Source organism: Artibeus jamaicensis, unplaced genomic scaffold (assembly GCF_021234435.1).
Source record: "Artibeus jamaicensis isolate MK-2021 breed Jamaican fruit bat unplaced genomic scaffold, CSHL_Jam_final contig_3290, whole genome shotgun sequence".
Lineage (NCBI taxonomy): Eukaryota > Metazoa > Chordata > Mammalia > Chiroptera > Phyllostomidae > Artibeus > Artibeus jamaicensis.
Window position 1 is genome coordinate 1,600,236 of NW_026521779.1, and position 71,412 is coordinate 1,671,647.

The 71,412-nt window shown below is 41.5% G+C and overlaps 5 protein-coding genes across 5 annotated transcripts; all 5 read right to left on the minus strand.

Moving 5' to 3' along the window:
• Window positions 1-414: 414 nt before the first annotated feature.
• Window positions 415-15,908, minus strand: LOC119049539 (zinc finger protein 709-like). Its single transcript, XM_037145525.2, has 5 exons — window positions 15,767-15,908; window positions 6,526-6,652; window positions 6,270-6,330; window positions 3,792-5,891; window positions 415-459 (listed from the first exon to the last, which is right to left on the minus strand). Exons 1-4 carry the CDS (start codon window positions 15,767-15,769, stop codon window positions 4,565-4,567), a joined length of 1,518 nt encoding a protein of 505 aa, XP_037001420.2. The 5' UTR covers window positions 15,770-15,908; the 3' UTR covers window positions 415-459; window positions 3,792-4,564.
• A 1,738-nt stretch (window positions 15,909-17,646) lies between these two features.
• On the minus strand, window positions 17,647-18,735 carry LOC119049542 (ADP-ribose glycohydrolase OARD1-like). The gene has a single exon (XM_037145529.2). It carries the CDS (start codon window positions 18,681-18,683, stop codon window positions 18,225-18,227), a length of 459 nt encoding a protein of 152 aa, XP_037001424.2. The 5' UTR covers window positions 18,684-18,735; the 3' UTR covers window positions 17,647-18,224.
• A 12,181-nt stretch (window positions 18,736-30,916) lies between these two features.
• Window positions 30,917-31,860, minus strand: LOC119049706 (centromere protein H-like). Its single transcript, XM_053663793.1, is given in 2 exon segments — window positions 30,917-30,974; window positions 31,208-31,860. Coding segments are annotated over 2 exon segments (711 nt in total).
• Window positions 31,861-53,641: 21,781 nt separating this feature from the next.
• On the minus strand, window positions 53,642-54,601 carry LOC119043120 (olfactory receptor 7A17-like). Its single transcript, XM_037137009.2, has one exon. The coding sequence runs from the start codon at window positions 54,593-54,595 to the stop codon at window positions 53,642-53,644; it is 954 nt and encodes a 317-aa protein (XP_036992904.2). The 5' UTR covers window positions 54,596-54,601.
• An 8,521-nt stretch (window positions 54,602-63,122) lies between these two features.
• On the minus strand, window positions 63,123-64,090 carry LOC119043122 (olfactory receptor 7C1-like). The gene is given in 3 exon segments (XM_037137010.2): window positions 63,123-63,426; window positions 63,428-63,549; window positions 63,551-64,090. Coding segments are annotated over 3 exon segments (960 nt in total). The 5' UTR covers window positions 64,085-64,090.
• Between the last annotated feature and the right edge of the window lie 7,322 nt (window positions 64,091-71,412).

Sequence of the window (71,412 nt, forward strand, 5' to 3'; positions counted from 1 at the left end):
TTGGGGGGCAGAGCTGTCGAGAGTCCTCGGAGCCCAAGTCGCTGCGCGGAGACAGGACGGGACGCCGGGGTCCGGCTGCCGGACCAGCACCCACGTTTCGTGCGGGCAGACTCAGGTCCCAGCAGAGCCCAGAGGGAACTCGTATCCGCAGACCACAGAAAGGCCAGGATTCCCCACAACCCGTTTCAACCAGCCCCTGTCCTCACCGTGGGAAACCCGGCCTCCAAACTCACCACTGCCCGGCTTCTGGGGTCTCCCTAGCGTCGTCTCTTTGGCCCAGTGGCAGGAGCTAGTCAAGGCAGACTGTTAACCGCAGGTGATAGGAGTTCACAGGCAGGCGATAGGAGTTCACAGGTGCCAGGACGCCAGGAGTCCACGCGGTGTCGAGAGCTTGCCTCGATGCTGCTCCCCTGATTGGACAGTTCACAAGGACACGCCCCTTGTTGTTCTGAGAGATTTCTGAGTGACAACGGGAAGGAGGTCAATTGGCTGAGCAGAACCAGCTTCTGTGGGTAGGCGGGGCCCTTGGGGCAGTTGGCTTTTAATTAATTAAATAAAATCCTCACGCAAAAATACGTTTATTGACTTTAGAGAGGAAATGGAAGGGGGAGAAAGACATCAATGTGAGAGAGAAACATCGATGAGTTGCCTCCCATAGGTACCCAGATTGGCGATCAAACCCAGAATCTTTTGGTGCATTGTACCAACCTGTGGAGCCACCTGGCCAGGGCAAAAAGCCTCTTCTTTTCTCAAAAGCTAGTGCCATACTATTGGCTTCTTTGTGTGTTGGGTAAAGGAGTGAGGCCTTGCTCAGTAACACTGTGACAAAAATTCTAACTCTGAAGCAAGGGTGTCAAACTCATTTTCACTAGGGGCCACATCAGCCTTGCTGTTGCCTTCCAAGGGCCGAAATAATTTTAGGACTGTATAAATGTAACTACTCCTTAACTGTTAAGGAGCTGAAATTACGGTCAGCCCTTTGAAGGCAACTGAAGCCTGATGTGGCCCCCAGTGAAAATGAGTTCGACACCCCTGCTCTAAAAGAAGAAACCAAATATGCCTGAGGAAAAATTACCTGAACTTGAACACACATGATAAAACTGACCCATAAATTATGATTATGATAAAGAAAGGCTAACTGAAACTTTGAGATAACATAGTCAGTAGAGTTTATGGAAGGAATTGGGATTTATGGAAGTTCTTGCACTGTGTGTCATAGCAAGAGCCCTACAGTGGCGCGGGTCTAACGTCTGCTTCCCTTAACGTCCTTTTACCTTCCATCAGTGTTCCTCTACTTTGGCACACAGACCAGAGTGTGCACGTGGCCTGCCCTGTCTGGATGCACTGGGTTGCAACTCTGCCTTTTTCCCGAATGAATCCTTTTTGGTGACAAAACACCTAGTTACTATTATATGAAGACATCTGCAAAGTTTATTTTAGAATCTGGAATTATAATGGGACATTTTAACATACTTTCTCAGGAAATGAAAAACAGTATTTGTTAGCATACAACAGCTGAGAAATTAATAAGCTATTTTTATGAAATACCTACAGGTGTTCATTTAACAAAAAGATACATGTTGTTTTAATCACAAACATAACTGAAAACATACTGATGCCCTAACACAGAACAAATAAAACGTCATAAAAAATTTTAACCTACCTGTATATAAGAAATACACTTTAATAGCATAAACAATAAAATATAATAAAAAAAGAAATACACTTCAATTCACCCATGAATCTAACAGGCTTCAAAATGGTAAGAAATTAAATGTTTTAAAGAAAAAACACGGACTTCGCCAAGATGGAGGCATAGGTGGAGCCGCCGTGGTTTCTCACACAACCAAGTTTAGAGACAACAAAGTATTAGCAACAGAAAACACAGCCAGAACACAGAAAATTAAACTTTTCGGAAGTCCGATAACAACGAATTCTTCAGCCTGCCCAGTAACAGGGGCGAAACCAGCAGCTGGCGGAGCGGGGTTGCACAGGAAAACTTGGTCGGATGGACTCAGTTGCTCAGATCCCAGGCGTGGGGTTGCAAAGGGCCCACCCAGTGAGTGACCTAGTGAACGCCACCCAGTGAGTGAACTGTGGATCCCGAGAGGGTGAAGGGCAGCAGGTTGACTGTGCTGGTGCATTCCTGTGCAGATAGACCCGCGAGGGAATGGGCAGTGAGACGGGACCGACTGGGTCCCAGCAACGAGGCAGCAGAGATGGCTGCCATTTCCCGGCTCTGACCCCGCCCCCACATACAGCGTCACAAACCAGCGACCCTGCCCTGGAGGCCCCGCCCCACCCCTAAGGCTCCGCTCCTCATACTTAATGGGTGCAAACAGACCAAAAATGGCTCAAGAAGATTTCAAAGCCCCAGAGCCCATAAATCTAAGTGATGAAGAAATAGCAAAACTTTCAGATGCACAGTTCAAAACATTGGTGATCAGGATGCTCACAGAACTGGTTCATTTTAGTCACAAATTAGAGGAACATATGAAGGCTAAACTAATTGAAATGAATGGCAATGCACAGGAAACCAATAGTAATGGAAAGGAAACTAGGACTCAAATCAAAGGAGTGGACCAGAAGGAGGATAAAAATGACCAACCAGAAAAGAATGAAGAAATAAGAATTCAAAAAAATGAGGAGAGACTTAGGAACCTCCAGGACATCTTTAAATGCTCCAACATCCGAATTATAGGGGAACCAGAAAGGGGAAAGGAACAGCCACCAGTGGAAAACTTATTTGAACAAATAATAAAGGAGAATTTCCCCAATCTGGCAAAGGAAATAGACTTCCAGGAAATCCAGGAAGCTCAGAGAGTACCAAAGAAGTTGGACCCAAGAAGAAACACACCAAGGCACATCATAATTACATTAGCCAAGGTTAAAACGAAGGAGAGAATCCTAGAAGCAGCAAGAGCTAAGGGGACAGTCACCCAAAAAGGAGTTCCCATCAGACTGTCAGCAGATTTCTCAAAAGAGACCTTACAGGCAAGAAGGGGCTGGAAAGAAGTATTCCAAGTCATGAAAACCAAAGACCTACAACCAAGATTGATCTATCCAGCAAAGCTTTCATTTAGAATGGAAGGGCAGATAAAATGCTTCTCAGATAAGACCAAATTCAAGGAGTTCATCATCACCAAACCCTTATTATATGAAATGTTAAAGGGACTTACCTAAGAAAAAGAAGATAAAAAAGATGAACAGTGAAAGGACAGCAAACTCAAAGTTATTAACAACCACACCTAAAACAAAAACAAATTAAGAGGACAGCTAGATCAGGAGTGAACCATAGAAATGAAGATCACATGGAGGGTTAGCAACAGGGGAGTGGGAGGAGGAGAAGGGGGGAGAAGGTACAGAAAATAAGTAGCATAGACAGTAGATAGAAAATAGACGGGGGAGGGCAAGAATAGTATGGGAAATATAGAATCCAAAGAACTTGAGACACATGGTCATAAACTAAAGGGGGGGAATAGTAGGGGTGGGGTGGGTGGAGGGGAATGAAGGGGGGGAATAGAACAACTGTAATGGCATAATCAATAAGATAAAAATGAAAAAAAAGAAAAAACACTATTCATTAATCTTATGTGCTATTGTTGAAAGAAAACTCAGAATTATCACACTTGAATATTCATTTCTGAAAGTAATTAGAAATCCATACTCCAGTGATAACTTTAAAAAATGTTTAATAAACACAATGTACTTGCAACTTTAATATTATAACTCATGTTGAAAATTTTGATAGTTTATACATAATTTCCAACAAGCTTCCTCATGTTACTTACATTTCTATTTTTCTTCTGTGGGAGTTTTCACATTAAGAATGTGGATGAATTTGAGTGTTTCTCATTGTATTTACATTCAAGGGGTTTTATCTAGTGAGTGCTTTCATACTTTTGACAGAAAGTGGAATAGCTGAAGCCTTTCCCACATTTTTTTTTCTCCAGTGTGCCTTGTCAGGTGTCTTCTAAAGGTTGTGATAAATGAAGACTTTTCTCTACTTCTTACATTCATGTTTTTTTTTCTCAGTGAGAGTTCTTTTGAGTGATCTCCGTAGGCTTCACCACTTTGTTTACATTCAAAGGGTTTCTCTCCAGGGACATGTCTTTCATGTTTCCAAAGAAAACTAAGACAACTGAATGCTTTACATTTTTTTTATACATATGATTTCTCTCCAGCTTCTTTCATGGGTTTGAGAATTTGTCAATCTGAAGGCTTTTCCTATTACTTATATTCACAGGGCTTTTCTCTAGTCTGAGTCTTTTTGCACCTCTCCGAAAGGTGCTGTCATGACTACAGGCTTTTCCATCCTTACATTCCTAGGGTTTCCCTCCAGCACGAGTTCTTTCACACATTTTTAAGGACTGTGACCTCCATAGACTTTACCTTCATGGCTGAGTCATGGGGTTTTTGGCCAGTGCGAATTCTTTCATGTGTTCCAACATCACTGGGATACCTGAACGCTTTACCACATGTTCGACATTCACAGTGTATCCGCAGTGTGAGTCCATTTATGTAACTGGAATCTTTATGAAAACTGAAAGCTTTACCACATCCCTTAGTCATAGGGTTTCTCTCTAGTATGAGTTCTTTGATGTTTTTGAAGAGAACTGTGATCTCTGAAGGCTTTCCCACATTGTTTACACTCATGGGGTTTCTCTCCTGTGTGAGTCCTTTCATGTTTTTGAAGATAACTGTGATCTCTGAAGGTTTTACCACATTGCTGACATTCACAAGGTTTCTCTCCTGTGTGTGTTTTTTGGTGTATGTGTAGGGAACTATAAAATTTGAAAAACTTATTACATTGTTTACATTCATAGGGTTTCTCTCCAGTATGTGTTCTTTTATGTTTTTGAAGAGAAGTGGGGTAAGTGAATGCTTTGCTACATATTTTACATCCATAGGGTTTTTCTCCAGTGTGAATTCTTTCATGTATTTGAACATAGCTGGAATAACTGAAGGCTTTACCACAATGTTTACATTCATACGGTTTCTCTCCAGTGTGAGTTCTTCCATGTACTTGAACCTGACTGGAAGAGCTGAAGGCTTTACCACAAATTTTACAGGCATAGGGTTTCTCTCCGGTATGTGTTCTTTTATGTTTCTGAAGAGAACTTGGATAAGTGAATGCTTTGTTACATATTTTACATTCATAGGGCTTCTCTCCAGTGTGAGTTCTTTCATGAGTTTTTAAGGAACTGGGATCTCTGTAGGCTTTTCCACATTGTTTACACTCATAGGGTTTCTCTCCAGTGTGAATTCTTTCGTGTATTTTTAAGGAACTGGTATCCCTGTGGGCTTTACCACATTGTTTACACTCATAGGGTTTCTCTGCACAGTGAGTTCTTTCATGTGCTTGAACATGCCTAAAACAACGGAAGGTTTTATCACATATTTTACATGTACAGGGGTTCTCTCCTGTGTGAATCCTTTTGTGTCTCTGTAAGAAATTGTAGGATGTGTAGGAATTACCACATTGTTTACACTCATAGGTTTTCTCTCCAGTAAGAGTTGTTTTATGTAATCGAAATAAACATGAACAACTGAAGGCTTTCCCACATTTCTTATGTTTATAGGTTTTCTCCCAATTGTGATTTCTTTCATGTTTTTCAAAATGCTGGAGATAACTGAAGGCTTTACCACATTCTTTACACTTATACGGCTTCTCTTCATACTTCTGGAATTCATATGCTTTGTGCCCAGTGTGACATTGGACATGCCTATTGAGTGATGAGTGACGCATGAAGACCTTTCCACACATGTGGCATTCATGCAGTTTCATTCCAGTGGTTTCCTTGTTCAGGTTGAGATTTGAAATACGGCTGAAGTTTTCTCCACACTGACTACCTTCTTTACTTTCATAGACTTTCTCTGCTACTTGACTTCTGTAGACAATAAAAAGCACAGTATTAATGATTCTTTACTAATGATTTTATAGTTATTTATTATGATTTATAGAAAAAAATGTAGGTATTCTGTCTTGTTTGAACTGTCCAAAATTAAAAATGTTGAATGTTTTCCAAGAAAACTTCACTCTTGCTATAATCAAACCATGATAGTAATATATAGGGTTTGTTAATACTGTTTCCAACTGAACTATTTTGTAAACTCTGAACATACATGGTACATTCCAGAAAGTGTTTTTGGAAAAAAAATTCTAAGACATTTGAAGCAGGATTTATTAGTTTTGTTTGCTTCTTATAAAAATTTTGTAATATACTAGAATTCTCATAGGAGACACTGCTTTCTATTGCGCAACTCACCTTAGTTTTCTCCCCTGGTCTTTATAGTACTTTTCAATGTCACGTTCTTCCCATCTTGTTCCTAAAATGCAGACCCAGAAAAATCAATGTGAAGCATTTCTATTATAAAAAAATAATTAGCTTCTAGATCCATGAGAAGCTGTGGTCAAGCCAAGGTATTAACCAACATCTTCCCTTTCTGCATCACACTTCATGAATGTGCCAATTACAGAAACACTTGTTCTTTAATTGACAAAAGGAATATTATCATCCTTACCTATGGAGTCCAGGTTTCTCAAAGTTTCCTGCATCACATCTCTGTAGAGCTTCTTCTGTGCAGGATGCAGCAAAGCCCACTCCTCCAGACTGAAGCTCACAGCCACATCCTCAAAGGCCACTGAGTCCTAAAAATAGTCCAAAAATGTATACAGTACAATGAGTGAGACTGACAGCACTGGACACCCAGACCCCATTTAGAGGAAAAATTACGTGTGAGTCTCTCAGCTTCGAACATTTATTCTATGACAGATCATCACAAACTTACTCTCTGTCCACACTTACTTTCTCATAAATTTAACAGCATAATGAACACATGGAAATGACTTACACCCTGTTACTATGATCATATTATATTTGAGTGTTTGGAAATGACAGAAATGCTATTCAAATGAAACAAATATGATCATTTTCAGACCATCAATTCATTCTGAGAAAAACTTTCATCTTCTTTATCACCCACCATTTTTAGCACTCCAAACAGACTTCTAGGAAGTCCAGGAAGACCAGAGAGCCCCCAAAAAGTTGGACCCCAAAGAGGAACACACCAAGGCACATCATCATTATGTTAGCCAAGACTAAAGACAAAGAGAAAATCCTAAAAGTAGCAAGAGATAAGGAGACAGTTACCTACAAAGGAGTTCCCATGAGGCTATCAGCTGATTTCTCAGAAGAAACCTTATAGGCAAGAAGGGACTGGAAAAAAGTATTCTAAGTCATGAAAGGCAAGGATGTACATCCAAGATTATTCTATCCAGCAAAGCTTTCATTTAAAATGGAAGGGCAGATAAAGTGCTTCCCAGATAAGGTCAAGTTAAAGGAAGTCATCATCACCAAGCCTTTATTATATGAAATGTTAAAGGGACTTATCTAAGACAAAGAAATAAAAAATATGAACAATAAAATGACAACAAACTCACAACTATTAACAAATGAACCTAAAAGAAAAGAAAAACCATAAAAACAAAAACTAAGTAAACAACTGGAACAGGAGCAGAATCAGAGAAATGGACATCACACAGAGGGAGGTCAGTGGGGGGTGGGGGAAGGGAGGAATAGGGAGTAAAAGGTACAGGGAAGAAGAAGCATAATTAGTAGGCATAAAATAGATGGGGAGGGATAAAAAATGGTACAGGAAACAGAGAACTCAAAGAACTTATATGTACAACCTATCGACATGAACTAAGGGGGAAAATGCTGGAGGGTTGGGGGGGCAGGGTGGAGGGGGGATAAAGGGGAAAAAATTGGGAAAACTGTAATAGCATAATCAATACAAAATACTTAAAAAAAATACACACAATGGGAGTACCTGAAAAAAAAAAAGAAAGAGAAAGAAAGCAGGTACGTAGAGTAATAATCACTGAAATTCCTAAAATTAATGACAGGAGATACACTGTAGATCCAGAATGCAGGAGAAAGAGATGAATCTATTACCATGACTAAACACTTCAACAAACCCGTTATCATGAATCATAAACTCTGGCAGCAGAAAATCAGGAAGAAGAGAGTAGAATTGGGCAGCACTATGAAACTGAGCTTAATTATAATCTGTGAAATATTTCACATAACAACAGCAGAATATACATTCTCAAGTTCACATGGAACATTTGCCACGACAGAAAAGATCCTGAGACATAAAATACACCTTCACAAATATGAAAACATAGAAATCATATAAAATATGCTCTCTGGTTACACAGAAATTAAGCTAGAAATCAGTATCAAAGATAGTTGGGAATGCCCAAATATGTGTAGTTCAACAATACATCTCTAAATAACATATAGGATCAAAGGAAAAAGTTTCAGAAGAGCCCTGGCTGGTATAGCTCAGTGGATTAAGCGCAGGTCTGCAAACCAGAGGATCAAGGTTCAATTCCCAGTCAGGGCACATGCCTGGGTTGCAGGCCAGTTCCCAGCAGGGGACGCATGAAAGGCAACCATACATTGATGCTTTTCTCCCTCTCTCCTTCCCCTCTAAAGATAAATAAAATCTTAAAAAAAAGTTTCTGGAGAAACAAAATTATTTTGAACCAAAAAAGTAAAAATATATCATAATCAAACTTTGTTAGAGGCAGCAAAAGTGGTGCCTACAGGGAATTTTAGTCCATTAAACAAATATATTAGAAAAAAGGAGCTCTATAATCAATAATGTAAGCATCTACTTTAGGAAATAATAAAAAAGAGCAAATTAAACCTAAAGTAAGCAGACTAAAAGAATTAATAAAAGTTAGAAATCAATATGATTGTGCAAAGTCAATGGACGAAAAAAATTTAAAAGTCACTTCTTTGACAAGATGAATAAAATTGGTAAACATCTAGATAAGATAACGAAGAAAAGAGGGAAGAGAGAAATTACTAATATTTGAAGGTAAAGGAGGGAGAAATGAACAGTAAAAAAGGATTTGATAAAATTGAACATTCGTTTATGGTAACAAACTAGCAATAGAGGGGAGCCTCCACCTCTTGAGAAAGAACATGTTCAAAACCTGTAGGTAAACTCATCACATTTGTTCCTCCTGACAGGAGTGTCTATGTGAAACACCAGCGAGAACTCACAACAAAAGAGAACTCCTGAAAAGAGTAAGAGAGTAACTGAAAGATACACAAGCCAATAGCTTTCCTGTAGAGCCACATGGATATGCTCAACTCACCACTGACAAAGGAAGAAAAAGCAATTCAATGGGAAAAGAAAGTCTTTTAAACCAATAGTGATGGAGATAATAAATACCCACATACAAACACACACAGAAAACAAATAGACACAAAGACCATACATGTTTCACAAAAGTTACCTCAAAACACATCATGGCCCTGACTGGTGTGGCTTGGCTGTGGCTTGTACATCATCCAGCAAAGTGAAAGGTCACCAGTTTGATTTCTAGTCAGAGCACATGCTTGGGTTGCAAGCCAGGTCCCCACTTGGGGCGCTTGTGAGAGGCAATGAATAGATGTTTCTCTCCCTCTCTTTCTCCCTCCCTCTCTCTCTAAAAATAAATAAATAAAATCTTAAAAAAGAATACACCATAGATATAAATGTCAAATGCAAAAGTAATACATTCCTACAAGATAATATATGAGATATTTTACAAGCAAAAGAATAACGAGGTAGCACTAAGCGTTTATTGTATGGCTAAGATTCAAAACACTCAGAACCTCAAATATTGGTGGAGATATGAAGTAGTGGGTAATCCTAATCATTGCTCGTGGAATTGGAATTGGGCAAGTCTAGACTGGAGACAGTAACTTTCAATACTAAATGTACTCTTACTATGTGTAAGATCCAGCAATCATATTCCTCGGTATAGACCTAAGTGAATTGAAACCTGTTCGTACAAAAACCTATACATGAATATTTGTAGGCACTTTATTCATAATTAGCAGGAGTTAAGAGCTAAGCAAGATGTCCTCAAGAGACAAACAAATGCTCAGAGATAAATCCAGGTGGTGATATATTTTTCAGTGATAAAAAAGAAATGAGTTATTAAGCCATGAAAATGTAGGAGGAAACTTAAAAGTAAAAGAAGCCAATCTGACAAGGCCACACACATTGTATGATTTTGAGTATATGACAGTCTGGAACAGACAAAATTATGAGCCAATGGAAATCTTTGGGTTTGAAGAATTTATGGGTTAGTGGGAGAAATGAATGAAGAGGTGAAGCAACTGTCCACTGAGCTTCATGTACATGTGTGTGCTGCCCTCTTAAAAGTCTGTGCATTCCCCCCAGTGCTATGCATGTGGTGAATCCCAAAGAGCAGTCCAGGCAACCAAGGAGTCTGGGAGAGGTGTGCTCTCTCCCAGAACAGTGGCTTCTTTCAAGGGACTGTGGGAGATATGGAGGAAAGACTATTCCATGAGGTGATTGTTGCCTGATTGTCCAGCTATACCCAGGTGACTGGGTATACCAGGCGCATGACTGGGTTGTAGACCAGGTCCCCAGTAGGGGGAACATGAAAGGCAATCACTCATTGATATTTCTCTCCTTCTCTTTCTCCTTTCCTTCCCTCTCTGTAAAAACAAATAAATTAAATATTTAAAAACAAACCAACAAAAAACCAAAAAAAACTCTCAAAACAAAATGAAACAAAATATCCCCCTCCCTCCCCCCCCCAAAAAAGGTTACTGGAGTGTGGCTGGAGGAGCAGCCCAGGAGTGGAGCAGGGTATGTGGGTAATGACCTTTTTCAGTTAGTTTCCTATCTCAGGAACCTTTTAAACATTCCGATGCATTATTTATTTAAAATAAGGAGAGAAATTTATATACACTACATTTTCCTATGATTACTATCATATTAAATTAATTACTACTTTTAAAATTAACAAAATTTTGGACTTCTGGTCAAGATAGTAGCATTGGTAAACGTGGCTCACCTCCTTGCACCACCACATAAAAAATACAACTAAAACAAATAAGAATCATCCCTTAGAAATGTCAGAAATCCAGTGGAATGGAAGTCTGACAACGAAGGAATTAAAGAAACCACAGCATCTTGGAATGGTCTAGTCCCACATTTGTGTATGGCAGATAAAAATCCAGCAGGAATATCTTGGGAGTGCAGAGTCCTGCCCCACACGAGGCCCTCCAGTCCAGGATTCCAGTGCCAGGAAGATAAGTCCCCATAACTTCTGGCAGCAAAAAACAAGTGGGGACTGAGTTGGTGAAAGAAACTTCTGGAGTCCCAAGTAGTTCCTAGTAAAGACCCCAAACATGAACTTACTCAGACTCATTCCCTGTGAACTCCAGCACCTGGGTAGCAGCTTAAAAGGCACCAGAAGCATACAAGGAGGAAATGAAGTATCTGGCATCAAGGCAGGAGCTGGGGAATGACTTTCTCCCAGACAGAAAGATGGGCAGAGGAGATTGTTCTTTTTCTGAGCCATCCCCCACAAAGCCAGAGGGCCAGAAGGCAGATGCCATATTTGAGGCTCCATCAACCTGACTAACAGTGTTTGCTCCACCCTGAGTATCCCCTGAGGCTCCATCCCACACAATTTATAGCTCTTAACAGTAGCTTTTTCCATATGAATGGCTAGTCTTGGCTTATGCTTCACAACTTCCTAAATCCTACCAAACAAGCAATAGCCAGCCTCAGTAACCCCCTAGCCCCCATACCTCTTGCTAAGTGGCCCCAGGCCCAGCATTAGCAGCAGCCAGCCTAGATTCACAGCTTGGCTATGCCTGGGACTGTCCAGCCCAGCACAAGTACCAGTCATCTCAGATTGCCTTATAACTCATATAGGGTGGCCCTGAGCAGAACACAGGTGGGGGTTGCACACAGGTGAAGTTCACACAAAGGGTGCACTTCAGGTACCCGAGTTGGGTGATAGGGGAGGCTGTGCCACTGGACCCTATAGGACACCCAGTACATTAAGCCATGCTACCAAGACAGGGAGTCACAGCAGTTCTACATAATACATACAAACAAACAAAGGGAGGCTGCCAAAATGAGGAGACAAAGAAACATGGCCCCAGTGAAATAACAGATCAAAACTCCAGAAAAGGGAAGAATGAAACAAAATGGAGATAAATAATCTATCAGAAGCAGAGTTCAAAACACTGATTATCAGGATGCTCAAGGAACTTAGTGAGGACCTCAATAGCATAAAAAAGATCCAGTTGGAAACGAAGGACATGCTAATTGAAATAAAGAACAATTTACAGGGAAACAACAGTAGAATGGATAAAGCTGAGAATGAAATCAATGATTTGGAACATTTCGGAAGGAAAAACAACAACAAACAAAACAACCAATCGGAATAACAGGAAGAGAACAGAGCTCCCAAAAATGAGGATAATTTAGCAGCCTATGGGACAGCTTCATGTATTCTAATATTTGCATCATAGGGGTGCCAGAAGGAGAGGAGATAGCACAAGAAATTGGAAATCTAGTTGAAAAAATAATGACAGAAAATGTTCCTAATTTGATGTGGGAAATAAACATGCAAGTTCAGGAAGCATAGAGAGTCCCAAACAAGATGAATGCAAGGTGGCTCACACCAAGATACATCATAATTAAAATGGTAAAAGTAAACATAAAGAGAGTATCTTAAAGGCAGCTAGGGCAAAGAAATTAGTTACCTTCTTTTCCTGTACAGGGGAATTCCTATAAGACTGTCAGCTGAGTACTCAAAAGAAACTTTGCAGGCTAGAAGGGACTGGCAAGAAATACTGAAAGTCATGAAAAGCAGGGGCCTACAGCCAAGATTGCTCTACTCAGCAAAGCTATCATTTAGAATTGAAGGGCAGATAAAGAGCCTTCCAGACAAGAGAAAACTAAAGGAGTTCATCATTACCAAACCATTATTATATGAAGTGTTAAAGAGAATCATTAAAGAAAAAGAAGATCAGCCCTGGCTGGTGTGGCTCAGTGCATTCCTGGTCAGGGTGCATGTCTGGGTTGTAGGCCAGGTTGGGCCCCCAGTAAGGGGCATGTGAGAGGCAATCACATAGTGATATTTCTCTCCCTCTCTTTCTCCTTCCCTCCCCCTCTCTAAAAATAAATAAAATATTAAAAAATCTAAACTATGAATAATAAAATTGGAAAAATAAAATGACATAAACATATTTATCAACAACTGAATCTAAAAAACAAACTAAGTGAACAAGAAGAACAGAGACAGGCCTGAGCTGGTGTGGCTCAGTAGACTGAGCACCGGCCTAGGAACCAAAGGGTTGCCAGTTCAATTCCAAGTCAGGGCACATGCTTTGGTTGGGGGCCAGGTCCCCAGTAGGGGATATGTGAGAGGCAATCACACCTTGATGTTTATTTCCTTCTCTTTCTCCCCCCCCACCCCGCCTAAAAATAAAGAAATAAAATTTTTAAAAAAAGAAGAAGAGAGACAGAATCATGGATACATGAGAGTGTTTTGATGTTTGACAGGTGGGAGGGGCGTACGGAGGACTGGGTGAAGAGGTGAAGGAATTAAGAAGTGCAAACAGGGCCCTAGCTGGTGTGGCTCAGTGTGTTGAGCTCTGACCTGGGAATCAAAGGGTCACTGGTTCAATTCCCACTCAGGGCACATGCCTGGGTTGTAGGCCATGTCCCCAGTATGGGGCATGTGAGAGGCAACCACACATTGATTCTCTCCCTCTCTTCCCCTCTGTCTAATTTAACACTTAAGAAGGAAGTACAAATAGGTAGTTATAGATTAGCCATGGAGATGAAGAGTATAGGAAATGGAGTAGCCAAAGAATTTATATGGATGACCCATGCTTGTGAATGACGGTGCGTAACTGCCCGAGGGAGAGGCGATTGCTGGGTGGAAGAGGGTAAAGGAGGGTAAAGGGGGAAAAACTGTGACAACTGTAATCACATAACCAATAAAATGCAATTAAAAATAAAAAAGAATAAAAATAAAAACAAAAATTTAAAAAATAAAAGTAATTAAATTTTAATTTTCCTACATTGGAAACCACTTCAAGATTTAATCCTTTAAACGCTAAATGACATAAATGTGTAGACCATAAAAAATTTATAAATCCCTTTCTAACTAAAAGGACAAAAAAATGATCGTTTTCTCCTTATTATATGTCACACTGAGGATAATTTCAGGCATGAGTAACATGTCATAATGCACTGGGGTTTGCAGTTAAGCCCTGAAATGTAGTAGACATTTCAAATATAATTTACAATAAGCTTTAAGGTGGTTTTCTCTTATCAATAAAAATAAAACTTCAAAAGTTTCCCCTCACATCCACTGAAATAGGAGTTCATTTTACTTAGGAATAGTTTATCCTTTTCTTTTAAAAAGATTTTCTTTCTTTACTTTTAGAGAAGGGGAAGGGAGAAAGAAAAACATCAATCGGTATCAGAACCTCAACCTAAGCATGTGCCCTGACTGGGTATTCGAACCTGGGACCCTTTGCTTCATGGTAGGACACCCAACCACATGAGCCACACTGGTCAGGGGAAGAATAGTTTATCCTTTTCAATTTCAAAGTTCCCTAGGTACCTAAGGACACAAAAAAAACGACGTAAAAATGGAAAAAGCGCCTGGGAACTTAAAAAGACCCATCTCACATTTTCAGGTTCTCTTGCCTAAATGAAACCAAAATTCTGTTTATTTCCACAGTTATCGTACCTTGTTCATATGGCATCTCTCAATCAAGTTATATTAAAAAAGCCCAGGTGTTAATGGAAACTAAAATCAAAGGGCTGCAATACTCAATGGATAAAGGAATCCAAAAAGAATGAAACACAAATGCTGGAATCAAAACTGATAAGCAGTCTGTTTCCCTACAGTTGAGGGGGAAAACCCTCCCAACACATTCAGGAAGTTGAACATAATCCCAAACTTAAGGTGTGGGTACCCCTGCTTGAGACCCCTGGGGGTTTTTTTGTCCTATTTCGAGCTATTTTTTAGTCTTTCAAGCTTTACTGATTAAATATGTTTTATTCCTAGTGAAAAGCGGACACATATAAGCCAATAAATCGTTTCAAGGTGACAAACCCAGGTGAGAAGTAGTGCTCAGGAAAACACCCAGGCAAGTTTCCAAACAGGAACTTCACCTGAAGCACTTCCCCTAAGATTCTGTACCCAGGAAAGATCCTGGGGGAGAGGTGCAAGGTTTGCAAGCAACAGAGGTCCAGGTGGTTATTCCTGCCTTTCCTCTCACGAAAAGTAGCCACACAAAATGTAAATCTCTAAAGAGCCATCCATGACTCTGCTAAAAAAGGATAAACAATTAAAATATTGGGTCTGTGTGAAATGCACCACGGAGGACAAGTAGTTGATAATGATGCTGTGAATCGCAGAGGGGAAGTTGGCTTGGGAATTCGAAGAGCTATATGGAAATTTAGGGACTTGTTGCCAGTCCCAGGAAGAGATGGGCTGGGGCACAGGAACTTTGGGAAAACTCGGGAGAAAATGGGACCCTTGGGGAGAAAGGAGGGACTGGGACCGCACAAACCAGAGGTGTACCACCATTCAAGAACTCGGGAGACGGAGTCACGATCGCCCCCTGACGACCCTCTCTGAGGTCACCGCACATTCTTGGGAGACGCGGGGCTGCCGGCGCAGAGCTGCCCACAGGGACTTCGCGGTAGGGCCGAGTGCAGTGAAGGGAGAGGACGCCTGGGGCCGGTTACCAGACCAGCCACTACACTGCAAGCCAGAGTTCCCTACAGGGAATCGGGTCCGTAGACTTCAGGGGGGACCGCGGAGAGGCCGTCCCGCCACAGCCGATTCCAACCGGTTCCAACCAGCCTCTCATCCCCATTTCTGCACCCCAGCAGCACTCACCATTTCTAGGTTTCCTGGGTCTCCCTGAGTCCTGCCTACGACTCCCACAAGCAGTGCCTATTACAGGCCGATTACACTGCAACACCGTGCTGCAGTTAGCAGCGATCCTCAGGGACTGGCGACACCCAATCCCCAGCGCTGCTGGGACTAGTTCGGACGTCCAGGACTTCTTGTTGCATTGCCCCACCCACCTTCCCCAGCGGCACTGCTGACTGGACAGTTCACAAGGCCCCGCCTCCTTGTGTCTGAGTGACAGCCGACGGGAGGACGCGTGGCTCAGCGAAACAAGCCTCCACTGGACATCGGGGACCTGATCTCGCATATCTCACTGTATTTAAACAGAAGGATTTTTTTTTGGCCTGGGGCAACCCCCTATTGTTTCCCCCGACATGTTTGAGATGAATGCCAGGGCACGGACTTGCACAGGGAATTCCTGCTTAAGTTTCCAAGTGGTACAAGTAAGTACAGAGCACGAGGGCAGTCCCGACCAGGCCACAGTGGGACAAGAGGGTCTTATGTCCATTAGGGGGTCAAGAGCTTGGCTTAGGTTGTGAGGCCACTCAAGGAACTCTGAGCCTTGCTTAGAAATTCACTTAAATGCGGCCTTACCATCTATTATAGGAGTCTGGCCCCATTTCAGTCTTTGATATTTGCAACCCTAGAGCCTCACACGTCTTCCCTTCCCTACCCCCTCTCGTTTTGTTCTTAAGAAAAAGAATCCCAGAGCACTTGGCTCTGGTGGGAAGTTGGCACCCGCCAGCCCTATTCTGAATGCTAGACTCTTCCCAGTCTAACCACAGGGTGTGAAATGTATTCATTACAATCTCAGGTGAACATTTTACACTGAAAGGGAATTTAATTTAGATCAGTTTTTGCATTAGTCCTCAGAGAATTTTGAAATGTCAATGGCTATAATATCCTTAAGACAGTTGCTTTCTATTTTTAATAATATAAGAAAAAAATTAAAGTATCATCTCAATATAGGTTGCACCTGGAAACTTCTCTCCCCAGCTTTATTGAGGTATAACTGACTAATAAAATTGTCTGGATTTAAAGATTACAGCCTAGCCCAACAGCTCAGTTGGTTAGTCCTTCTGATTTACCAAGGTTGCTGGTTGGATCTCTGGTCAACCAGTGCATACCTAGATAAGTGGAACAACAAAAATCAATCTCTCTCTCTCTCTCTCTCTCTCCTACCTCCTATTTCTCTAAAATCAATAAATAAATCTTAATTTTTTTGCCCTGTCTGTTGTGGCTTAGTTGGTTGGGCATTATCCTGCAAAGCGAAAGGTCACCAGTTGGATTCCCAATTAGTGTACAAGCCGGGGTTGAGGTTCGGTTCCTGATAAGAGCATCAACGAAGGGAAACCAATAGATGGTTTTCTCTCACAGCACTGTTTCTTTCCCTCTCTCCCTCCCTTCTGCTCTGTCGTCATTCTGCCTGGAGTTGCTCACATCAATAAGAGGAGATAGTATTCAGTAAAAGAAGTTAGAAATGAACAAGGATAGGCAAATGCTCTAATGAGTTCTTCTCCCTGATCCTGGGGAATTAGAAAAGTATGAAATGGTTGTGTGGGGGGGGAGGTAGGTGGGCTCAGGGGTAGGGATTCTGTAGGAATGGTGGAGGGTTCTTGGATTTCAAAGGGAGCATGCACAGATCTCAAGCTTGAAACACAGCTAACCGTACATTGCATGTCTCATTTTAATGTTAAGTCTCCTGAGTGTGACTTTTAGTATGCTAATGAAGACAAGTTCATCAAAAGGTCTCTTGGGAAGGGGGTGCCATCTTGGATTGTTCCACAGCAAACCTGTTTCTTGCTGGTGGTTCTTAGTCTTTAGCTCTGAAATTTCCACTTTTTTCTTTCTTTTTTTAGCCCAAGAAAAAATATTTATTTTCTGATTTTTTGGGGTCTCTACAAATACCTTGTTAACAATGTTGAAGCAGTCTGCTTTTGTAATTTAAACAAACAAAAAAACCCTCAAAATTCTCTCCTAGGATAAATCTGATGACATAAGGATAACACTAAGTAAATGCACAAATGCCAAAAGATGCAAAATTAACTGAAATGTTCATCCTTCCTGAAATTTCTCTGAAAACAGTAGAGTAGAATCAATGCTGCCACCTAGTGACAAGCCAAACAAATCAGGTAGCATCCTGGAACAAAACGGGGTCCTCTGGCCCAATATCTGGTTCCCCAACTATTATCAGGCTATTTATTACCTACCTTCCTAAAAAGAAAAAAAAGAAAAGAGAAAAATCACAGCAACATTTCCCAAGCAATCTCTCCTCCAGAGTACCAGTCCAATCATGGAAATACAGAAACTTAACCATGGCCTGTGACACACACAACTTCACATGAAACTTTCCTCTGACAATTTTTAAGGTCATTTTGCCCAGTCATATAGCCCAGTAGGGATGATACAGGAAAACGCAGACACATCCAAAACGCTCATCTGTTCAGAGTGTATACACAGTGATTCTGATGCCTGTTTCGTCAAACACCTCTTCAATTATTGCAGATACATTTTCCCATTTCAGACGATCAAGACCACACCCAATCCTGGGCATGGAGAGATCCGTGACTCCATTCTTCAGACAATGGGACTTCATGGCCTCTAAACTCTTCTGTAAGTTTTCATAAGTTGGCTTGTGTGAAGCCCTTTTCTTTGTAATCAAGTAATATATACATCGCCCATCTCTTTCCAGAACAGCCACTTCTCCAGATTTCTTTTGTTGATTTACCAGTTCCTGCACCCCTCCAAATTTCTTCTTAAAGAGTACAGCTATCCCAGCACCCATTCGACAATCCTCACTGATACAGTGGGCCAAAGAGTCTGTTTTGGGGCATGCAAAAAGGTCTCCTTTTACATAAGTGATTCTGCTTCCTTCTGCATCTTCACTAGGGCTGCTGGCCATGATATCGAGTTGCTACCTCCAAAACTGAAATCTTTCCTCAGCTGAAGTAGGCTGTTAACAAAACCCACCCCGCGGGGAAGGCCTCCAAATCCCGCCCTGCTAGGTGGGGAGCATCCGACCTCCACTTTTTTCTTTTAAAAACCAAATTCATCCTGCTTTTGTCAGGGGACATGTTGGAGAGAACACAAGATAGTCAGTAGAAGTGTAAAGATTGACTAACAATTTCTAGGCAGCATAAGTAGTCATGGCTTGCACGTCTCACAACCACATCAAAATTACAACTAAAATGTAGAACAACTATCACTCAGAACCATCAGAAATTGAGTTGAATGGAAGTCTGACAACTACAGAATTAAAGAAACCACATCCATCCAGACTGGTAGGAAGGGCACAGAGGAAGAACATGCTGGTCCCACACCCATGTGTTGTAGATAAAAATTCTGGAGGGATATATTGGGACCGAGGAGTCCCAGCCCCACACCAGGTCCCCCAACCCAGGGTTCCACTGCCAAAAAGATAAGTCCCCATAACTTCTAGCTGCAAAAACTAGTAGGAGTTAAGGTGGTGAAAGAAACTTCTGGAGTCCCAACCAGTTCCTTTTAAAGAACCCACACATGGTCTTACTCCCTCATTCCCTATGAGTTCCAGCACAAGGGTGGCAGGGAAAAATTGAAATGTCTGGCAGCAAAGCATGCAGAAGCCATTGTCCCTTTTCTGAATCCCCCACCCGCAGAGCCACAGAGCCAGCAGACTTGTGCCACATCAGAGACTCCTTCACCTGGCTAACACAGGGGATATCCTGGTTAGCCCCCACCCTGGTATTCACTGAGGCTCCATCCCACACAATTTATAGCTCTTAACAGTAGCTTTTTCCATATGAATGGCTAGTCTTGGCTTATGCTTCACAACTTCCTGAGAACATTGGTATGGTTCTTTCAGTAGCCAAAGAACATTGGTATGGGTTCTTTCAGTAGCCAAAGAACCCATACCAGTGATCCAACGACATGAACAATGGTGTGAGGATTGCCTGAGGGAGTGAGGGTTGCTGGGTGGAAGGGGACAAAGAGGGAAAAATTGGGACAACTGTATGAGCATAATAAATAAAATGTAATTAAAAAATAACTAAGATGTGGTGGCACAACCTGGTGAGAATATTGATGTGAGGTGATGGTTGTGTTAATTAACCTGGAAACCCTAATATGTTTAAGGGACCGGACTGCAAAAGTCTTTGCATTGCTAACTTAAAAAAAATTGTTGAATTTATTGGGGTGACATTGGTTAGGAAAAGTATATAGGTTTCAAGTATAGAATCCTATAATACATCATCTGTATATTGTATTGTGTGTTCACCATCCGGTCAAGTCTCCTTGCATTGCCAAACTCAATGAATTTATTTACATGAACAACTTTTATTGAGATATGTGTGGAAGGACAAAATTTCTCCCACCCCCTAAGGTTCTTCTGGTTGATGTAAAAGTCAAATAGACATGAGAAAGTGTAGCAAGAGAAGATAACAAAATTTAATACATACATATGTATGGGAACCTCAGAAACATGGCAAAGTCAGAGATACCACAAGCAGGAGAGATTCAGAGATAGAAATGGAGGCTGAGGAATATAAGACATTGTGAGCTAGGGATGATGTAGTGCACCTGGGGAGCTTTAAAGGGTCCTTGCAGGAAACGTTTGCCCCACCATATAGGTGGTTCAAAAAGTTTATTCCTGATAATCTCTTGTGGGCAATGGCTCTAATTTGAATTCTTTCAGGCAGTAAGGGTCAGAGGGCAGAAGTTTCTCCTGAGCCTGTGGCTAATGCTGCCGTTAGCACAAAATAATTGACATACACAGAGGCACCTCTTGGGGTGACTCATTCTCTGCCCACAGATGTAACCGACATACTATGCACTTCATTAAAGTGTGCACTTCAGTGTTTTCAGCCTATTTGAATGCATGTGTAATCAACACCACAGTCAACTTTTGCATATTTTTGTCACTTCAAACAAACAAACAAACCTTCTACCCTTTTGCTGTAACTCCCAACTTCCCATCTTCCTCTCCAATCCCCTGCCCTAGGCAACCCTGAATTTACATTCTGCCTCTACAGATTTCCATATTCAGGGCATCATAGGAAAGGAATTATATTACCTATGATCTTTTTAATAGACTTTATTGACAGCATAATTTTTTCAAAGTCAGCCATGTTGTAGTATGTACCAATACTTCATTTATTCTTTATGGCCCAATAATATTCTACTGGATGGATGAAACACATGTTATTTATCTGTTTACTATGAATAATGTTGCTATAAACATGTACAAGTTTTGTTCGAACATGTGTTTTTATCTTTCTTAGGCATCTACATGTGAAAGGAGTTGAGAAATCATATGGCAATTCTAAGTTTATTTATTAATTTATTTGAGAGAGAGAAAGAAATCAACATCGATTTGTTGTTCCACTTATTTATGCATTCACTGGTTGATTCTTGTCTGTGCCTTGACTGGGGATCGAACTGCAACCTTGGTGTTACAGGATGCTGGTTTAACCAAATGAGCTACATTGCCTAGGCCAAGTTTAATTTTTGAGAAAGTTTTAGGTAATTTTCATAGTGGCTACACCATTTTATATTGTACCACTCATGTACGAGGGGTCAAATATCTTCATATGTACTGACAACATATATTATCATTTCACTTTTTAAAAATATTTTATTTATTAATTTTTAGACAGAAGGGAAAAGAGTGAGAAAGAGAGGGAGAGAAACATCAATGTGTGGTTGCCTTTCACACACCCCTCACTGGGGACCTGGCCCACAACCCAGGAATATGCCCTGACTGGGAATCGAACTAGCAACTCTCCTGTTCACAGGTCAGCACTCAGTCTGCTGAGCCACACGAGCCAGGGCTATTTTACTTTTTGATTCTAGCTGTCCTAGTGGTTGTGAAGTGATATCTTATTGGAGTTTTAATTGACGACTTCATTTCACTTTAGAATTTATTGATGATTAATGATGTCCAGCCTTTTTTTCATGTGCTTTTGACCCTTTCTTTATTTTCTTTGGAAGAAGGTGTATTTAATTCTTTGTCATTTAAAATTTTTAATAGATTTTATTTATCTATTTTTAGAGACAGGGAAAGGGAGGGAGACAGAGAGGGAGAGAAACATCAATGTGCGAGAGAAACATCATTTAATTGCCTCTCAAATGCCTGCAACCCAGGCATGTGTCCTGAGCTGGCACTAAACTAGTGAACTTCCAGTCTGTGGGATGATGCCCAGTCTACTGAGCCAAACCAGCCACGGCCTTTGTCATTTTAAAATTGAGTTATTTAACTTTCTATAATTAGGTTATAAGAAGCCTTTAGATATTTTTGATACAAGTTCCTTATTAGATATATTTGCAGATTCTTTCATTCTGTGGGTTGTGTTTTCACTCTCTAGCTTTAAAATGCTTACTGTTAATTGTGGTACTATATGTACAGCATAAAATTTACATTTTCAGAATTTTTTTTAAGATTTTATTTATTTATCTTTAGAGGGGAAGGGGGGAAGGAGAGAGGGAGAGAAACATCAATGTATGGTTGCCTTTTGTGTGTCCCCTGCTGGGAACTGGCCTGCAGGGAATCGGCCTGCAACCCAGGCATGTGCCCTGACTGGGAATCTAACCGCGCATTTTCAGCATTTTTAAGTGTGTTGTTCAGTAGTGAGAAGGACGCTGACATTGTAAAATCAATTTCCAGAACTACTTTTTTCTTGCAAAAGTGACACTCTATTCCATTAGACACAGTTCTTCATTCTCCTTTTCACCTCAGCTCCTGGCAACAGCCATTCTATTTTTGTAATACTACAGTGTTTGGCTTTTTTTGCATAGACTGATTCCTTACATGATGTCCTTAAAGTTCTTCCAGTTTGTAGGTTGTGTCAGGATTAGCTTTCTTTTTAAAGCTGAAGGGTAATTTGTTGGATGGATATGCTAATGTTTGGATCCATTTGTATGTTGATGAACCCTTGGGTTTTGCCTATTGTGAATAATGCTAGTATGAGCAGGGGGAGACATATATCTGTTTGAGTCCTGGTTTTCAGTTCTTTTGGGTTTTTACCCAGAAATAAAACTGCTAGATCAGATGGTAACTCAGTTTTTAAGTTTTCAGTGAACTGTTGTTTTCATATATATATTTTTTTACCAGCACATGATTGTTATATTTCCACAATAGTAGATAGGAGTTTCAATTTCTGAATTGAAATTCAGAAATTTATGTGTTTTCACTTTCTGAATGGTTTCCTTTGAAGCACAAAAGTCAATAATTTTTTGAAGTCTAAATTAACAGTTTATTCCTGTTATTGCCCACTGTGTCATATCTAACAATAGTTTGCCAAATTCAAGGTCAGGATTTTTTTTGGCTGTTTTATCTAAGTTTGCTGCAGTTTTGTGTGATATTTTAGGTCTTTTATCCTTTTGAGTAACTTATAGTATGTGGTGTGAATTACACAGCACAACCTTTTCTTCTTTTTTTTTTGCATGTGGTTGTTCTGTTGGCCCAGCACCAATTTATGAAAAAATTTATGAAAAAATATTCTTTCCGCATTCTTGGTAACTTTTTCAAGTATCAAATATGGTTGACCATAACTGTAGGGGTTTATGTCTCAAATATCAATCTATTCTACAGATCTGTATGATTATCCTTGTTTTAGTACCACACTCTCTTGATTCCCTTTGGTTTGTACAAAGTTTTTTTGTTTGTTTGTTTTTTGGTACAAAGTTTTGAGATCAAGAAATGTTAGGCTTACTACTTCGTATTTTTTTAAGAATGGGTTGGTGGTTCTGGTTCATTTGCAATTCCACATAAATTTATGAAACCACTTGCCAATTTCTATAAAGATTACAGCTGGGGCATTTCAACAGTGTTAAGTCTTCTGATCCATAACATTGGATGCATTCCTATTTATTCATACATTTATTAATTTTTTAAATTTATTTTTTAATTGATTATGCCATTACAGTTGTTCTATTCCCCCCTTCATTCCCCTCCACCCTACCCACCCTGTCCCCACCATTACTCCCCCTTTAGTTTATGACCATGTGTCTCAAGTTCTTTAGATTCTATATTTCCCATACTATTCTTGCCCCCCCCATCAATTTTCTATCTACTGTCTATGCTACTTATTTTCTGTACCTTCTCTCCCCTTCTCCTCCTCCCACTCCCCTATTGCTAACCCTCCATGATGTTTCTGCTCCTGATCTAGCTGTCCTTTTAGTTTGCTTTTGTTTTAGGTGTGGTTGTTAATAACTGTGAGTTTGTTGTCCTTTCACTGTTCATATTTTTTATCTTCATTTTCTTAGATAAGTCCCTTTAACATTTCATATAATAAGGGCCTGGTGATGATGAACTCCTTGAATTTGATCTTATCTGAGAAGCACTTTATCTGTCCTTCCATTCTAAATAAAGCTTTGCTGGATAGAGCAATCTTGGTTGTAGGTCTTTGGATTTCATGACTTGGAATACCTCTTTTCAGCCCCTTCTTTCCTGTAAGGTCTCTTTTGAGAAATCAGCTGACAGTCTGATAGGAACTCCTTTGTAGGTGACTGTCCCCTTATCTCTTGCTGCTTCTAGGATTCTCTCCTTCATTTTAATCTTGGCTAATGTAATGATTGTGCTTTGGTGTGTTCCTTCTTGGGTCCAACTTCTTTGGGACTCTCTGAGTTTCCTGGATTTCCTGGAAGTCTATTTCCTTTGCCAGATGGGGAAATTCTCCTTTATTATTTGTTCAAATAAGTTTTCCACTGGTGGCTGTGCCTTTCCCCCTTCTGGTACCCCTATAATTCGGATGTTGGAATGTTTAAAGATGTCCTGGAGGTTCCTAAGCCTCTCCTCATTTTTTTGAATTCTTATTTCTTCATTCTTTTCTGGTTGGTCATTTTTATCCTCCTTCTGGTCCACTCCTTTGATTTGAGTCCTAGTTTCCTTTCCATTACTATTAGTTTCCTGTGCATTGCCATTCATTTCAATTAGTTTAGCCTTCATATGTTCCTCTAATTTGTGACTAAAATGAACCAGTTCTGTGAGCATCCTGATCACCAATGTTTTGAACTGTGCATCTGAAAGTTTTGCTATTTCTTCATCGCTTAGAGTTATAGGCTCTGGGGCTTTGAGATGTTCTTGAGCCATTTTTGGTCTGTTCTCGCCCGTTAAGTATGAGGAGTGGAGCATTGGACTCTCAGGTTGCTGGGTTGTGACGCTGTATGTGGGGGCGTGGTCAGAGAGGGCAAATGGCGGCCCCCTCTGCTGTTTTGGCTGCTGGGTGAAGAGCACAGTCTTAGGTGGTTCACCAGGGCCGGGCCACTCAGAGTCGCTGGGTTATGACGCTGAATGTGGAGGCGGGGTCAGAGCGGGGAAATGGTAGCGCCCTGTGCTGCCGCTCGCCGTGGGGCCTGCTCAGTCCCGTAGTCTCACCACCCACTCCCTCGCTTGTCTATCTGAGCATGAAAGCGAGACCACAGTCAATCCGCAGCCCTGCTCCCTCGCTGTTTCCCTCGCGGTCCCTCGGTGAGTCGCTTACTAGGTCCAACCCTGCGCCTGGGTTCGCGCGCCCGAGTCTGTCTGACCGAGTTTTTCTGTGCAACCTCGCTCCGACAGCGGCTGGTTTCGCCCCTCTTACCGGTCAGGCTGAAGAATTTGTTATCAGACTTCTGAAAAGTTCAATTTTCTGTGTACTGGCTGTGTTTTCTGTTGCTAATATTTAGTTGTCTCTAAACTTGGTTGTGAGAGAAGGCACAGTGTCTCCACCTATGCCTCCATCTTGGCGGAAGTCCCATTTATTAATTTTTAAAACCATATCTTGATAGTTTTCAGAGTATGTGTTTTGTGGTTAGATTTATTTAAGTATTTTATTCCTTTTGATTTTATTATAAATGCATTTCTTTTCTCAAATTTATGATCAAATTGTTCATTACAAGCGTATAGAAATAGAATTCATTTTCATAAATAAATTATTTCAAATTATAAGAGAAACTTTATTTAGAAAGCTAGAGGTAGTAAAAGTGAACTATAGAAGACATGGGCTAAGGAAATAAGTTATAGAAGCAAAAGAAGGGCCCTTGGAGCCAAAGTGAGAGGAAGAACAAGGTGAGGTGCCTGGGGAAGAAGAGGAGGAAGGGAAAGGTGTGGGCGTGCTGGGGGAGCGGGAGAATGTGCCTGATTTTTGTATTTTCCTTTTAATGTCTACAATCTTGCCAAACTCAATTCTTAGTTCCGATAGTTTTTGTTAGTGGATCCCTTAGAGATTTCTATATGTAGGACACCTCAAGTGGAAGTAAAGTTAATTTTACATCTTCCTAACTAATCCCCACACATTTTGTTTCTTTTCTCACCTAAGGGTTCTGGCTAAAATCTCCAGCAGACTGTTGAACAGAAATGGCAACAGCAGACATCCTTGGTTTCTTATCTTGGGGGACAGGGGAGAAAGCACTCAGCCTTTCACCATTAAATACAAGGTTAGCTGTGGGTTTTCCACAGATCTGACAATGAAATTTGGAAATTTCCTTCTCTTCTGGGTATGCTGAGTCTTTTAATCAGGAAAGGGTATTGGATTTTATCAATTATTTTTTCAGTCTATTGAGATAATCTTGCTATTTTTACTTTTTTACTTTCCTGATCTCATTTCTTATATTAATGGGTTTTTAAAATATTTTTAAAATTTATTTATCTTTAGAGAGGAAGGGAAGGAGAGAGGGAGAGAAACATCAATGAATGGTTGCCTCTCGTGAGTCCCCTGCTCTGGGAACTGGCCTGCAACCCAGGCATGTGCCCTGACTGGGAATTGAACCGCGATCAACCCACTGAGCCACACCAGCCAGGGCTCATTTCTTATATTAATGGGTTTTGATATGTTAATCTAACCTTCCATCCCTAGAATAAATCCCACTCACTCATGTTATATAATTCTTTGTATACTTTACTGGTTCATGTTTACTAGTATTTGTTGAGGGTTTTTGCATCTATATTCAGGTGTGTTAGCCTTTTTTCCTCTGTGATAACTTGCTGGGTTTGGAATCAGAGTCATACTGACCTCAGAAAATGGTGTGAAGAGTGGTCTCCATTCTGTTTTTTAAGAGTTTGTGAAGATTTTTTACTAACCTTCTTTACAAGTTTTAGAGAATTCTGTGTTGAAGCCATCTGGGCCCAGGCTTCTTTGTGGGTGGTTTTTTGTTTACTAGTTCAACCACTTCACTTGCTATAGTTTGGTTCAGTTTTTCCATTTATTCTTGAGTTACTACTTTGTTCATTTCATCTTAGTTATCCAATTTTTGGCATACAGTCATTGAATTCCTTTATAATCTTTCTAATTTCCAAATTGCCAGTAGTAGTATCCCTCTTCCTGACCGATTCTTTGAATTTGAATCTTCCCTCTTTTTCTCTAGAGCACTCTAGCTAAAGATTTCTCAATTCTATTTACTCTTCCCTAGAACCCACTTTCGGTTTCATTGATTTTCTGTATGTTTTTTCTATGTCCTTTTTCATTTACTTTTATACCAGTTTTTCATTATTTACTGTCTTTTTGTGGGGTTTGCTACCACATCTTTTCAAGCCCGTAGGTGAAAAGTTTAGGTTACTAATTTGATATTTTTCTTTTTGTTAATATAACCACAAATAACTATGGATTTTTTAATGCTTTATTTTAGCTACAAACCATAAACTTTGACCTTTTTGGCATGACATAATGGCTGTCAATATCTCTAGTAATATGTTACATAAACATATATTTTATGGTCAAGGCTATTTTGCCGGATATTTGTAGTCTCCAAGCTGTCATGTGCGCGCTGTTTGCAGGTGCATTTTCTCTATGCTTTTGCTTTAGAGCAACTTCTGTTTCTTCTGTGCAGCATATGTTTAAATTACGGTGATTTCATTTTTTAAAAATTTGGGGTGACAGTCTAACCCTCTCATTTGGAATACATAATTCATTCATGTTTAGTGTTATTAACAGAGTTGTAAGTACAGCAGCCATTTTACTTTTATTTTGACAGTTCTTATGTTGTTTTTAGTTTCCTATACCTCCTTTGTAGCTTTCTTTTGCATTTAGTAAATATTTTCTAATGTAGTGTTTTAATTTTTAAAGATTTTATTTATTTACTTTTTAGAAAGGGGAAGGGCCTGGCTGGTACAGCTCAGTGGATTGAGTGCGGGCTGTGAATCAAAGGGTTACCGGTTTGATTCCCAGTCAGGGCACATGCCTGGGTTGTGGGCCAGGTCCCCAGTGGCGGCCATGTGAGAAGCAACCACACATTGATGTTTCTCTCCCTCTCTTTCTCCCTCCCTTCCCCTCTGTCTAGAAATAAATAAATAAAACCTTTAAAAAAAAAAAAAAGAAAGGGGAAGGGAAGGAGAAAGAGAGGGAAACATCAATGTGTGGTTGCCTGTCTAGTGCCCCCAGTTGGGGACCTGGTCCGCAACCCAGGCACATGTCCTGACTGGGAATGGAATCAGTGACCCTTTGGTTCTTAGGCCGGTGCTCAATTCAATGAGCCACACCAGCCAGGGCGTGTTGTAATTTTTAAGGGACTTCACTATATTTTTGAAAAAATGTTTTAGGGGTTGCTCTATTGTTTCACATGTACTTGTTAATTTACAAGAATAATCCTCAGGTTTATACTAGGTTAATTCCAGTGCTACGTGGAAACATTATTCTCGTATAACTGTATTTTCCTTTTGCCATTTTTTTGTGGTATTATTGTTATGTTCATCATATCTCTGAATCCTACAAACCAATAATATATTTTCCACTTATTTCTTTACCATTTGCAGTCATTTCCTCACCCAATACAGCTTTGCTCACACCCATGTCCTTTGCATCTTTAGTGGCAAATGCATTACACATCTTGGTTTTAACCAAATGCAAAAAAAATGTAATCAAAACCTAAAATCATCAGGCTATTCTATAAGATAATTGAGTAATTTAAATTTTAACCCAAATGTCTTAGTGATGCCTGTGTGTACAATCGCAGCATAGGGAAGCCCAGGAGCAGCAGTTCTGAACAAATGAGGTTGCTGGAACCTGTTACAATTTCCACCTGGTCTCACCTGCTCACACAGAAATCGGTGGGTCAATGATGATGGGTAGACCTTGAGACTGGTTGCAACACAGCTGGAGCTCCAGGGATGCTTTTTTTGTTTGGAGGGGAAAAAAAAGACAAAGATTGTTTTTGAGGCCTTTAACAGGGAGGAATACAGTCACTGAATAGAAAGACCACCCATTCACCTGTGGAGAAAAAGGAGCCACACACTAAACCTTAAAAGCGCAGGGGAGACCAGTGCAGTGGCCTTACAAACTCAGGGACTGAAAGTACCCAACTAGGATGGACTGAACATAAAACTTCCTGACTAAAAGTGGGTCAAGCCTGTAGCCTCCTTGCCAAAGGTCAGTTTTTTACCTTAAGTAAGCCTGTCTTTTTGCATCGAAGATAAAGTATCTTTGAAATGTCAGAGCAATCTGCTCTCCCAGACCACTGGAGGGCACACCCACTGCACAGGAGCAGGAGACCACAGAACCCCTCATTTTTATCTTGTTCCCCAGTACCATCTCACATGCTGTAAATGTTTATTATTAACTAGCATTTACTCACTAATGCAAAAGAAGTGTGTGTTTCTTTGTTTTGTCTTTTTATCTAGTCCCTGAGATTTTTCTGCTTTGCTTTCTCTTCCTCACTGCCACCCCCTCCCACCAATCTAGCAGCAGTGGATTTCAGGTAACCCTCCTTACATCTCCTCCTTTGATTTTAAAGCAGGAGTCCCTAATCCCCAGGGTGGGGAATCGGTAGGGGCCGCACAGCAGGAGGTGAGCGGCAGAGCAGCCAGGGTAGCATCCCTGGTGTCACTGCCTGAGCTCTGCCTCCTGTCTTCCCCCCACTAACTGGTCCCCTGTAGCCAAAAGGTTAGTCTCTGCTGTTCTGAAGTATAAAAAAAGCTGTGAAACTGCCATTCTCAGGAGCATTTTCTCAATCCATTGAGATTTTGCTTTTGGGCAATTGTCAGTTTGGCTCCAATAAACTCTTAAAAGACTCTTTCTCCTTCCTCGACACACCTTTTCATTGTTGCTATTTACTGATTTAAGATGTAATAAGGGCCCAGCCTGTTGGCTGTGGCTGGGTTTCCCTGATTCCGATGCAGCCATTTCCTCCCCAAGCTGGAGAAAGCACAGCTTCATGCTGTGTGCATTTGACTTGCTGAACTCACTTGGCTGGATAGAGATTTTATGGTGATTCCAGACACTTTAAATGTGGTTGTCACCTAGGAGTCCATAAGTGACTCAGCTGAATTGTAAACAATTTCGCCAGTTAATTTAGGGCTTCAGAGATTTTAAGGCCCCAGAGCAGGGTTTCCTGAGCTCAGCACTACTGATATTTAGGCAGCAGGATAAGTCCTTGTGTTGGGGCTCCTGCCCGTTGCAGACCCTGAGCAGCATTTCTGGCCACCGTGCTCTAGACGCCAGGAGATCTCCTGTGTCCTCCCCATCTGTGAGAACTAAGTGTCGCCAGACATGGCCGGAAGTGGGGGAGGGTTGGGGAGAGAAGCAGAATGATCTGAAGTAGGAACTGGAGGGGACTGTCTGAGAAAAGGTACATGGTGTCTGACCTGGGAAGGCACAGCAGCTTCAGGCTGACCTGAGGGAACAGCTGAGACCCCAGGGACACTGGGCAGTGACTGTCCCTCCGTGGGTTCTGACGAGTACTGTACCTCAGGAGGCTTTGGTCCAAACATGCTGAGAAAACAGAACGCATTGCCCTGGTTTCCAGCCTCCACTGGTCCCCTCCCACACTTCTGCTTCCCATCTCAGGCTTGCTGTGTTGACAGCTGGACTTGGAGGGTCTTGGCTGAAGTGGGGGACAGTGCACTGGCTGGGCATCTCCCCCTCACGCTGAGGTGTTTTAGTTTGTTAAGTTTGTACAAAGTTGGGCCCAGCCCAGGGTTACTTAGTGGGACTGGAACCAGACTGAGAAGGAAAGCTGTGGGTGGGCCCAGGCTGTGGGTGGGGCTTTGGGAGGCTCCAAGTGCTGGACTAGCTACTGTGGGCTAAGGATGGTGTCATTGTCATTTCCTACTTTGCCAAATTCTGTCATTTAATTGGTGTATTTTGGTTGTTTACATTTAAATTAATTATTGCTATGTTAAGGCTTGAGTCTGCCATTTTTATAATTTGTTTTCTGTTTTTCATTTTTTTAAATTCAAATATAGAATTTTTATTAGATCATGGTGAGATTCTTCTCAAGCTGCAGAACAATTTTCTTAAGAGCAGAATCCGCCCTGGCTGGTGTAGCTCAGTGGATTGAGCACGGGCCTGTGAACCAGATAATCGCGGTTCGATTCCCAGTCAGGGCACATACCCGGGTTGCAGGCCGGTTCCCTGCAGGCCAGTTCCCAGCAGGGGATGCGTGAAAGGCAACCATACATTGATGTTTCTCTCCCTCTCTCCTTCCCTTCCCCTCTAAAGATAAATAAATAAAATATTAAAAAAAAAAAAAAGAGCAGAATCCTCCTCCCAACTGATTTTACTCCCCAAAATGAGGTTCTGGAACACATGTTGAATAACTGTAGTAATTTGTATCTTCATCTGTAGCTTTTGTTTTAAGGTCTTTATCTTACTGTCTAAATCATCTTTCTGTTTGTTCTTTTCAGTCTGTATTTCTAAAAACTTTTGTTCTGAAGCTCGTTTTAATTCAAATCTTTTCTTTTTAAAATTAAGCAGTTTTCCCTCCAGATCCCAAGATTACTGCTGTGATGTCATTATTATTTTATTTAGCTTTAATATGTATTTCATGTTTTCCATGAGCTCACTATTCTGAAATTTACTTTCTTCCAGATTTTTTCTAAGGACTGTCAAAAGCTGCATCCTGTCTAATGCAAGCTTTTTCATTTTAAAAGCCATTTTCAGGTCTTCAATTTCATTTTCCAGGTCTTCAATTTTAGTTTCAATTTGCTTTTCTGGAATGATTTCTTCTGGAGTTTTTTCTTCATTGGCATCAACCATTGATTTATATTCCAAGACTTGTTGTTTTGTCTGTGCTTTCAGTCTGAGCAGCAGGGTCATCTGGTCCTGTGGATGCTTCTGGGCCCCAGGGCGTGGCGGCAGTCCGCCTTCCTCTCTGGAGTCTGTGTGTGCGTCTTGCTTCTTCAGTTGCTTTTCCATCCTGGCTCCTACGAAGGGCTACTGCATAGGACAGGCCAGAAGCTCCCAGAAAAGGACGCTTTTCCCTCATTATTTTTCTCTTCCCCTTTAGCTGTATCCAAAGAGGCCACATGTCAAAATAACCGAGCCTCAGAATCATAGCTGATTAATCCCCAAGACTCATGGAGAAGAGCCTCTTTTGATCCATACAGGATTTCCTGAGATCCAAGAGCTTAAACGTAGTGTTAGGCCATGAGGATGTAGTACACATTTGTTGTTGCAGCATATTTTAGATATAATTGTAATGGGAGGAACTCCCAGACACTCAGTTCTCCTCACCAATGCAGTAAGGAATTATGGATCAGCGATTCCATTAATGTGGGAGCAGGGTTTATTGGTGATCCATTCTCATGAAAAAGATTGGGCCTAGCTAAGGTGGGGGTGGGCGGGGTGAAATGCATTGATTCAGGGCAAAATAGGGTAAGTAAGGGCAGGGTGGCAAAAGTAAGGGTGGCCAAAGGCTGGTGTGGCAAGCGCAGGGGTAGCAAAAGCGAGAACCATTGTCCTGAGGACTTATATAGTTGGTGGGAATAGGGGAGGATAAAGACGTTACATACTGATTGACAGGTAAAGGTGGGGCTTGCTTTCCAGAACTGGGTGTCAACATCCAAAGGTGTTAATGGGCTTATTCCTTTAGGTACTATGGACCATTTCCAGCCTTTCAGGCCTTGGGATGAAGCACAGTTTCAAAGGCTTTCTTTTCCAGATACTGGGAAAATACATGTGGAATTTCAAGGACTGCTGAGTCCATGGGTGGGACACGTATCCCTCCTCCTCTCTGCCCTTGTTTCCCCTCTGGCTGCTCATTCTACCATAACAAACTGACCAATAATCAGACTATTTCCTGAGTGCAACAAATGTAGATTGAAAAAAGTATCAGGGCACAGTGAAGTCTCTTCTAAATCATATTAACTTTATCATACTAACAATGCTCTTTTTCTAAATTAATATACTTTTCCAATAAATATTTATTAGCATTTATTTATTTATGATATGCTAAGTGCTGGAGATAATGCATATCTTTCTATTTATCAGCACTTAAAAATGCTCAAACATTGGCTATTTTAAAAAAAACAAATGAACGCTAAAATAGTGCCTATTCTGATCCTTGACCACAGTGGAATAGTACACACTACACACTCTCTCCACACACACCACCTGCTCCCACAGCTACAGATCCACCAAGGTGATTACAAACATGGCCCCTATGAAACTCCAGATAAATCCTTCCTTTGGCCCAGATTTATTGAGATATAACTGACATGAAACACTGTGTAAGTTTAAAGAGTGCAGTGTGATGATTTGACATACTCGTATATTGTGGAATGATAACCACAATAAGGTTAGTTAATACAGTATGAGGGTGTGTGTGCATGTGGTATGTGGTTGGGGTGGGGTACATTGCAGCCTCTTGAGGGATGGCAGAGCTTTCTTTGCCTTGGGAATTAATCCCTGTCCACTCTTGTGGGCTTAGCTAGTTTATGCTTTGTCCAGTCAAGTACAATAAAAACAACAATGCACCATATGTGGTTTCAAAGTTTTGAACAAACACATTAAAAAATAAACACAAATAGATCTAGTGCACTTACACAAAATTTATTGAACTCAAGAAATTCAACTTTTTTTTTTGGCTCACCCAAGGACATTTTTTTTTTTTCATTGCTTTTAGAGAGAGAAGGAAGGGTAGAGGAAGAGAGAGAGAGAAACATCAAAAACATCAATGTGTGAAGGAATCATTAATTGGTTGCCTTTCACATGTGCTGGACTGTGCATCACCTGCGCCTAAATTGGGGAGTGAACTCCAAACCCAGAAACCAATTCCTGACCAGGAAGTGAACCTGCTACCTTCCAGTTGCAGGACTATGCTCCAATCCCTGAGCCACACCAGCCAGGGCAGAAATTCAACTTTAAAAAAATGTATTGTTATTATATTACAGTTGGTCTAATTTTTCTCCTTTGCCCTCTTCTGCCCCTGTTCCCACAGTCAGTCTGTACAGTTGTCCATGGGTCATTCATACACGTTCTTTGACTAGTCCCCCTTCTTTTTACCATTATCCTTCTCCTCCCTCCCCTCTGGTTGCTTTCATTCTGTTCGATATTTCCATGTCTCTGATTCTATTTTGCTTGTTAGTTTATTTTGTTCATTAGGTTCTTCTTATAGGTGAGATCATATGGTGTTTGTCTTTCACCAAGTGGCTTATTTCACTTAGCATAATATTCCCCATTCCCACTCATGCTGCCGCAGAAGGTAGGAGTTCTTTTTTCCTGATGCATAATATTCCATTGTGTATCACAGTTTTTTAATACACTCATTTCCTGATGGGCACTTAGGCAGTTTCCAGCAGTTGGCTATTGTAAATAATGCTTCTATGAACATAGAGGTGCTTAAGTTCTTTTGAATTGGTGATTTGGGCCCTGGCTGGTGTGCCTCAGCGGACTGAATGCTGGCCTGGGAACCTAAGAGTCAATGGTTCTATTCCCAGTTTGGGCACATGCCTGGGTTTCAGGCCAGGACCTCAGTAGGGGGTGGGCGGGAGGTAACCATACATTGATGTTTCTCTCCCTCTCTTTCTCCTTCCCTTCCTCTCTCTCTATAAATAAATAAATATAATCTTTAAAAAATATTGGTGATTTGGGATTCTTTTTTTTTAAATATGAGTGTTTAATTTTTTTTTAGAAGTATTTTATTTTATTTATCTTTAGAGGGGAAGGGAAGGAGAGAGGGAGAGAAATATCAATGTATGGTTGCCTTTCATGCATCCCCTGCCGGGAACAGGCCTGCAGAGAACCGGCCTGCAACCCCGGTATGTGCCCTGACTGGGAATCGAACCGCGATTGTTTGGTTCGCAGGCCCGTGCTCAATCCACTGAGCTACACCAGCCAGGGCTGACTTGGGATTCTTAAGGTAGATTCCCAGCAATGGAATCGCTGGGGGAAAAGGCAGTTCCATTTTTAGTCTTTTGAGGAAATTCTGTACTGTTTTCTACAGTGGCTGCACCTGTCTGCATTCCCACCAACAGTGCACTAGGGTTCCCTTTTCTCCACATACTTGCCAGCACTTCTTGTTTGTTGGTTTATTACTGATGGTTATTCTGACAGATATGAGTTGATATCTCAATGTGGTTTTAATTTGCATCTTTCTGATGGCTAGTGATGTTGAGCATTTTTTCATATGTTTATGGGTCATCTGTACATCCTCCTTGGAGAAGTGTCTGTTCAGGTCCTTTGCCTATTTTTTAGTTGGGTTGTTTGTCTTCCTGGTATTGAGTCATAGGAGTTATTTATATCTTCTGGAGATGAAACCCTTGTCTGACATATCATTGGCAAATATGTTCTCCCATATAGTTGGTTGTTTTCATTTTGATGATGGTATCTTTGAAGCTCTTAATCTGATGTAGTCCAGCTTGTTTATTTTTTCCTTTATTTCCCTTGTCCTAGGAGATATGTTGGCAAAAATATTGCTACATGGGATGCCTGAAGTTTTACTGCCTATGTTTTCTGCTAGGACTTATATGGTATCACAACTTATATTTAAGTCCTTTATCTATTTTGAGTTTGTTCTTGTGTATGGTGTAAGTTGGTGATTGAGTTTCATTTTTTGGTACGTAGCTGTCCACGTCTCCCAACACCATTTATTGAAGAGACTGCTTTTACTCCATTGTATGCTCCTGACCCTTTTGTCAAATATTAACTGACTCTAGAGACATGGGTTTGTTTCTGGATTCTGTCTTCTGTTCCATTAATCTGTGTGTCTGTCCTTATGCCAGTACCAGACTTTCTTGATTACAGTGACCTTGTAGTATAGTTTCATATCAGGAATTGTGATCCTTTCAACTTTCTTTTTCTTTTCTTTTTCAGGATTGCTGAGGACATTCAAGGTCTTTTTTGGTTCCATATACATTTTTGGAATATTTGTTCTAGATCTGTGAAATATGCCATTAGTATTTTAATGAATTGTATTGAATCAATAGATTTTTTTGGGTAGTATACACATTTTAATGATATTAATTCTTCTAATCCATGAACACGGTATATGCTTCCATTTATTTGTGTCTTCCTCAATTTATTCAGTGTTCTCTAGTCTTCCAAGTACAGGTCTTTTATATCCTTGGTTGTATTTATTCCTAGGTACTTTATTCTTTGTTGTTATAGTAAATGGGATTTTTGAAATTTAACCTGTTTATTAAAGTTGTAATCCATACCATAGTGATGAATATAAGATAGGTTCTGTCTAGACACAGATCCTTTCCCTTTGGGGAGCTATCCCTCTCCCTGGAATCTCCAGGCACTTACCCCTCTGCTGAATCTGGGATCTTTATAATAAGGATCTCAAAACCTCCTTTAATGTGTAAGGAAGGAAAATCAGTGTCTTTATTTGAAATCTTATAGAGTGTGTCTGCCCTATACACTGTCTGTAATCTGGGGAGGGATAAAGTTCCTCCAGAACTTTCCCTCTGTCAGAGTCAGATCAAGCTTCAATCATGCAGCTTCCATTTGATCCCATAGTTTATTTGACATCAACCAATCACAAATGGTTGATCAACCATTTGATAAGCCTCTGTTATCTTATCTCTGTAATGGGGGCATTTGTTGAGGACTCACTGGGGAAATGCTGTTAATACAGATAAGGAATGCTATTCTTCAGCCAACAAAATGCCTTGAGGAAGTAATTGAATAATCCTCCTCCACCTCCTCAGCTCAAATTGTACTTTGAAAGCCTAGCATCTTGTTCAGCTTGAGCACTCTTGCTTTTCTGCTTTTCTTAGTCCCTGAGGGGCTAAGAGTTCCTGGGTGAACTACAGACCTCAATCCTCCTGGGGGTTCATGGTGATGGCACTGATATTATGTTTCTCCTTGTCCCACCCAGTGTGAGGAGGATGACAGCATGTCCCTGGATCAGGCCTGCACCTTGCAGGACATCCAGGCAGGTGATACGGATTCATCTAGCAGTGGCCATGGTACCAGCTTTCCTGTGTAGAACCATCACCTACGTGACTACCACCATTTCACCTGTCAACATTCAACACTACCCAAAAGATCCTAAACCAGCTCGTGACTTGGTAAGTGCCAGCCCCCTTCTCGGCACAAGGTGACTGCCCACTGCCAGCTGTGTGTCTTGGGAATATTGCCCCCATCCTGAGCCTTGGTTTGCTCTTCTCTAAAGTGGGTGCCAGAGGTGAAACTTTCTGGGGTTTTGTGGTGCTAGTGGGATCAGCCATGGCAGGTGTTGACCTGATGCCTGGTCCTGCAGGATATGCTGCTGAACATACTGTGGTTCTTTGTCCTTCTTAATTGTTTTTTCTCCATGAAAAGCCTCTGCCCTTCTCCTCACTGGCCTATGGCCATTATGAATTTGGAAAAGCGCATGGGAAGCAACCCATCAAAAATTTTGAGGTTCTGTCCTGGTTGGTGTGCTTCAGTGGATTGAGTGCCAGATGGTGAACCAAAGAGTCACTGGTTTGATTCCCAGACAGGGCACACACCTGGGTTGCAGGCAAGGTTCCCTGTAGGGGGTGCATGAGAAGCAACCACACATTGATGTTTCCCTCCCTTTCTTTCTCCCTCCCCTCTCTCTAAAAATAAAGAAATAAAATCTTTAAAAAAATTGAGATTCCATCAAGCTAGTCCTTTTCCTTGTCCTTGGTGTGGCTAGATTAGGGATCTTTGTGGGCAGCAGAGGGGCCCCAGGTCCACCAGATATCTGGGGCAGTTCTGGTTGGAGTTCATTTATTCAACAATATAGGAAATGCCTGGTACATGCAGGCACTTCCTGAGACAATTGGCAAAACTCAGTAAAGGAAGAAGATACAATCCCTGGGCCTCAGTTGTAGTTGGAAAGTCAGACAGTCACACCAGACATCATTTATAGGTCCTGTCTCCATCTGTCACAAATGATACACTCATCACCTTCTCTGTATCTGGACCATCTACATAGATACTGATCAGGATGGTAAATTTCAGGATCACATACAGAAGTGAGTGATCTTTGGCTCTAGAAGAAGAGCCTCCTGTCTCTACAGAGTGGGGTAGTGAGAGTATGGGGCTGTGGGTAGTGTTGGCCTGACAGAACCCTACATCTGAAACATATGTTAATTACCATTGTGGGGTGCGGGGAGAGCACTTAGGTCTAGAGGCTTCCATGAGTCAAAGAGAACAGTAGTTGGGGTCCCAGGCCCTGTGGGAAGCAGAGGGGAGGCTGGCCTAAGTTGGTCCCTAGAAACCCATCCCCAGCAAAACTCCATCTTCATCTGTGTGTTCCTGTCCACACCCACCCCGACTCCAGAATGGGAGGTATTGGAACACCTGCTCACAAATTTGCCACAGTCCTCAAGCCTGATACCCAGGTGTGTGGAAGGTCAAGGTGGGCTGTGCCATGGCCTTTTAGGAGAAAATTGTCTTTAGGAAGACAAAACTCAAAGTCTCTGTGTTAAACTGCTTCATAACCAGGCTTGTCACTGTCAAGAGAGGTCCGCAGGGGCTTGGGGTGGTGTGGTGCTGTCCCCTGGATGGCAAGGGGAATGCACAGAGGCCCAGACACAAACAAGGATGGTGTGGGAAAGTGGTGTACAAGGAAAGGCCAGGCCTATGACTGTACTGCCCAGTGGATGCCCCTCCCCCCAGCCCCAGTGCCATGCTTTTTATGGTGCGAACCTGGCTGCACCAGGTGCAGGTTGTTGGCCAGCCCCATGCATTTTTCCTGTTGGAGGCCAAACTTGACTTGTCTACCAATCAACTCTTCTTGATCAGGCCTGCCGGGTCATGGCCACGTGTTCCATGTCTGCCTTCAGCATCTAGTGTTCACTGGGGCAGAGTTAGAAGGTAAGGGGACTGCAGCCTGGGATGACAATCTGGGGTGGGATCATGGGCTAGAGTTCCCTCAAAGGCGGTAACATCTTTCCTGACTTGGGAAAGGCCAGGGAAAGTCAGGCACAGTCCACACCAGCTCCAGCACCATGGCAAGGGCCAGCCCATGGGCTAGAGATGGCTTCAGCTCTAATTCTACCACCTGTGCTAGGGCCGGAGCCAGTGTCAGCTCCATTGGCCGCTACGATGGCTGAGTATTTAACTCTGATGCATGCAGTGATTCTCTTAGGGCAGGTGGGGCTGGTGTTCAGTCTGACATCAGCTGTCCCAGACCTGCACTCCCTGACCTGGAATCCAGGATCTGGGCCAAATTCCAATTCCTTCACTTACTTACTGTGTGACTGGAGCAACTTTCTTAACCCTCAAACTCTTGGTATCTACATGGGGGTAGCAGAGCCGGACACTCAGAGAACCTGCCAGGCAGAGGGCTGAGCAGATCAATGAGGTGGAACAGATGGAAGGTGGGGGAGGCCCTGCTTGCTGGTGAGGGAGGGAGGTCCACTATGGTGCTGCCTGGTTCTTGGGTATCTCACCCATTTGCTCAGGAGATGTCAATAGCCTGAGCACTTAATAGGCACCTGATGTATACTTGTCCACATGGGAGACAGACAACCAAAGCCTTTAGTTGTATCTGCCACAAGGGAATGTACATCTGAATGGGGAGTTGGACCAGAATGGCGATCACATTGGGAGAAAGATGCCACTGAGGATGAGCAGTTGCCCAGAGGCAGTGAGGCTAGGCTGGTGCAAACGCTCCTTCCCTGCCAGTTTTGGGCCCTGTGTCATTCTGTGCTGGGCACCCTCAGTGGAAGAGGAGAAAAACCCTAGGGGCTCACAAAGCTCAGGTCACATGCTCAGCTTCATGAGTTCCAGCTCTGTTCAGTGACTCTGTCTGGAACTGTGGGGGACTGTGACAGGAGCTGGGGTTGCAGGGTTGGGCAACATTGCCTGTTCTCCCCACAGGATCTGTTCTCCTTGAGACCCCACAGGATCTCAAGGATCTCCTTGAACAGAATTTGTTCAAGGAGGTGGTGCCCCACTGCTGCCAGGGCTCCATCTGTTCCCAAGGGACTAACAGGGGCAATGAACGCCTGTTCTCTCCATCCTTGCTTTCTCCCACTTTCTCTCACTTCAACAGTGTGGCCAATTGTGTTGTCACTAGCCTCCTTGGGGACCTGAGCACGATGGCCTAGGATGTGGCTAGGGCAGGGGAGCTCTGGATTGAGCTGGCACAGGTATGCCATGGGACAACCCAGGGGATCCCTCTCTGGAGCTGCAGGAACTACACATCTTTCTCCCATCTCAGAATTGATATCTGGGGTCTGATCCCTGTACAGTCGGAAGGCCCTTCCTGCCAGGGTCACTCTGACCTTGACTCCCAGTCCCAGTGATAAGAGGCTCACTTCCTACCTGGCTCCTTCCTTGGGTTGAGCTAAAATTTCCCCTCCTGGGAGTGTTACTCGTCGGGTCCCAGGTGTGCCCTCCCTGGGCTCTCTGTTTCATGCAGGACAGGAGGAGTAGATGAGGGGACGGAAGCCACAGGAAGCAGCGTGCTCTAGTTGTCCCCCCTCAGCTGGGTGCTTGCGACTCCTCCTCTCCCTTACATGTTGTTGTGTCTTGTCTGCAAAGCCCTTCAGTTCACCATCTGAAGAAGACATGGGGATGTATGTCCTGGTGTGTAGGTCACTCTCCATCAGAGCTCCAGGATAAACCAGAATCCCCAGTGTGACTAGCATTGCCCCTCAGTCAGCTGGGACCTCCTGGGAAGCAACAGGCTGGGGAAAGGGCCTGTCCTGGTTGGTGGGATCTCTGGTTCTCCCTGGGACTTTTAAGTCAGTGGTCCTTTTTTAAAAAAAAAAATATATTTTATTGATTATGCCATTATAGTTGTCCCATTCCCCCCCTTCATTCCCCTCCACCCTGCACAGACCCTCCTTCTCCATTTCTCCCCCTTTAGTTTATGTCCATGTGTCACAAGTTCCTTAGATTCTATATTTCCCATACTATTCTTGCCCTCACCCCTATTTTCTACCTACCATCTATGCTACTTACTCTCTGTACTTTCTCCCCCCTTCTCCTCCTCCCACTCCCCTGTTGCTAAGCCTCCATGTGATCTCCATTTCTATGGATTCATTCCTGATCTAGCTGTCCTCTTAGTTTGCTTTTGTTTTAGGTGTGGTTGTTAATAACTGTGAGTTTGCTGTCCATTCCCTGTTCAGATTTTTAATCTTTTTTTCTTACATAAGTCCCTTTAACATTTCATATAATAAGGGCTTGGTGATGATGAACTCCTTGAATTTGGTCTTATCTGAGAAGCACTTTATTGGCCCTTTCATTCTAAATGAAAGCTTTGCTGGATAGATCAATCTTGGATATAGGTCTTTGAATTTCATGACTTGGAATACTTCTTTCCAGCCCCTTCTTGCCTGGAAGGTCTCTTTTGAGAAATCAGCTGACAGTCTGATGGGAACTCCTTTGTAGGTGACAGTCCCCTTATCTCTTGCTGCTTCTAGGATTTTCTTCTTCATTTTAATCTTGGGTAATGTAATAATGATGTGCCATCTTGGGTCCAACTCCTTTGGGACCAATGAGCTTCCTGGGTTTCCTGAAAGTCTATTTCCTTTGCCAGAATGGGGAAATGCTCCTTTGTTATTTGTTCAAATAAGTTTTCCACTGGTGGCTGTTCCTCTTCCCCTTCTGGTACCCCTATAATTTGAATGTTGGAGTGTTTAAAGATGTCCTGGAGGTTCCTAAGCCTCTCCTCATTTTTCTGAATTCTTGTTTCTTCATTCTTTTCTGTTTGGTCATTTTTCTCTTCCTTCTGGTGCACTCCCTTGATTTGAGTCCCAGTTTCCTTTCCATCACTATTGGTTTCCTGTGCATTTCTCTTCATTTCAATTAGTTTAGCCTTCATATATTCCTCTAATTTGTGACTAAAATCAACCAGTTCTGTGAGCATCCTGATCACCAGTGTTCTGAACTGTGCATCTGATAGTTTGGCTATGTCTTAGTTGCTTAGAAGTATTGGCTCTGGGGGTTTGAGCTGTTCTTCTTGAGCCCTAATGTTTTGGTCTGTTCACACTCGTTATGTAGGAGGAGTGGAGCCTTAGGTGTTCACTGGGGTGGGGCCACCCAGGTTGCTGGGTTGTGAGGCTGTATGTGGGGGTGCGGGTCAAAGAAGGGCAATGGCGGTCCTTTTCTCTGCCTTCCACTACTGGGGCCTGAGTGGTCTGTCTCACTGCTCCTTCTTTCGCTGGTTGATCTGCACGCAAATGTGCGACCTCACTGGGTCTGCCTCAGTCTGCCCCTCACTGGGTCTGCCTGTTGCAACCCCACGCCTGGGATCCTCCAACCACCGCCTGTGCATCTGGGTCAGTCTGGTTGAGTTTTCCTGTGCAACTGCTGGCTCTGCCTCTCTTACCAGTCTGGCTGAAGGGTTCATTGTTGTCGGACTTCTGTACAGTTCAATTTTCTGTGTTTTGGCTGCGTTTTTTTTAAATAATACTTTGTTGTCTTTAAACTTGGTTGTGTGAGAAGGCACAGTGTTTCCACCCACGCCTCTATCTAGGTGGGAGTCTGAATTTCTACAATTATTTATCTCACATTTATGCAGCCATTCATTCTTTCAATTTATATTCTACCCAACTTGCTTACAAGTTTTCTTTCAACATAAAATATGGGGTTATTAATGAGTCTCTGCATGTGTGTATGTAATATGTTTATTTCAATAATGTATAATACAAATGAACGCATACATATACATAGATACACTTCTTACATGTAAGAGAGTTCTTGGACTTAACAAGTATTTCCAAACATTTGATTTATCCCTAACAACATTCACCTGAATTAGGTTGACTATTGCATCTTCTTCACAAATAAGGTAAAGAGACTCCGGGTGATTGCATGTTTTATGCTTGTACTATATAACAAAGGAATTAAAGCTTTGTGCACATAGTTGAATTGTATATATATTACCCATGCAGTATGCATTCTTAATTTTTACATGGTTCCTTTAAGTCAGCAAATTTTGTATTTTAAATATGTGCATTTGATTTTATGTCATTATACCGTAATAAATTATATTAAAAAATCTTATGCCTCAAGACAGGATCTAGAGCACAGTAGCTGAGTCACATTTTATCTGAGGTTGGAGATGCATCTTCAAACTGGTTACAAAGGAGAGAGTCATCTATGGGTATACATATGGTGTGATAAAATATAGGCAATTCCTATAAACTCATTTTTATGCTAAACTAGGAGATTAACCTACTTATATAATAAACTGACATTAATTTGTTCAGGACAGGGGTGCACTACAGGCTCACCAAACATTATGGATGAGCTACAGAAACATAATGTAGAGACACTCAGCTACTGAAGACTCAGTAGTGCCTGAGCAGAGATCAGAACAACACCCATCATGTGATTTCTCATTCAGTCATAAAGGCATTATAATAACCATTTGATTTAGGGTGCTTGTTATGCAACAGTAGATAATAATACAATAATGAAAGAAAACTGTTCCGAGGGCAATTATAGTAATCTACTTCTTTTGATTTTTGGCATATGCCTGATATTTGGAGACAGTATTCATGACTGTACTCTTACTCAGATTTATTGTAGATAACTGTGCCAACAGGTGACTATACTGAGGTTCTGTTCCAAGGAAATTGAAGAGCCTGGAAGAACAGGCTCTGTACAGAAAGTGTGTCTGTACAGAAAGATTGGTGCCCCTGAATCACATGCCTGGGCAGGAACTCAAGCTCTCTCGTAAGACATCCTTTGATCAAAAGAAGTAGAGATTCCTGAGCATGAGGGAGACATATAACAGATAATTTTAACATTGCTCATTCAACATCCATGTTGTAGTTATTACAAAATTTAGAAAAGGAGAAATATGTTGTTTAGAGCTACAGAGAAGGCATAATTGTAGACAGCCCTGAAATTTTCAAGCAGAAGCAGAAACATAATTCATTAAAAGATAAAATACAAACCATCTAATCACTCACTCTTTTTTAAAATTTTTTTTATTGATTATGCTGTTACAGTTGTTCTATTCCCCCTTTCATTCCCCTCCACCCTAGCCCCCCATCCCCACCATTACCCCCCTTTAGTTTATGACCATGTGTCTCAAGTCCTTTAGATTCTATATGTCCCATGCTATTCTTGTGCCCCCATCTATTTTCTATCTACTGTCTATGCTACTTATTTTCTGTAACTTCTGCCCCCTTCTCCTCCTCCCACTCCCCTGTTGCTAACCCTCCTTGAGATCTTCATTTCTATGTTTCCACTCCTGATCTAGCTGTCCTTTTAGTCTGCTTTTGTTTTAGGTGTGGTTGTTAATAACTGTGAGTTTGTTGTCCTTTCACTGTTCATGTTTCTTTAACTTCTTTTTCTTAGATACGTCCCTTTAACATTTCATATAATAAGGGCTTGGTGATGATGAACTCCTTGAATTTGGTCTTATCTGAGAAGCACTTTATCTGTCCTTCCATTCTAAATAAAAGTTTTGCTGGATAGAGCAATCTTGGTTGTAGGTCTTTGGATTTCATGACTTGGAATACCTCTTTCCAGCCCCTTCTTGCCTGCAAGGTCTTTTTTGAGAAATCAGCTGACAGACTGATGGGAACTCCTTTGTAGGTGACAGTCCCCTTATTTCTTGCTGCTTCTAGGATTTTCTTCTTCATTTTAATCTTGGGTAATGTAATAATGATGTGCCATCTTGGGTCCAACTCCTTTGGGACCAATGAGCTTCCTGGGTTTCCTGAAAGTCTATTTCCTTTGCCAGAATGGGGAAATGCTCCTTTGTTATTTGTTCAAATAAGTTTTCCACTGGTGGCTGTTCCTCTTCCCCTTCTGGTACCCCTATAATTCAACGTTGAAGCATTTAAAGATGACCTGGAGGTTCCTAAGCCTCTCCTCATTTTTTTTTGAATTCTTGTTTCTTCATATTTTCCTGTTTGGTCATTTTTTCTTTCTTCTGGTACACTCCCTTGATTTGAGTCCCAGTTTCCTTTCCATCACTATTGATTTCCTGTGCAATTCCCTTCATTTCAATTAGTTTAGCCTTCACATGTTCTTCTAATTTCTGACTAGAATCAACCAGTTCTGTGAACATCCTGATCACCAGTGTTTTGAACTGTGCATCTGAAAGTTTTGCTATTTCTTTGTCGCTTAGAGTTATGGGCTCTGGGCTTTGAGATCTTCATGAGCCATTTTTGGTCTGTTCTGGCTGGTTAAGTGTGAGGAATGGAGCCTTAGGTGCAGGGCGGGGCCACCAGGGTGGGGTCGCTGGGTTGTGACGCTATAGGTGGGGACGGATTCAGAGTGGGTAAATGGTGGTCTTCTGTGCTGCCTCCTGCCACTGGCGCCTGCTGGGCCCTGTCTCATTGCCCCTTACCTCGCCGGTGTATCTGCACAGGAATGTGCCACCACAGTCAACCTGCAGCCCTGTGCCCTCACTGGGTCCACCGGCCGCTCACTGGGTCGCTCACTGGGTTGCTCACTGGGTCCGCCCTTTGCAAGCCCATGCCTGGGATTCGCAAGCCTGAGTCTGTCTGACTGAGTTTTCCTGTGCAACCCCGCTCTGCTGGCTGCTGGCTTTGCCCCTGTTACCGGTCAGGCTGAAGAATTTGTTTTTATCAGACTTCCAAAAAGTTCAATTTTCTGTGCTCTGGCAGTGGTTTCTATTGCTAACATTATGTTGTCTCTAAACTTGGTTGTGTGAGAAAGCACGGTGTCTCCATCCATGACTCCATGTTGGCGGAAATCAGGTTCTGTGGTATCAGGAATTGTGATCCCTTGTGGGGGTGACTTTCCTCAAAAGTTCCCCTGTGTGTCATGGAAGAGAGTAAACATGACTGAGACATGATCTGCTTGGGGAGGAGAGGTGGAGGAAAAAGGCCTTGAGCAGAGGCCAGTTTCTCAGGGGAAAAAGGCATTGAGCCCCTCCTCCAACGGCTTTTATTGGGTTGTAATACACAGGAATACAGGGTGGCAAGGATCAAACAGTAGTTAACATTTCAAAAAAATCTGAGGGCTTAGTCTGAGTCAGAGTCTGTTAGGAAGAGAGATTTTAGGGTTTCCTGCTCAAACCCTTAACATATGAATAAAAGCACTCTTAGCAGAGAAGATTTCACAGGTTTATCATTAAGTCTTTGTGATGCTAGACTCTCCTCCACCCCCCACATGCTCTAGCAAGGCAAGGAGCTGCACCTCTCCTCATCAGGAATTCAGGCTTAAGGGGATTAGAGCAAGGAAGTGCTTCTCCCAGAGGACATGGGGACTCAGGCTAGGTCAAAGCCGGGGGTTGAGAGTCCATTGCTCGTTGTTGCAGCCCCCCTGAGTCCTTCCATGATGGCCTCCCAAGTTGTTGAGTCTGGCTTAGGTTGCTCCCTGCTGTGAGGAGGCTTACCCATCAAGGACTTCTGACCATGCTTTGAGGGCAGGGAGGAAACTGAGGCAGCATTTGCTACCAGAGACAAGCCTTGTCTTCTGCGGTTCGCATTTCAGAGGTCGCTGACTAATCCTTAGCCACAGGGGTAGAGTTACAATTCTTGAAACCACCCACAGTGGTCCACAACAACCCCTCCCATTTTGTTCTTTCCCAAAATTGCAGCTGCTATTCAGGGTCATTTATGGTTCCATATAAGTTTTTGAAGTGGTTGTTCTATGTCTGTGAAATATGCCATTGGTACTTTAGTAGGTATTGCACTGAATCTTTAAATTGCTTTGGGTAGTATGGACATTTTGATGATGTTAATTCTTCCATCCCTGAACATGGTATAATGTTTCCATTTGTTTGTGTCTTCCTTGATTTCTTTCTTCAGTGTTGTGTAGTTTTCTGCATACAGGTCTTTTACCTCCTTGGTTAGGTTTATTGCCAGATATTTTATTTTTCTTTTTACTGTATTGAATGGGTTTTTTTTTCTTGATCTCTGCTTTTATGTTTCATTGTTGGTATACAAAAATGCCTTTGATTTCTGGATATTGACTTTGTATCCCACTGTTTTGCTAAATTAATTTATTAGGTTGAGCAGTATTTGGGTAGAGTCTATAGGATTTTTCATGTACACTATCATGTCATCTGCAAACAGTGACAGTTTTGTTTCTTCCTTTCCGATTTGGATGCCTTTTATTTCCTTTTCTTGTCTGATTGCTGTGGCTAAAACTTTCAATACTATATTGAATGAAAGTGGTGAAAGTGGACAACCTTGTCTAGTTCCTGATCTTAGTAGAAAAGATTTTAGTTTTTGCCCGTTGAGTATGATGTCAGCTGTAGGTCTCTCATATATGGCCTTTATTATATTGAGGAATGCTTCCTCTATTCCCACTTTGCTGAGTGTTTTTATCATAAATGGGTGCTTTACCTTAATCAAAAGCCTTTTCTTCATCTATTGATATGATCATGTGAATTTGTCTTTGCTTTTGTTTATGTGATGTATTACATTTACTGATTTCTGACTATTGAACCATCCTTGCATTCCTGGGATGAATCCCACTTGGTCATGGTGTATGATCTTTTTAAGGTATTGTTGGATGCGGTTTGTCAATATTTTGTTGAGGATTTTAGTGTCTATGTTCATCAGTGATATTGGCTTGAAGTTTTCTTTCTTTGTTGTGTCTCTATCTGGTTTTGGGATTAGGATGATGCTGTCTTCATAAAAAAAGTTTGGGAGTTTTCCATCATTTTGGATTTTTTGGAATAGTCTGTAAAGGATAGGGGTTAGCTCTTCCTTAAATGCTTTGTAGAATCCTCCTGTGAAACCATCTGGTCCAGAGCTTTTGTGTCTTGGGAGTTTTTTGATTACTGCTTTAATTTCATCCTCTTTTATTGGTCTGTTCTGGCTTTCTGCTTCTTATTCATTGAGCTTTAAAAGATTATATTTTTCTAGAAATTTGTCCATTTCACCTAGGTTTTCAAATTTCTTGGCATACAGTTCTTCATAGTCCTTTCTTACAATTGTTTGTATTTCTGTGGTGTCAGTTGTAATCTCTCCTCTTTCATTTCTGATTGTGTTTATTTGGGTCCTCTCTCTTCTTTTCTTGATGAGCCTACTTAAAGGCTTGTCAATTTTGTTTATCTTTTCAAAAAACCAGCTCCTGGATTCACTGATTCTTAGAATTGTGCTTTTAGTCTCTATGTCATTTAACTCTGCTTTGATCTTGGTTATTTCCTTCCTTCTACTTTCTTTGGGCTGTCTTTGTTGTTGTTCCTTGAGTCCTTGTAGGCATAGGGTTAGGTTGTATTTTTGAAATGTTTCTATCTTCTTTAGGTAGGCCTGTATTGCTATGAACTTCCCTCTCAGGACTGCCTTTGTTGTGTCCCATAAGTTTTGGGTTGTTGTGAGTTCATTTTCATTTGTTTCCAGAAACTTTCTGATTACTTTCCTAATTTCATTATTGACCCATTTGTTGTTTAGCAGCATGCTATTCAATTTCCATGATTTTGAGTGTTTTGGGTTTTTTCTTTTGGGGTTGGTTTCCAGTTTCAGTCTCTGTGGTCAGAAAATGCTTGTTATGATTTCAATTTTCTTGAATTGTTGAGGCTCATTTTGTGTCCTATCATGTGGTCTATCTTTGAAAATGTTCCATGTGCATTTGAAAAGAATGTGTATTTAGCTTCTTTGGGGTAAAGGACTCTATATATATCAGTTAAGTCCATTTCATCTAGGGCATTGTTCAATGCCACAATATCTTTGTTGATATTTTGTTTGGAAGATCTGTTCATTTTTGACAGTGGCGTATTAAAATCCCTTACTATAATTGTGTTACTGTCAATATCTTTCTTGAAGTCGTCTAAGATATTCTTTATATATTTGGGTGTTCCTATGTTGGGTGCATATATATTTATGATGTTTATGTCTTCTCAGTAGATTCTTCTGTTGAGTATTATGAAGTGACCTTCTGGATCTCTCTTTATGACCCTTTATTTGAAGTCTATTTTGTCTGATATGAGTATTGCTACCCTGGATTGTTTTCCCTGTCTGTTTGCTTGGAAAACTTGTTTTCAGCCTTTCACTTTTAGTCTGTGATGGTCTTTTGTCCTGAGGTGGGTCTATTGTAGGCAGCATATGTGTGGGTCATGCTTTCTTATCCATTGAGCTATTCTGTGTCTTTTGATTGGAGCATGTAATCCATTTACGTTTAAGGTTATTATTGATAGGTACTTATTCACTGCTATTTTTGTACCTGTGTTCCTCTCTTTCTCTGTCTTTTCCTTCCTTTCCTTAGAGCAGTCCCTTTAGCATCTCTTGCAGAGCTGGTTTGGTGGAGGTGTATTCTTTTAGACTTCTTTGTCTTGGAAGCTCTTTATTTGGCCTTCTATCTTGATTGAGAGCCTTGCTGGGTAAAGTAACCTTGGTTGTAGGCCTCTGGTTCTCATTACTTGGAATATTTCTTGCCATTCTCTTCTTGCTTGGAGCATTTCCATTGAGAAGTCAGCAGCTAACCTAATTGGGACTCCCTTGGATGTTACTTCCTGTTTCTCCCTTGCTGCCTTTAAGATTCTCTCTTTGTCTTGGAATTTTCCCATTTTAATGATGATGTGTCTTGAAGTGGGCCTCCTGGGTTTCCTCTTGATTTGGATTCTTTGCGTTTCCTGGATGTATGACTTCTTCTCTCATCAAATTAGGGAAGTTTTTCATCATTGCTTTTTCAAAAAAGTTTTCTATCCCTTGCTGTTCTTCTTCTCTTTCTGGTATCCCTATTATTTGGATATTATTACATTTCCAAATGTAATATTTTCATATTTTCTTGCATTTCTCTTAATCCCTCTTCATTCTTTCTGAGCCTCTTTTCCTTTTCTTGCTCTTTCTGTGTGATGTTTTCTACTTTGTCCTTCAACTCACTGATCTGATCTTCTGTTTCATTGATTCTGCTTTAGATTCCTGCTACTGTGTTCTTCAGTTCGGAAATTATAGCCCTGGCTGGTGTAGCTCAGTGGATTGACCACGGTCCTGCGAACCAGGCAGTTGTGGTTCGATTCTCAGTCAGGGCACATGCCTGGGTTGTAGGCTGGTTCCCTGCAGGCCAGTTCCCAGCAGGGGACGCACGAAAGGCAACCATACATTGATGTTTGTCTCCCTCTCTCCTTCCCTTCCCCTCTAAAGATAAATAAATAAAAAATCTTAAAAAAAAAGAAATTGTATTCATTTCCTCTTGTCCCTTGCTGATAGTTTCTGTTTCATTTTTCATGTTGGTATAGTTTACAGTGAGTTCATTGTAGTTCCCCTGTAGTTTCTGGTTGCTCATTATGAGCTCTTTGAACTTCCTGATAACCAGTGCTTTGAACTCAATATCAGATAGCTGACTTGCCTCTATTTTATCTAGCATTTTTTCTGAGGCTTTCTCTTTTTTTTTATTTGAGGATTGTTTCTTTATCTTCCCATTGTTTGTGAGACTCTTCTTGTTAGCTTCAGCTTCTTAAATTGATTTGTTCTGGCTTCTTGGGTATATAATGTGAACTTCTGTGGTGGAATACCTGTGAGAAATAGTGGTGTAGTCTCCTTGAACTCCCAAGTTCACTGGTCTTGGGCTTTCCTTTAAATAGGTTCTGTGTTTGTCTTTGGATTTTGATTGTTTTTGGGTCTTTCTTTTGTGGGTCCTTCTTACCAGCCAGCTGGTTAACTGATGGTCCCTCTGTCCACCACCTGTTTTAATTTGTTGTACTGGTGAGGGCAGGTTGTGTTGAAGCTAGTTCTTTTGTGTGTACAGGGTTATGAGGATTCTCTTTTGCTGTTGTTCATTTGTTTGCCCTGGGTAGTTTCTCCACTGTTTAGTTGTATTTCCCAATAGGTCTCAGACTGAAGTTTGTGTGGTTTCTACTCCCTTCTTCACCTTCTTCTGTTGTTATCTGTTGGTGGTTCCTTTGTTGTTGGGTTTCCTCTTTTAGCGGGTATCCTGGTGTTCACCACTTTCACTTACTCTTTTTTTGTGATCAGTTGGAGGTGAAGGCAAAATGGTTTATGACAGCAGGAGAGTATTCTATGATATTTACAGTAGCAGCCAGTAGAGAAGAGATAGGAGATCCTTTGACTATGTACAGTGTTAACCATGATCTTTAATCCTAGCCACTTTTAAGAAAGGATGGAAAGAAGATAAGACTCTTGTTGGGGAGGGAAGTCTTGTGAGTTGGATTTAAAATGCAGTGAGGTTGTGGGAGGTCAGATTCTGATGTAAGGTGAGAGTAAAGGATAGTAAATAGGTGTAGTGTGTGAGAAAATAGAGTTAACGACTTCAGTAATAGAGTTCAGGAAACTGTGAAGTGGGCTAAGATCTGGGAGGGGTGTTGTGAAGTATTTACCATTGTATGTAACAGCTATTATATACAATAATATTAGAGCAACAATCATATGACAGAATCCATGTGTTCTGGATAACATGAATAGGAGGTATAGAACTTTGGGTACTGTGCTGAAGGAACACAGGTGACATTAAGCATAGGAAATTAGCAATACACTGCAGAAGAGAGAACAGGGGAAACCTGTCAAATGGTACAATATACCCAGCCAAGGCAAAGAAGACTATACAGAAAGAAGAGGAATACAAAGATACTATTAAAACAAAAGATGTAAGAATAATGAAAAAAATAATACAAATAGGCAGTAACTTGTAGTTTTTCTGCTATAGCAAAGTGAAATTTATTTCTCTGTCTCTACTGTTGGGATGTCCTCTCTTTGGGTCCAACTCTGGTTCTTTTGCAGTTCAACTTTTTTGTCTCACTTGTGGGTGAAAAAAAGGCAGTAGAAGGGAGGAAGAAGAGATAATTTTGGAAAGAAAGAAAGAATAAAACAAGAAAAAAGGAAAGAGGAAAAAAGGTATTGAAAGAAAAAACAATAATAAAATTAAAAAGAATAAAAGATTACTTAAAGGAAAACAACAATAACTACACAAGAAATCTCTTGTTGGTTTTAAACTGGCCAAACTGGTTTTTCTGGTTCGCTGGCTGCAGCAGGCTGAGTGGTGTGTCCTTTCTCCCTTCCAGACATGTACTCAGCCAGTCTTGGGAGCACCCTCCCAAGAGTTAGTCTGGCGCCTCTCTCCAGTGCCCCATGCAGGGGATCCAGGTCTTCTTTAGAGCACTCTTTCCCTGGGGGTCATTGCTGTGGGCTGGGTTGCAGGGGCGCTTGCCAGTCCAGGCTTCCTGGGTCCCACAGGTTTTGGCGGGAACCCTTCCCAGTGCTATGGGGCAATGCAGGGCCTTCCACCTGGCTGGGTGGGGAGTAGGCCAAGTGGCTGTCACAGAAGAATCCCCCAAACAGTTTTACTTTTTGAGAAATTCCTCCTACTCAAGCCTGCTGCTCAGTACAGCACAATTCTCCAGCTGACCAGTGACTATGGGGTCAGAGCCCGACACTGTGACTCTCAATTCTCCCAAGCCGGCAACCACAGACTCTGTGGGTGATCACAGCCCTTGTGTGTTTGCCTCTTTGTCCTTATTCCCCTCTCTAAAACTTCAAGCAAGCAGATCTCTCCCGGTGCTGCTCAAGCCATGCTTGGCCAGGGAGGGAGGGAGCTGTTTACCTGGCTCTCCCCCAAGGACTCTATGGCAGGCCTGTTGCTCCCAAGGAGTCTGTGGGAGACCCAGCACCAAGTGCCGGGTGTGGGCAGAGGCTTCCACCCCCACTGTCTCTGTGCTGGTCCCTGGAACCTTATTGTCCTGCAGCCATCTCCTTACTGTCTGGTTTTTCAGTGTCTGCTACAATTTCTGGCCTCTTATTTTCATATATGCTGGGGTACTGTTGGCTGTTTGCTCTGTTCCTCAGTAGATTGGTAAGGTTTTTTCTCCCATGTGTAGGGGGAAGTGAAATCTGCTCCATCTTACTCTAGCATCATCTTCCCAATTTGGATCGACATTATGCTTTTGAGTTACGAGGCAGCATTTCAAAGATAACCATGTCGAATCCACCAATTATTGGTTGTATGTCAGAGCTACTGGACAGGCATTCCCATTGCCCTCACCATGAAGTTCCCCTTTTAGAAAACCCTGACTAGCCTAGAGAGTACCTCCTGAGTGATCCTGCTTTGTTACCCCTGCTCGAATTTCCACTCTTATGTTTTAAATTCATCAGTAAAGGATGAATCTGCAAAACACTAGCCATCCCGCCTTTGGACCCCAGCAAAGGCAGAGCTCCAGTCCATTCTCTCTCTCTCCCCATGACCTACTGTGTGGTCGCTGAGAACTGTGTGAGTAATGACCCTCCTGTTTTCCTAGTTTCCTGATGGTTGTAGCAATTATTATCAGGACCCCAAGGGCCAGTCCAGCCACTACTGTAGTCTGAATAATGAGCAGTAGGACCCAGCCAGTGACTCAGGCCTTCCTAGCTTATAGCACCACTATCAATAGGCTGAGACTTAAACAAAACAGTGCTCAAGTCTGTATCCTTAGGAAGAGCAGTGATGGTAATGATGTACAAAGAAAGAGGGACACAAAAGTGAAAACAGAGGTTGTAGATTTCCTGGAATGAAGTTTTATAAGTGGTGTGTGTAGCCAAGCAATTTTGTCCACCTGAGTAATACAACTTGTGACTATTTGGTCTATAAAATAAGAACAAGTTACATGCAGTGATGTACATCATTGGAGAAGAAGTTACTCTTAAATCCCTGTAGCCTGTTAAATAAACTGGGATTTTAGGTGTTTGTGATTAAGGTCGGAAAACTGTAAAAGTAGAAACAAAGCACAGGGAGAAGCTGTCTGTATGACAGAGCAGAAAGCCCAATTTAAGTGGTCACTTAAACTGTGTGGAGAAGTTGAAACAAACAAATGGGAATTCCAGCAAATAAATAAAAGGAGCAACTTTTAAAACCAGAACCTGATCAAAGAGTCACAACATCTGGCTCTGAGGCTTTGAGTCCTGCAATCATGGGAATTTCTTCAACCCAAGGACAATGGTTCTTTTATAGCTGCCATCCCAACTAATCTCCTCAGAGCCCCCTTTATGTCTCTGTTCCTGAGACTGTAGATGAAGGGGTTCAGCATGGGTGTGACCACAGTGTACATCACTGAGGCTGTTGCACTGGACTGTGAGCTGTGGGTACCAGCAGAGCTGAGATACACACCTAGGCTCGTACTATAAAATAAGGAGACAACTGAGAGGTGAGATGCACAGGTGGAAAATGCTTTATACTTCCCCTGAGCTGATGGGATTGCTCGTATGGAGGACACTATCTTAGAGTAAGAGTAAAGGATCCCAACAAAGGGGCCACCACCCAGCATCCCAATTCCAAAATACATAACAATGTTTTCAAGAAAGTTGTCAGAACAGGCAAGTTGGATCATCTGATTGAGTTCACAGAAAAAGTGAGGAATTTCCAAGCCTGCACAGAAGGATAGTTGTAATACCATTAAGCTTTGCAACAAGGAATACAGGGAACTTGTGACCCAGGACACCAGGACCAGCAGTCCACAGAGCTGCGGGTTCATGATTACCGTGTAGTGCAGGGGGTGACAGATGGCCACAAACCGGTCATAGGCTATCACGGTCAGGAGAAGTATGTCCAACACTGCAAAGAGTACAAAAAAGTACATCTGGGTGAGGCATTCTGCATAGGTGATGGCTTTGTTCAGTGTCTGGATGTTCAGCAGCATCTTTGGGATGGTGGTGGAGATGAAGCAGATGTCAGCCAAGGACAGGTTGGAGAGGAAGAAGTACATGGGTGTGTGGAGGTGGGAGTTTGAGCTGACAGCCAGGATGATGAGCAGGTTTCCCAACACAGTGATCAGGTACATGCAGAGGAACAGCCCAAATAGGACAGGCTGCAGTTCTGGTGCCTCTGATAGTCCCAGGAGAAGAAATTCTGAAATTTGTGTACCATTGCCTGGTTCCATACAGTGGAGGTGATACTAGGAGAGAGAAAAATAGCATAACTAATTTTTAAAAGTTGGAAATGCTACAATTTATATTGTCTGTAAACAAATTAATTTTAATATATTGTCTATAGGTATGGCCCCATTTTAGGAAATCCTTCATGACATCTTGAGATGAAACTTTTGTATTGATCATGTTTTCTCCTAAGGCATCATGTATTCTAGTTTTAATGAGAAATTTTTCATGTACAAGGTGAGACCCAAACACCCCCAGACTTATTTATAAAAAATGTGCAATTATATTTATATGTCTAAATTTCAGTTACCTTCAAAGTGCTCTTTAGTAGGTGCAGTTGCAATACAACTGCTAGGTGTTTTCCTACTGCTGAAAACAGTGAGCTCATGCATTTTGATGCCTTTCAGCACTTCTTCTGTTTCTTGTTTCACTTCTTTCACATCACCCAAAGATTTCCCTTTGAGGGCTTTCTTCATCCAGGGAAACAAAAAAAAAAAGTCTCACAGGGTGAGACTGGGTGAAGAGGGAGTGTGGGGCAGGACGGTCATGCTGTTTGTGGTCAAAAACTGCTGAACACTCAGTGCAGTGAGGGCAGGTGCACTCGTCAAATGCATTGGAAGAGTCTTCAGAAATGATTCGCAGAAGCTGAATACAGACTCTCACACCAGTAGATTCACTGATACAGATGGGTTCCTAGAACACTTACTTATCCAGGAAAGCCTGCACTACAAGCTGCTCACACTAAAAAAATAATTCTGGTATTTTGGGTCCCCCCTCATATTTTAGGAATGCAAATTGAGCAGTGATCATGTTTTCTGCACTGTCCAGGCTGAGTATTGTGTGATGAAGAACAAAATTTGGTACAAGACAATGATGGAAAAAGAACACAGAAGCAAATAATAAAAATATATAGCATTTCAGTCAGTGACAGGTGGTATGATGAAAGGAAATCAGGTATAAAGAAATGAATTGGGTATTTAAATTTTTGTGGGTATTTATGCAAGACCCCAAACAAAATGGCATTAGCGCAGAGAGCTCCAGTAAGAGGAAGGAGATTCAAGGTTATGTGGGAATGTGTGTGCCCAGCAGAGGGATTGATCAGTGCATGTATTTTAATGTTCAGCCTGAGAAAGGGAGCTGGTGTTGGCAGTGAATGAGCATGAGAAAGAGGAGGAGAGAAGGTGTCAGACACATTGGAGTGATGTAGCCTCGTTGCTGCTGCTGCTGCTGAAACCTCAGACACAGGGACTTCCTTGTCCACACTCCTCTTGCCCTTGATTAATCTTGTTGCAAATGTGTCCCATGAAGGAGACAGATCCCCTCCTCAGTGCCTGCTCTTGATTGAGTTCTCACTCCTATTTGTAATAGTTACTTTGCCATACATACTCCCTCGTCCCCCTGTTTTGAGGACTGCTCACATCCATAAGCTATGCACACAGAACACACACACTATGACCATTGTTGTATTACTTCTATGTTTTTCTCAGACTTGGCCGTACTGACTCAGCTAGGAGTGGTTATAACCAAGTTGGTCAGATTGTTGCCCAGTACACTGTAGAAATGGTTCGCAGCAATTCCTGATCTATACCTCCCATAGACAAAAAACCTTGGGCTTTATATTGGGATGGCCATGTTCTTGCTCTGTAGTTAAACAAACCTTAACAAAATTGGTTCATTTCTTGACTATTGTAAATAATTCTGCAAAAAACATAGGGGTGCCCATATATATATATAAATATATATTTTTGATTATGCTGTTACAGTTGTCCCATTCCCCCTTTCACTCCCCTTCACACTGCACACCCCTCCCCCCTACTTTCCTCCACTTTAGTTCATGTCCATGTGTCATAAGTTCTTTAGCTTCTACATTTCCCACACTACTCTTGCTCTCCCCCCATCTATTTTCTCCCCACCGTCTATGCTACTTATTTTCTGTACCTTCTCCCCCTCTCTTCTCCTCCCACTCCCCTGTTGCTAACCCTCCATGTGATCTCCATTTTTGTGGCTCCACTCCTGATCTAGCTGTCCTCTTGGTTTGTTTTTGTTTTAGGGGTGGTTGTTAATAACTGCAAGTTTGCTGTCCTTTCACTGTTCATATTTTTTATCTTCGTTTTTTTAGATAAGTCCCTTTAATATTTCATATAATACGGGCTTGGTGATGATGAACTCCTTGAACTTGACCTTATCTGAGAAGCACTTTATCTGCCCTTCCATTCTAAATAAAAGCTTTGCTGGATAGAGCAATCTTAGATGTAGGTCCTTGCCTTTCATGATTTGGAATACTTCTTTCCAGCCCCTTCTTGCCTGTAAGGTGTCTTTTGAGAAATCAGCAGACAGTCTGATAGGAACTCCTTTGTAGGTGACTGTGCTCTTATCTCGTGCTGCTTCTAGAATTCTCTCCATTTTAATCTGGTTAATGTAATGATGATGTGCCTTGGCGTGTTCCTTCTTGGGTCTACTTTCTTTGGGACTCTCTGAGTTTCCTGGACTTCCTGGAAGTCTATTTCCTTGGCCAGAATGAGGAAGTTCTCTTTTATTGAGAAGAAGCCAATTTGGGGAGAAAAAGAAACAGGCACAAATGAAAAAAAAAAAAAAAAAGGGGAAATCTCCAGAAAAAGAGCTAAATGAAATGGAAGCAAGTGATTTATTTATCTGATGTAGAGTATAAAATTTTTTTAAGTTTTGATTTTAGAGAGATGGGAAGGGAGAGAAACATCAATGTGAGAGAAAAATATCCATCAGTTGCCTCTCGCACACACCCTTACTGGGGACCCTGCCTGCATCCCAGGAAAGTGCCCTGACTGGAATGACACTGGATTTGCAGAACAATACCCAACCAACTGAGCCACGCATTGTTCAGGGCCAACTGGACTTTTATTCCATCAGTTAATTGTCAACGATGATCCTTGTTTAACTGAGTTCAACAAACACTTCTCTTTTTTAACATATGAAATAAAGTGCTTAGCAATTAATTAGTTAACCAGCCAAACAAACACAGTGATCCTTCAGCTCTGGGATAAGTTTTTTAGGCTCTCAAGTGACCTCAGGTGGAAGCATTCAGCTTCCAGTCTCTTTGACCTTTTTCTTCAGTACCTACTGAGCTCAGAGACTCACCTGGATGAGGCTCTGAGAAGAAGATATCTGGGTGAAAGTCTGAATTGCTCTGTGTGGATGGCTGATGATGGAGTCTGGAGCTCTGTCTCCAGATAAGACAGCAGGAAGGAGTAAAGCAGTAGTCTTTGAGGCAAGCTGAGGTCTCTAAATGCAAAAATCATTCCTCCCCACCCGACTAGCTCAAGGTTGAACAAACTCAGGAACTGTGGTAGAAGAGACACATATGCTTTGTATGTTTGCTGTATCTGCTCTCTGTGTCTAATTATTAGACACATTCCCCACTGTTGCTCCAAGCCCTGAATGAATTTTCCCCATGAGAACTTGTCTGGACAGAATGGAAATTTCCCTGCTCATTCATAGTTCCCAAAAGACCAGTTTAGAAGTGAGCTGCATCCAATTTTTATTATTCCTCCATGAACTCTCCTGGCTTCCAGAGTTGAACATTGAAACTTTTCAGAGCCCTGAGTTAAAGTCTTCTCCAAATCTAAGACTGAGAACTTGTCTTGTTTTGTTTCCTTGGGTCTTGAAAGCATTGATTTTGAGGGGACAGCCTCTGATGTCTCTAGAAAATTCGATTCCCTTTTCTACTATGAAGAGAGCCACATTCCCTTGCTATAAAACCGTGGGTACTGTCATCCTTAGCTTCATAATGCTTTTGATAAATCAATTAGGAATTTTATGTTTTTAACACAAGTTCGAAGCTGTCATTTTCCTTCATCTCTAAAACATTTAATAATTATAAGAGATATATTTAGATGTTGTAATGTGCCATGGGCTGAGCTTAGAATCTTATGCAAATCATCTCACCTATTTTTGTAAAAGCCCATGCTATGATAACCATATGATTAGAAGCCTCATTCAACATTTGCAGAGTTGTGACTGTTTAAATTTTATTTTACTTACGTTTTAGAGAGAGGGGAAGGGAGGGAGAAAGAGAGGGAGAGAATCATCAATGTATGGTTGCCTCTGGTTCACCCCCTACTGGGGACCTGGCCCCCAACCCAGGCATGTGCCCTGACTAGGAATGGAACCAGTGACCTTTTAGTTTGCGGAATGATGCCCAGCTCACTGAACCACACCAGCCAGAGCAGAAATGTGACTCTTAAGGGTTATGTGATTGACCTCAAATTATGAACTGAGCAAGGGATGTGCTATGATGAGAATGCAAGAATATTTTCTAGTTCTCATGCTCTAGGCCAGCAGCTCTCAATCGTAAATGATTTGGCATCCCGAGAAAACTAGCAAATATCTGAAGAAATTTTTTATTGTCATATCTGGGGAAGTGATGCTGGCACCTAGGGGATTAAGGCCAGGGATGCAGTTCAACATCCTACCATGCACAGGATGACCCCCCACACAAGGAATGACTCAGTAACTATATCAGCAGTGGGGAGGTTGAGAAACAGTGTTTTCAAACAGAACTTCTTCAACATTAATGTGCATGTGAGTCACTTGGGGACTTTGTTCAAATGCAGATTCTGATCAGGCAGGTCTAGGGTGGCCTAGAGATTCTGCATTTGTAACCAGCTCCCAGGTATTGATGTAGTCCATCTTGGTCTGTGAACAATTCTTTGGGTTTTGAAGGCTGCTGTCAGTGTCAGAGTTAGGTGCAGGTATTTTGAGGCCTTCTCCTCCGAGAGTCCTCCCACCCACTTCAGGTCTGACCTTAGCAGGTCAGATGTTCAGCTTCCACGTGCACAAGTTTCCAGGTGTTTTTGAATATTTCTCTCTTGACAGAAAATGAGCTTCTTTTTTGAAGCCTTTGTTCCCTTACAAACTAGAACAATTCCATCTAAGGCACAGGTGGCAAACACAAGGCCCGAGGGCTGAATTTGGTCCTCCACCTTGTTTTATTCAGCCCAGCACCTTGTTTCCACCTGGCGGCAGTGTTGAGTTCTCACTTAACACATAAGGAATATGTACATTTATACAGCTCTAAAATTACATTTGGCCCTTTGAAGGCAACCTTGAGGCTGATGTGGCCCCTGATGAAAGTGAGTTTGACACACCTGATGTAAGGGTTTGGTGTGAGTAGTGAGTAAGCTCATGGGAACTTACCTGGCACAGAGCAGATGCTCAGTCTATAGCAGGTTATTGTGACTGTGTCCCAGTTCTGCATTTACTAAGCTCATTGTGACACCAGAGTACCTGTAGGGAAAGGAAGTGAGTCCAGGATGACTCTACTCCTGGGAGACAGAGACTTGTGATCTTGAAGGAGGGTCTCTTCCCAGCACCCCTAACAGGAAGCAGAGTGAATGAGAGGCTGCCTGCCATCTGTGCTGTGTTGTAGTCCTGGACACAACCTCTAAATCCCTCACATTGGCCCCCGATGGCCCCAGTCAGAATTTGTGGACTCTCCAAGCTATTTTACTATGTCCTCAGTTCCACTCTTGGGAATATGTGCAAATCTGCCATTTTTTGGTGAATCAGATTGTTCTACCAACTCTTCTTATTGTCCTTGTTACAAGTCTAAAGCCTAGAAGTTGGGGCAAAAGTAGCTTTACACTTGTGAGTTTTGAAAACAGAGTTTATTCTTGTGTTAAGATCTATTAATTATTGTATTATTTTCCATTTGAACAACTGTAAACCTACTTTTGCCCCACCCTGTGTAAGTTATAAATGTCTGTTGTCAAAGGACACATGAAATGCTCTTTCTATTTGCCAGAGATAAATTTATTTTTTCACAATTAATTTTTCACTCCCAAATTGTCTTAGGTTGGACTGTACATTCTCACCCATTGCATCAGATTAAATTGTTTTTGCATCTTTATTGAAATATAAGTATATTTTTAAGGTATATAACATAATGACTTGATGTATGTACATATAGCAAAATTATTACCAGATAAGGTTAGTTAACACAAAAAGCACCTTATATAGCTACATTTTTGTGATGAGAACTTTTAAGATGTGCTTCCTTAGCAATCTGAAGCATATGATACAGTACTGTTAACTGGAGTCACCTTGCTATACATTTGTTTTCCAGAACTTAACATCTTTTACCTGAAAATTTGTGTGCTTTGACCTGTACCTCCCCATTTCCTCCAAGTCAGCCCTGGGCAATAACCTTCTTATTCTTTATTTCTGTGGATTTTTTATCCACATATAAGAAAATAATATACATTTGTCTTTTTCTGTCTGACAGTTCAGTTATTATAATGCCTCCAAAGTCCATCCATGTAGTTGCAAATACCAGGATATTCTTTTTATCATTGATAATATTCATTCATATATATATATATATATATATATAGAGAGAGAGAGAGAGAGAGAGAGAGAGAGAGAGAGAGAGAGAGAGAAAGGTAGTATATCATCTTTATCCATTTATCCAATGGTGGACATTTATGTTTTATCCATATCTTCTTGGCTATTGTGAATAATTGTGCAATGGAGTTGGAAGTGCTGGTATCTCTTCAAGATGTTAATTTGATTTCCTTTGGATACATAATGAGAAATGAGATTGTTGCATCATATTCTTTCATATTTGAGAAGGCTCCATACTGTTTTTTATTATGGCAATACCCATTTTTATTCCCACTAAGAGAGAACAAAAAACAGTTCCCTTTTTCTCTCGTTCCTTTGAACAATGATCTCTTACTCACTGATAAGAGACATTCTAACATGTGTGAGGTGATATCTCATTGTGGTTTTGATTTGCTTTCCCCTGATGATTAGTGATGTTGAGTATCTTTCCATGTATTCAATACCTGTTTACCATTTGTATATGTTTATGTTCTTTTGAAACATGTCTATTGAAGTTGTCTGTTTATTTTCAATTGGATTATTTGTTCTTGTTTTAAAAATTACTTTATTGTTGTTCAATTATAGTTGTCTGTATTTTCTCCCTCTGCCCCAGCCAAGCCCACTTCCCTCTTTTGGTTCCACCCCCCCACCCCCTTTTGTCCTTGTGTCCTTTATAGTAGTTCCTGAAAAGTTTCTCCCCACTGTCTCCTCCCCCCTCCCCTCTGGCTATTGTTAGATTGCTCTTAATTTCAATGTCTCTGGCTATATTTTGTTTGTTTTTTTCTTTTGTTGATTATGTTCCAGTTAAAGATGAGATAATATGGTATTTGTCCCTCACCGCCTGGCTTATTTCACTTAGCATAATGCTCTGTAGTTCCACTCTGCTGTTGCAAAGGGTAGGAGCTCCTTCTTTCTCTCTGCTGCATACAATTCCATTGTGTAAATGTACCATAGTTTTTGGATCCATTAATTTGCTGATGGGCACTTAGGTTGCTTCCAGCACTTGGCTATTGTAAATTTTGCTGCTATGAACATTATTTGTTCTTTTGCATACATTTCTAAAATATCTTTTGGCATTAACCTTTTACCAGATATAAGGTTTGCAAATATTTTGTCCCACTGTATGTGTTGCCTTTAAAAAAAACCTTTACTTTTATTGTGGACACTATTACAGATGTCCCCATTACCTTCCTCTTTGTCTACCTTGCCCCCAGCCTTACCACCTTTCCCTCTGACCATCAGCACACTGTTGTCTGTGTCTATGGTTATGCATATATGTCCTTTGGATGATCCCTTCACCTTCTTCCATCCAGTCCCCCACACCCCCTACCCTCAGTCATCAGTCTGCCCATGCATACAGGTTGCCTTTTCATTTTGGTGTTTCCTTTGCTGTGTAAACCCTTTTTAGTTTGGTGCAATAACATTTGTTTATGTTTTGTTTTGTTGCCTGTGATAGTGCTGTTAGATCCACAAATAATTGCCAATACCAATGTCTCCCCCACCCCCGGCCATTTTTTAGAATTTTTAAAATTTGAGGTCTCACATTTAAATCTTTAATTTATTGCAAAATAACTTTTTGTGAGTGGTGTAAGATAGAGGTTCAGTTTTATTCTTTTTCATATGAATATTCAGTTTTCCAACTCCATTTATTGACAAGACTATTCATTCCCCACCATGTGTTCTTGGAACCCCCTTCAAGATTAGTTGACAATATATGCATGAGTTAATACCTGGGATATTAATTCTATTCCATGGGCTTATGTGTCTGTTTCAATGCCAGCACTATAGTGTTTGATTGCTATGGCCTTGTAATGTAACTGGATATATGGAACTATATGCCTCTAGTTCTTTCTCAGGGCTTTCAGGGCATTTCCAAAATAGGTACACATACCATAACTTCTGGGAATATATTTTAAAAACATAGATTTATTTTTTACAAATAATCTAAATGATTTCTGAAGATAACTTATAAAATGTCATGTTTTATTCATACGAAGGTAACATGGCTGGTTAGGAAGTGAAAGAGAGAACTCAAGATACAACCTAAGAAAAATGGGGAAAGCAGTGAAAACCCAGGGAAAGTTGTGCTTTAAAAACATGTAAAATTAGGAGAAATAAGAACACTGGACAAAGGAAGGCAGGATTTCTGGTCCTCAGGATTGTGTGCCCAGCTCCTCACAACAGTCCTGTAACAGCTCCACCCCTGAGAGTCCCCACCCTGATGAGGAGTCCCTGCAGGGACTCCTTCATGTCCCTGTTCCTGAGACTGTAGATGAAGGGATTCAGCATGGGAGTGACCATAGTGTACATCACTGAAGCCACCAGACTTGTTCTAGAGGATGAAGTGGCTGCAGAACTGAGGTAGATCCCAAGACCAGTGCCATAGAACAAGGAGACCACTAACAGGTGAGACCCACAGGTGGAGAAGGCTTTGTACTTGCCCCCAGCTGAAGAAATCCTCAGGATGGAGGAAACAATGATAATAAGATAAAAGTATTCCTTTGAAAGGAATCATGGCCAGAAGGCCAGTTGCAAAATACACCACTATGTTATTGATGAGGATGTCTGAACAGGCAAGTTTGAGGACTTCAGGAAGATTACACAAAAAAGTGTGGGATTTCCAGGTTTGTGCAGAAGGACAGCCTCAAGACAGGCAGGGTTTCCAGCAGGGAGCCCATAACACTGATGCACCAGGACCCCAGAGCCAGCAGCCCACAGAGTTGGGGGTTCATGATGACTGTGTAGTGCAGGGGGTGACAGATGGCCACAAAGCGGTCATAGGCCATCACAGTCAGGAGTAAATTGTCCAAGCATCCAAACACAATGAAAAAAAAAATCTGGCTGAGGCATCCTGCATAGGTTGTGACTTTGTTTTCTGTCTGGATGTTCAGCAGCATTTTTCGGATGGTGGTAGAGGAGATACAGATGTCAGCCAAGGACAGGTTGGAGAGGAAGAAGTACATGGGCGTGTGGAGGTGGGGGTCTGAGATGATGGCCAGCATAATGAGCAGGTTCCCAGTTAATGTGACCAGGTACACAGACAGGAACAGCCCAAAGAGAAGGAACTGAATCTCTGACTTTGCTGAAAAGCCCAGAAGGAGAAATTCTGGGGCACGTGTTTGATTATTCGATTCCATGAGGAAGAAATAACTGCCAGGTAAGAGCAAAAGCAGCATTCAATCATTCATCACATTGACAGTGTAGAAATGTGGTTGCCTTGAATTCCAGGTTAATGGATTAGTAAGGTAACAACCTTTTCATAATTGCCTTCGGTTGGGGAATTTGAAATGCTCCCATCCTTACCTTTGCTGCTACTACTCTCTGGAAATGTACTTTTAGTTCCAAAGCAGTTGTGTCTTTTATAGTCTGGCTAGTCAGGGACCAACAGGATTGGCATTACCCAAGAGTTTCTTTCAATGCAGGGTCCCAGGCCCCAGTCAGACCTGCTGCAGGAAAATCTGTGCTTTGACAAGATTAGCAGGAGTTTTACATGAGTATGAATGTTTGAGTATCGTTGGTCTAGAACATCTATGGTTCTACCCCTTCGGTTTTTATCTCTTCACTTTTATTTTCCTCTACACCTTCTCTCAAACCTCATTACTGAACATGTGGCCAAAAAATAAGAGCTCAGTAACCATGTTTTTGCTGCCGTCTGTGTGGACTTACTTTCATATATTGGCCCTCCCTATGCCAAGCAGTGTTTAAAGTTTTCAATATAAATACCTACAACTTTCACAATGATTTTCACTGTTACATGATAGCATATTACATTACTTTACATGTTCATTTCATGATGTTCTAGTCTGTGTTATTAGAAAGTCTGTCAACCATAATGCCTTTTTTCTTTAATTTCTCAGCAGAACTTTTTTTTTTACTTAAAACTAGTTTTATTTTAAAATTAAGTGTATAGCACTCATCTAATTCCATTGGTGTAGACTTTAGCACCATACTTGCCATTTGCAATTAATGTTATGACAGATACATTTTGGTTTGCAATCTGTATTTGAGTAGTGTGTATTTAATGGACTTTGGTAAAGCCCTTTATACATATCATTTATCTCTTCACAGTATGAATTTAATGATGATCCGGTAATCTCAGGAAAAAAAAAAAAGAAAAAGACCGACTTTGAACACTAATCAATAAATTAAACAAAATGAAACTTGCATTAACTTCCCCCACCCGCATCCCCCAAAGCTAGCAGTTATGAGTTGTATTTATACAGAAACCTAATGTTTAAAACATAGTTCTGGTTCTCCAAACACCCCATCCCATCCCACCCTGGGTATGCAGCAATAGAAACCAATTATTTTATTCTGTCCCCCCCAAATTAATCCAGTGTTCTTTAGCTTTTTTAAAAATACAAACTGGGAAAGTGTTATTATAAGCTTTTTAAAAAGGCATATTCTATAACAAGAATGACATTTAAACCAATCAATAAAAGCATTTGACAATACATTAAATTACCATAGGCACCAGTTGTTGTTTTTTCAAATTGAGATCTCCATCTCAATATCTTACATTCATAGTATTATTGAGGTAGTTAAAATACTGAAAATTAGACTCCAGGTTGCTGGGTTCTGAATGTGAATATGAAAGATAGATTCTTTTGAACCCACTTTCCCCCAAATAATTCAAGTTCTCTTGAGGTAAGAACTACCAAAATCCAATTAGCAGTCTTCTATAAAGAGGAAAAATGATACTTTCAGAAAACAATTTTCATGCTTGAAAACTGCCATGTGAGTGTTCTTACCTGAGTGGTTTTTAAATTTTTATCTACCAGGCTAATAAATCCACATCATGCCCTATGTACTCTAATTATAAAAGTTACCTTTGTTTTAAGGAAAGGACATTCTCTAAGAATTCACTCTCAGCAGAACTTCTTGAAGAATGGTTTAAAAAGTAATGTAAGTGCTGCATGTAAAGCTGATGTTGTATTTGGGCATTTTTTTTGGTCACATGAGGTAGACCACTCACTCATCTGAGATTTGGTAGTAATGTTTTCAGGTTACAGATTTTTGTGGGAAGGGAAGAGATTTTTTTTTAATCAAATTCATGTATTATTGGCACATAAAAATTACAGAACTCAGGAACTATAAAGAGACAGGAAATTTCAAAAGTTAAGATAGTGACTTGTTAATCAGAGCCACAAGATTAGTGTTCATCCATTAACCAAGTTGGCAAAATAAGCTATCTGAGAATCTAAATGCTCTTATCACCTAGATGAGATAGGCCCTTTTAATTTTATTTTATTCTATTTAATTTCTAATTTATGGTTGTTAGAATACAGTTGTCTTCATTATCCTGCCACCACTATCCTCCCACCTCCCATCCCCACCTCCCACTCTCCATCTTCCCCCCTTTGGCTTTGTCCGTGGGTCCTTTATACATGTTCCTTGATGACCCTTTTCCTTCTTTTCCCCGTTATCTCCCTCCCCACCATGGTTAAATGAGTAGATTAAAAAACCGTGATACATTTACACAATGGAATAAGACATAGCCAAAAGAAAGAAGGAGCTCCTACCCCTTGTGACATCATGGATGGAACTGGAGAGCATTATGCTAAGTAAAATAAACCAGGTGGTGAAAGACAAATGTCATGTGATCTCACCTGTAAGTGGCACTTTTAACTCTGGCCAAGGTTTAGTGCTGATATTTTTCTGGAATACCTGAGCCATGATGTAGCATCTTTGCCTCACCCCTCTGACAGTGTGATTGTTACCACGTGTGATGCCTCCAGCCCATGTTCAGAAACACCTGGAGAACCTTAAAATGTTTTGGATTTCTTGAAGGCAATTGGCTGGAAGCATTGCTCCTTACTTCACACAATATGAGGCTGTTTTATGAGAATTAAGGACATCAATGTCTTAGAAAAAAAATTTTTTTTGCCTCAGTATCAGGAAGGGTCTTGTTTCTGTCAAGCAGTTAATTGTTTTGATATTATGGACACTCGGGACCCTATAATTAAGTACCATGCCAGAGAATGCTTGGACAACATAGCCGCTCCCTGCTTTTGTATTAACAGGACCTGATTACCCTTTGCAGTGGTCCTATATTCAGCTAAGATACCCTGTTTTCCACCTTCTCTTGTAATCATGGACAGTTGGATAGTGTGTGAAGTTGGTAAATGGGAATCCTGGAATGCTTGTCAGAGCCTTCCCTTTCCTATTTCCTTTGTGTCTGGAATTTACACATCACAACAGGGCTCCTGCAGTTGGCATGTCTTTGAAGACCACATACTATGGCTAGGGGAGCAGAGAAATGAAATGAACCTTTGTCTCTCATATTAGCCTGGAGACATCGTGCTCGTCCCACTCTCTAATGATGGAGATACAGTGATCCCTAGGGGATATGATACTTTTTATTTTTAGTGTTTTTTGTTAATGTAGCCAAATTTGATCCTAACAGCAGAGAATCCTTTGTTTTCACTGGAATTTTCAGTGGTATCAGGGGCTCAGTGTTGGCAACTAGGTAACATTTCATGGTAGATAATTTGTTTACTCATATAATTATTCTTCTAGTTTTATGTCTCCTTTACTCTCTTCTGCCTCCATACTTGTCCTATACATGTAAGGTGTTTTGCTTTATTTTATGTATTGCATATAGATGTGTTATGTAAATGAGTGAAAGAATAAATAAATGTTTTTTTTCAAAGGACACTGTGTCCTGGACTTTTGGTCCATGACAGCTGTTCTCCCATAAGTACTCTCTGAGGTCTCCTTATGCACATACCTCTGTGGATGTGAAAAAGATCCACAGGATGTGAGAAATGTTTCCCACGTCCATCAGGTACTAGATGGAGAAGAATCTAGTTCAAATTCGCACCTCCCTGACTTCAAGGCAGTGCTTTCCTCACACTGCAAGGCTGCCTCACTCTGTCAATTCTACACACACACACACACACACACACACACATGAAATGCTCAAGTTGAAATAGAGCAGAGCCCTGAGAGTTGAGCAGATGTAAGGAAGGGTCAGTTCCTACTGTGGGAGGAGAGAGGTTGTGGGATTGTGCTCTGAGATGGTAAATGGGAAGAAAGGGTCTGAGAAGGAGTAAGTTGCAAGAATGCCCTTCGGGCTAGGGATGCCTAGTGTGCAGGATATTGGACCAATCCCTTCTCACATCATCCACCTGACTTCTCTCAAAAGGCACAGTTACTGAAAGCTGTCCTTCCCTCCATGATGCTTTCCCGTAGTACTCACTCTGGCATCTCCCAATGGCATCACTTGATGGATTTGGCTCTACTGGTCCATCCTTCCTTGGGCAATTGATGTTGAAAGGGCAATAAATGGGGATCCGGTGCTGGATTTCCAGAGTAGCTGGGCATCTTAGAGAGGCACAGAGAGGATGCTCTTGACCAGAGGCTGAGGAGGTGTAGGTGAGTCTGCTGAGGGAGGTCCAGAGGTTGAGTTCTCAGAGCTCCTCATTAAATAAATTGTTTTATTGTCACTTAATTCTCTAAGCAATTCAGCTCCCTTGAAGTCAAGGGACCATATATATAACGAAACTCTCTGCCAGTTCAGTCTTCATAGACTTACCTTAGTGGCAAAACACATAGCCCTTCCTACTGATGAGCCCAACCCCCACAGGCTCACAAGCTAGTGCTCAATCCACTAGTAGCACCAGCCAGGGCAACAGTCACATTTTAAAACTCACATGGATATAAATATATATATTCTGGCCCGCTAGGCTATTCTGAGCATTCCTTTACAATAGGAAAGAGTACTTTAAATATAAAATCAGTACCTGATAGTGACTCAGGGCAGGCACTGCCAAGCATATTTTTTAAAATTTTAATTTTATTGATTATGCCATTACAGTTGTTCTATTCCCCCCCTTCATTCCCCTCCAGCCTCTACCCCCCACCCCCACCATTCCCCCTTTAGTTTATGACCATGTGTCTCAAGTTCTTTAGATTCTATATTTCCCATACTATTCTTGCCCTCCCCCTATTTTCTACCTACCATCTATGCTACTTATTTCTGTACCTTCTCCTCCTCCCACTCCCCTGTTGCTAACCCTCCATGAGATCTCCATTTCTATGTTTCCGCTCCTGATCTGGCTGTCCTTTTAGTTTGCTTTTGTTTTAGATGTGGTTGTTAATAACTGTGAGTTTGCTGTCCTTTCACTGTTCATATTTTTATCTTCTTTTTCTTAGGTAAGTCCCTTTAATATTTCATATAATAAGGGCTTGGTGATGATGAACTCCTTGAATTTGATCTTATCTGAGGAGCACTTTATCTGTCCTTTCATTCTAAATGAAAGCTTTGCTGGATAGAGCAATCTTGGTTGTAGGTCTTTGGTTTTCATGACTTGGAATACATTCTCTTTCCAGCCCCTTCTTGCCTGTAAGGTCTCTTTTGAGAAATCTGCTGACAGTCTGATGGGAACTCTTTTGTAGGTTACTGTCCCCTTATCTCTTGCTGCTTCTAGGATTCTCTCCTTCATTTTAATCTTGGCTAATGTAATTATGCTGTGCCTTGGTGTGTTCCTTCTTGGGTCCAACTTCTTTGGGACTCTCTGAGCTTCCTGGATTTCCTGGAAGTCTATTTCCTTTGCCAGATTGGGGAAATTCTCCTTTATTATTTGTTCAAATAAGTTTTCCACTGGTGGTTGTTTCTTTCCTCCTTCTGGTACCCCTATAATTTGGATGTTGGAGAGTTTAAAGATGTCTTGGAGGTTCCTAAGCCTCTCCTCATTTTTTTGAATTCTTGTTTCTTCATATTTTCCTGTTTGGTCATTTTTTTTCTTCCTTCTGGTTCACTCCCTTGATTTGAGTCCCAGTTTCCTTTTCATCATTATTGGTTTCCTGTTAAATTCCCTTCATTTCAATTAGTTTAGTCTTCATATGTTCCTCTTATTTATGACTAAAATCAACCAGTTCTGTGAGCATCCTGATCACCAGTGTTTTGATCTGTGCTCCTGATAGTTTGGCTATTTCTTCATCACTTAGATTTATTGCCTCTGGGGCTCTGAGTTGTTCTTGAGTCATGTTTTGATCTATTTGTGCTTTTTACGTATGAGGAGAGGACCCTTAGGTGTTCACCAGGGCCGGGCTGCCCGGGGTGCTGGTTTGTGATGCTGTATGTGGGGGAGGTGTCAGAGAGGGAGCAATGGCAGTCCTCTCAGCTCGCCCCCTGCCTGTTTATCTGAGCGCAAATGTGGGAGCCCCCTGCCCTGCGCCACGCGGTCTCAATGCTTGTCTGTTCACTGGTTTATCTGTGTGCAAATGCTCGACTGACCACAGCCAGCCAGCTGTGCCTCTTCCCTGGGTCTGCCCGTAGCTAGCCTGCACCTGCGATGTATGCCCTCAGCTGCCTGTGCACTGCTCGTGTCAGGGGATATTTTTTGCCAGACCCACTCCGCTGCTGGCTTCACCCCTCTCACCAGTTTAGCTGAGTGGTTCATTATTTTCGGACTCCGTATTGTCGATTTTCTGTGTGGTTTGGTTGTGTTTATTGTTGTTAAAACTTTATTGTTTTTAGGTTTGGTTGTATGAGGACACAACGTGTTTCTACCTACGCCTCCATCTTTGTGGAATTCCGGAATAGCACCTATTCTGAACCTTGACCACAGTGAAATAGTACACACTATACACTCTCTCCACACACACCACCTGCTCCCACAGCTGCAGATCCACCAAGGTGACTACAAAAATGGCCCCTATGAAACTTGGGATAAACCCTTCCTTTGGCCCAGATTTATTGAGATATAACTGACATGAAACAGTGTATAAGTTTAAAGTGTGCAATGTGATGATTTGATATACCTGTATATTGTGGTAACCACAATAAGGTTAGTTAATACAGTATGAGGGTGTGTGTGCATGTGGTATGTGGTTGGGGTGGGGTACATTGCAGCCTCTTGAGGGGTGGCAGAGCTTTCTTTGCCTTGGGAATTAATCCCTGTCCACTCTTGTGGGCTTAGCTAGTTTATGCTTTGTCCACTCAAGTCCAATAAAAACAATAATGCACCATATGTGATTTCAAATTTTTGAACAAACACATTAAAAAATAAACACAAATAGATCTAGTGCACTTACACAAAAATTTATTGAACTCATGAAATTCAACTTTTTTTTTCTCACTCAAGGACATTTTTTTCATCGCTTTTAGAGAGAGAAAAGGAGAGGAAGAGAGAGAGAAACATCAAAAACTTCAATGTGTGAAAGAATCATCAATTGGTTGCCTTTCACATGTGCTGGACTGTGCATCACCTGTGCCTAAATTGGGGAGTGAACTCTAATCCCAGAAACCAATTCCTGACCAGGAAGTGAACCTGCTACCTTCCAGTTGCAGGACTATGCAACCACTGAGCCACACCAGCCAGGGCAGAAATTCAACTTTAAAAAAATGTATTGTTATTATATTACAGTTGGTCTAATTTTTCTCCTTTGCCCTCTTCTGCCCCTGTTCCCACAGTCAGTCTGTACAGTTGTCCATGGGTCATTCATACACGTTCTTTGA

Excerpts from the sequence above, each read along its gene's own strand:
- LOC119049539 (XM_037145525.2), bottom strand. Across the intron at positions 6,331-6,525 it reads GAGAAACCTGGACTCCATAG|GAACAAGATGGGAAGAACGT; the intron begins GTAAGGATGATA and ends TCTGCATTTTAG. Across the intron at positions 5,892-6,269 it reads GACCAGGGGAGAAAACTAAG|AAGTCAAGTAGCAGAGAAAG; the intron begins GTGAGTTGCGCA and ends TATTGTCTACAG.
- LOC119049542 (XM_037145529.2), bottom strand. The coding sequence starts at position 18,683 with ATGGCCAGCAGCCCTAGTGAAGATGCAGAAGGAAGCAGAATCACTTAT.
- LOC119043120 (XM_037137009.2), bottom strand. The coding sequence starts at position 54,595 with ATGGAACCAGGCAATGGTACACAAATTTCAGAATTTCTTCTCCTGGGA.